We start from the raw sequence: 72,089 nt of genomic DNA on the forward strand, positions 1-72,089 counted from the left end.
TCTCGCCCACCAACTAATACACTATAAACTCCTCCACAAGGCTTACGCCACTCCATATGTCCTGCACAAAATGAAGCGCCTGCCTACCCCTTTTTGCTTACTTTGTAATTCAAATACTGTGGGGACCTATATGCACATGTTTTATGAGTGTCAACATATTGGAATATTTTGGGATAAGGTTTTTCAAGCCTTGACGGAGCTGTGTGACGTGGCTATTCCTAAACATCCCATTCTTTGTCTGTTGAATGATGATAGTGAGCTCAATCTGAATGTTAATCAGAGAAAGATCCTTCACGCTGCTTTAACAGCAGCCAAAAAGATAATTTTTAAAATTTGGCATGAACCCACATCCCCAGCATTTAAAATGTGGCTTATAGAACTCAAAAATATTGCATTGTTAGAATGCACAACAGCAAGAATTAATAAAGCCAAAACAAAAACACTTAAGGCATGGGCAAAATTTATTAGGAAAATCTCCCAGTTAATATCTCATTAGAGCAGCTGTACTGCTCGCTCTATAATTCCAGGAAGTAGGTGCAGTTGGATTCTTAGATCTGTGTTGGTGTTATCTACTCAACCCCTCTCCCTCCTCTTTTTATTTATTTTCATCTATTATTTATTTTTGTCATTTATTTTATTTCTTACATATGCAAACCCTGGTTTTGTATATAGTTTAGCTGTAACACACAAGTTGACCATGTTCTATTCTGCAATAAAAATTAAAAAAAAATCACAACAAAAAAAGAAAATACTGTTGACCTATCTGACATCGTTTTCTTATTTCAGCCTGACTGTGAAAAATGCAAGCTGAGTGTTGTACCTGAAATGATTCCAGAACCTACTGAATTTAGTGCATTATGAAATCTTTCTTTATAGGTTGGTAAGGAGGATTTGACTGCAGCTCAGACTTCTGATCCTTACTTAGTCTCTTGCAGGGATGCCATGGTGGACATCATGCAAGTGCCAGAAGCTGGTGTAGCTAACTTTTTGTAGGATAGGCTACTGAAGTGTATATGGAATCCTCAATGTGCTGATTTGAATTGTCAAGATGTTCACCAAATTGTTACACCTTCTGGGTATTGTTCACAAGTGTTACTATTAGCTCATGAAAATACTTTATCAGGGCATTTAGGTGTGACCAAAACTTTTCATCGAATTTCCAAATATTTCTTTTGGCCGTTCTTGTGCGTTCCTGTCCTACATGTCAATTGGCAGGGAATCCAAACCAAATCGTTCAGCCAGCTCCACTTAATCCGATTCCAGTTCTTGGTGAGCCATTTGAGCGATTAATCATTGACTGTGTAGGGCCCTTGCCTAGGTCAAGGTCAGGTTACCAGTATGCCCTGATCATTATGTGTGCGGCGACTCGTTACCCTGAAGTGGTTCCTCTTCGCACTCTTAAAGCAAGGACAGTTGTTCAAGAGCTCATTAAGTTTTTCTCTATATTTGGCTTACCAAAAGTGTTCCAATCAGATCAAGGCACTAATTTCACATCTAAAGTATTTTCACAGATTTTAAATGAGTTGGGTATTAAGCACCAATTGGCCAGTACCTATCACCCGGAATCCCAAGGTGCATTGGAGTGATTCAAAAGGTTGTTTTTTGCTCTTACTCTCTAACCTCCTGAAGGTCAGTGAGTAATTCGCACCCTGACTAAGACACATTGGGGGAAGCATTTCAATAACCCTATGAATGCATATAAAAATGCAGAATCGAATCAAATTAATTGAATTGCATCGAATTTTAATGTGAATCATCTCAAATCGAATTCTTCCGAATTTGCAAAAATCGTTCTTAAATCGAACACCTGTGAATCGTGAATCAAATTGATTCGCTGTCTACCCAAAGATTCACAGCCCTATGTCTACTCCATGCGCACCTCAGCAGCCCCATCCCCAAATACAGTAGTAACAGGGGGTGGGATGGAGGGCCAGGTCCATGAAGTGGAAGAGGGCAGAGCCATCGGCCATGGCAGCGCAGATGACCACCACAGCAGCACAGACAGGCTTGAAGACCCTCACGGTGAAGCAGACGACCACCATGACAGATCCAACAGGACTAAAGACCCCCACTGTGGAGCAGAAGACCACAACAGCAGATCGGGTAAAACTGGAACTTAGAGCACACCTATGAATGCATATAAAAATGCAGAATCGAATCAAATTAATTGGCCTCAGGAGCCGCGTCAGAACAGACAGGAAGCCTGGACATAATGGGACTGGCCAGGTGTCTCCGATTGGCCAAAGTGGTCAGCTCAAAGCTGACAGAAAGTTCATAGACAACCTCTGTGGTCATGTTGAGGCAGACAGGAAGATCAGGTACAACCTTCGTGGTTGCAACAGGGCAGACGGGGAACTCTGGGGTGATCTCTGTGGTGGTATCAGGGGAGACGGAGTACTCAGGGATGACCTCCGTGGTCATATCAGCACAGACAGGGGTCTCAGGATCGACTTCCCTGGTCGCATAAGGGCAGCAGACAGTGAACTCGGGGGTGACCTCCTTTGTTGTATCAGGGCAGACAGGGAACTCGGGGGCGACTTCCGTGGTTGCATCAGGGCAGACAGGGAACTCAGGGGTGACTTCCGTGGTTGCATCAGGGCAGACAGGGAACTCAGGGGTGACTTCCGTGGTCGTATCAAGGTAGACAGGAAGTTCCTAGGTTACAAAGTTGGGCTCTGGGACTGGAGTGGACTCATGGACTGAGGTGGACTCTGGAGTAGACTCATGGGTTTAAGCAGGCTCTGGAGCGAACTTATGTGTTGGAGTGGGCTCTGGAATAAACTCTTGGGCTGGAGCAGGCTCTGGAGTAGACTCTTAAACTAAACCACAGAGCACAGCCCAAACACACCAGATGGTCATCGCCATAACGTGTAGTGCAGTTGTAAGTGCAACCACCTCTGAAACCCCCAGATTAATCTCATAGTAGAGATCCCGGCTGCTCGCACTGACATCAACGAGTGTGTCTTTAAGACTTGAAGCTTAAGTCTCAAATTTGGGGTTGCCGTAATGACTTAATGTGAAACATTCATAACGACTGGAAATACTGACATGGTGTCCATGACGGCTGAAGGCACCCTTTATGGCTGGAGACTCTGGCATATTGATTACATTTAATGTTACATTTTACATTTACATTTACATTTACATTTTACAGAGAATGATTTGGGATATTTTACAGTTTTTGTTTGGCAGACGCTTCTGCCAGTCATTGACCATTTCTTTTTTAACAATCTTTAACCGTTATTTTCATTAATTCACAAATGTTTGGCATCCTGTGCTGCCATGCATTTCAGTGTTTTTTTTTTTTTTAGTTTTTTTTTTCTTTCAGTGTATAGTAGCCAAAAAAGTATTTAAAGTGAAACAGATTTATTGTTGTAGATTAATAGTGTGGGCCCTGTGTGGGCCTAGTGAGGGCTTCCTGGAAGTGGCAGCCCTAAGTTTACTTTTTTTTTTTTTTTCATTTTAAGTACTATGTTCCTGTACTATGTACCTTTAACTGTACTTTAACTTTTTCCATTTAAAAACCATTTTATTCTAGCTTCATGGGTACAATTTCATTAAAAAAAAGCAACATTTTTAATAAAAAGCTGAGATTAGGCGTTGCTCAATACCAAGGATGTGAAGTTTGTGTGTACCTGGTAGTTCAGACACATGAGGACGGGATGACGCAAGTCCGGTGATTCTGCAAATGGTACAGCAACCTTCTTGACAGCCCCACTCAACTCACTCTGGCTACTCCGGTTTTCTCTGTATGTGTATTTTAGTCAACAATAAAATGAAATATGTTATAAAACACCACTCTGCCTCTTCTCATTTTCATTTAAAAGGTTTTAAACGTATTAATAGTCACACAAATGTGGTTCAGGCAACACGTTCATTGATTATCTTCGCTGCATGTATATTTAAATACCAAAACGAAATATAAAACACAACCCTGCCACTTTTCGTTTACATTTTAAAAATATTAAACACAAATATGTGGTTCAGGCAATATACTCTGATTATCTTACCAGGACAGAGCTAGAACAGGTAAGGATCTTGAACGATGGATAGTTTGGCTTGAACTTTGCTGAATTTTGTATTGAAGCTGGTTTTAGTCTAAGTTGTGGCTTGCTGTGTATGGCCCAGATGTGGCCCATATGACCTTTGCAGCTCCCATAACTGAGCCATATGTGCTATAGTTGGCCCTGTTGAGGCCTGAATATGTATTCTATTGCCAGCCGCACTCAGGTTGAGTCATCACCATCATTCCATGCGCTATGTGGGTCAGAAGAATGTGGGGCCACAACTGGGCGAGATGTCATCAGCTATCTGAGTAATAGTCGTTTCTGGTGCAGGTGATGTAGAGATGAAGCAGACAAGACGTATGGGAACCAGGATGATGAGACTGAGTACAGGTGAGTCTGTTTGTCCAGTGATGAGACCTGTCTGTTTGTCCAGAGTAATCAAAGCTGGAAGAAAACAAAACTAGAAGTATTTTGCATTTCATGGAGAGAGAGAATGATTGAGTACAAAAAGGCCTTAAAATTTTATATAATGTTTATATATTGTTTTAATGATAGTTGGCCAATCGTCAACCTATCCAAAGGATCTACTCAATGCAGTAACCCCAAAAACTCAAGACATACAAAAACCATTTTAAATCCCAAAATAAGAGAACTTTAAACACTAACAGATCTCCTCCTATACTGATATTGAGAAAAACACATGAAATAACACTTAATTTTAACATTTACTCTTAACAGTCAAAAGCAAAGCATGCTGGGAACTAGAAATCTGCTGTAACTCATTCCGTGAGTTGTGTGCATTTGTGTGTACATTACATTCACATACATTGTTAAACCTTGCTATAAAAAACGACCAAATTCTGACAGTTACAAACCATTTCCATTAAAACAGAAATATACTGTAGAAAACAATGCATTCTGGGTAATATTTGTCATTTTCGAGAAAATACAGGAATATACTGTGAGTTAACATCGACACTCAGAGGCTGTTAGGCTGTAACATTGACCCTCATTCACTATTCCCTAGTTCACTTGACAGAGTTAATAAAAAGAAGTGAGTGAATTCAGACACTGATGAACACCTGATAAGCAGAATCACTGAAGGAAAGAGAAGCAAGACCAGAAAAAAGAGAAGAGAATCACTAATGCTGACTTCAGTCATACTGAGTGTGAAACCAGTTTACAAACCAGTTTAACTTTTTTTTTTTTTTTTTTCATACATGTACAGAAGTTCTTGATTAGAATTAACAGATTTGGATGTTGATGTTATATTTAAAATAAGTTTGTAGTCACCATCCTGGTGACCAGTGTTTGCTTTAGTTGGGCTCTTGACTCTTTAACGTTAGTTTTGTTTAGCTGCTGTAACAAATGTTTATAAAGCACATTTGTTATGGCAAGAGGAAGTTGATCAGGTGTTTTTGGCTTTTGGGATGATGCTGTAATTTATTAGGCTATTTTACTGTAAAAAAAAAAAAAAGACTGGTAAGGTGTAACAGTGTATAGTAGGTATGAGAGTGTATACATGTATGTAGCCTGATAAAACTATGTATATAGTAAATGTCTTCATTTCTAAATATTTTTAGATTTATAAATATATAGTCATACATGGTCAATGCACATTACAGTATATTGGGAAAAAATATGCACTACAGTTTCCCATATATGGAAATATAATATTTTGCAGTATATTCCCATAGTTTCACATCATTATGACTTACAGAATCATATTTTACTTTACTTACATTGCTTACTAATTGGTCGCATTTTAATTTTTTTTTTTTTTTTTTTTTTTTTTAACAATCAACTGTGGCAGAAAAAGCTTTCCTTACAAACTGAACACATAGTCCAGTGTATTAGCGCGGCGCCCATGAAACAAATGGGTGTTTGTTATCTCAAGACAGAACGCAACGTCATCGCGCTTGGGCAGTTTAAAGAGGCTCTCCGAAAGCCAGCGGAGTTTCACATGTGTTTTAATAAACCGGTTCTTTAACGGCTGTTGAATATACTATTGCAGCAGTTGCATATACTAATATACTATTGCAACTTTCAGTTTCGTTTATAGTAAGGGTATTCCCTACTGACAGTGAGCTTTGTATGTGGATTTCGATCACATAGTTTAAGTGTCGGAAAAATCTCTGCGCGGTGGCATTTTAAGAGTGATAACGTGCGTCTCTTTCTGATCTGCCTCGGATATTAGTTATTAATGTGTGAATGTGTTCTCAGCTATAAGATGAAGCCTGTGCTGTGCGCTTTTGTGACGGCCTTGATCGCGCTGCAGCGTGCCGAATGTTTAAAGAGGACATATTATATAGGAATACGAGAGGAAACCTGGGATTACGCGCCCAGTGGAAGAAACCTGATCAACAACCGAAGCACTGATCATAAGTAAGATTGACACAAACAGACACAAATGACACATATCTATAATGTGTCATAGTAATAGTGAAACAGGACATTGTTAACATTTTAGCCAACATGACGTTTTCTACATTTTAATAAGGCTACAAAAAAATCAACACGTAGTCTACTATATGTGAATAAAACCGCTTGTAAGTGCATTGTGTTGTATACTGTTTCCGATAACATGGATCCTGAACTGTTTCGCAGTAGGCCTAATGATAATAATAATAATAATAATAATAATCGTAATACTACTACTAATAATAATATTATATATAATAATATATAACTAAACGACTTATTTCGATTTCACCTCTCTTTACAGACACGCATCTGTTTTTCTGTCAAATGGCCCTACCCGAATAGGGAGTGTTTACAAAAAGGCTGTGTACAGACAGTACACAGATGACTCTTATTCCAAAGAAATACCTAAACCTGAGTGGCTTGGCTTCCTTGGACCTATTTTACGGGCTGAGGTCGGTGATGTCATGGTGGTACACATGAAGAACTTTGCAAGCAGAAATTATTCGCTTCACCCACATGGAGTGTTCTATAAGAAGGATTCAGAAGGTTGGAGCTTACAGTTCATTATCTCTCTCTATCAATTTCCTTATTTAGTGTTTCATCATCCATTTCCTTTTCTTGCTGTCTTTCTTTGTTTATCTTTAAGTCAGGACAGCAATAGAGTCTCTTGACACACATTCCATAAACCAATAACAGAGTATGTAACAATTTGTAACTTAGAAGTTTCTACTCAATTTTTTTGGTTTTTAATTTTTTAGAAGTTTATGTACAACTTTACAATGTCTACTCCCTACTTATTATTTTACCATGACTGTGAAGGAAGTTACTGAATGCTAAATAGGCATTATTGTGTGAATGCAGTCAGGGTTGTGATGTTAGTACTGTGAATATTTCTGCATGATCTCTTTTCCTCATGTAGAAGGCGATGTTCCTTCAGAGTTCTCTAAAGGTAACAAAAAATCCAAACCTTTACAGAACATTCAGGCTGTTTCTAAAATGTTCTCTTTGGTAATGAAAATGCTGAAGTTTGAGGTTCCTTATGATTTTAGGAGGACGTTCCATTTTGGTTATTTTGTGGTCACAATGGTTACAATATTTGGGACATTAACAGAATGTTCCCACACGGTCCTCTGTTGGTCATTTAATAACGTTCCCGAAATGAGTTTAGGGGGACGTTCTATTTTGGTTATTTTATGGTCATGCGAGAACGTAACTATAACGAGGCGGGACTCAGGCAGGGATCCATTTGCAGTGCTTTATTAGATAAGAGCATGGTCGAACGGGCAAACCGAAATGGTATGGAACGGGCAGAATCGTGGTCAGGATACAGGCAATGGTCAGGACAGGCAGATATCATACAATAAACAGTCCAAAGGTAGGCGGCAGAGAAATGAAAACAGGTAACAGACAGTATCAGTAACAGGCAGACATGGTAGACAAGATAATAATGCTCAGTAATGTACACAGGGTGAAACAAGACTTCGCAATGAGGTGGTGTGTGAGTGAGTCTTAAATAGTCCAGGTAATGAGCTTCAGCTGTATTGTAATTGGTGATTGGTGTGGAGTGTGTGCATGTGACTGGCAGAGCGGATTATGGGAGTTGAAACTGACTGGAACGTGACAGTAACAAAGAGGACATTTGGGAAGTTACCAGAACGTCCTATAGTAATAGTCCCCTAAACATTCCCAGAATGTCCTGAATGTTCCCTGAATGTCCACCAAATAATTTCCCCCAAACCTTTAAACAACTTCACATCATGACCGTCTCTGAACATTCTGGAAACTTTACCAAGTGACAGGTTAAATGTTTTATAGAAAATAATAAAGTGAAGTCACCGTTATGGAGGTGAGCGTTTGCTTTAGATGGGCTCTTGATTCTTGATATTTTAACAATAGATTTGCTTTGGCTGCTTTAGCTGTGTTTCCAAAACATATTTGTTACAATAAAAATTGCAAGAGAAATTCTGATCAGATGAATCTGGTTATTTAATGATGATGATTCAATCATCATGGAGTGTCCTGTTTCACTGATTCTCTCCAGAGTCTAAACTCTGAGTGTGTTAACTGTTTTTTTTTTTTTTTTTTTTTAATAATACAGAGTTTTAAGAAGTGTCTTTTAGTAGACTCACAGAGACATCACGAATCAGTATATGAACATCAACAATGGTAACAATTAACACAAATCTTTCTTATGAGTTTAGTAGCTTGTTTTGTGATGCTTAGAGTTAATCTTTTTATCTGAACATTTTTTTCACCATTGTTGAGGTTCATACTCAGAATCTTGATGTCTGTGTGAGTCTACATGATCCTATCTGAATTTCTGTACAATTATTAAAAACTAGGACAGAATTTTATACAGTGTTATAGGGCTACAACAGCATGAATGAAATACAATATTTAGATATCAGTGAATGAGACCACTATTTAATGATGTTATCAGCAATAAACAACCAAAGTAAGCTGACCATACGTTTCTTTTTTCTTTACAATTTTTTTTATAACAAATGTGCTTTAAAAACACAGTTACAATTAATGTCAAGGGACAGGAGCTCAACTAAAGCAAGCGCTTACCTCCATAATGGTGACTTCAAAAAAAAGAAGATTCTGAGATCTAGAGAGATCTGTAAGGTTACCATTGTGCTGAAGAGTAGAGCCTGTGCTTCAGTCAATGATGAGTCAGAAACACTGATGTTCTACTGCATGTTGCTTTATTTAAAGACAGTAACTGTGTAGTTGCTGATGCAGTGATACAGCAGTTACATTAACTCATCTATGTGCTGTTGTCAGCTAATGATTTACTGCAAGAGATTTGTGTTTTGCAGAAAATATTTCATAATAATCTAGGAAATGCTTGTAGAGTGATAGTTTGATAGTAGTGATAGTATATTTTGTTTGAACAGCCAATTTGTTAATCAATTTAGTTCTAATTGTATTTTATTTTATTATTATTATTATTATTTTTTTTTTTTTTACAAAGGCAGTAGGGAAGTTCTGAGAACATTTCCAAATAAATTATGGTTTCCTAAATGTTCAGAGAATGTCCTGAATGTCCCCTATAAAGTTGCAATTTGTCAAATCACAGTTTCACTCCTTGAATAGGCCTAAATCAGACTGGATAATCTCATTGGAATTTACTTGAATTCATTGCTCTGTATTTTAGGAGCATTGTATCCTGATGGCACCTCTGGTCTTGATAAGAGTGATGATACGGTGGCTCCGGGTCAAAACTGGACCTACACCTGGGAGGTCAAACCAGAGTACGGCCCTACTGAAGACGATGCCAGCTGTCTCACCTGGATTTACCATTCACATGTAGATGCACCAAGAGACATTGCATCAGGGCTTATAGGAGCTCTGCTTACCTGCAAGAAAGGTAAGATACACACACAACCACTGATAAACTGTTTATGTGTGGAATCAATTTCCTATATTTAACATACCAACAAAAGATTGTACAGTCTACAGTACCTATCTTAGTATCAAACACTTCTCCCTCCCAATTCAATCCTCACTACTTTTACCATTTTCACTCTTTATTTCTCAGTCTTTTCCTTATATTTTGTCTATTCTTTCTAACTTAGGTGCTCTGAACTCTAGCGATAAGCGCTCTGATGTGGATGAAGATTTCATTTTGATGTTCAGTGTGGTGGATGAGAACTTAAGCTGGTACTTGCAGAAGAATGTTGAAAAATTTTGCTCTGAACCAGATGAAACAAAAACACTTATGGAAAGTGCAGATGAGAATTTCAGAGAGTCCAACCTTATGCACTGTAAGTCTCAGTATTTCTTAAGGTTAAACATAAAAGGGGGGTATCACACACAGTTTCTGCTAATCTCATATTAATCTTGAGTACCTATAGAGTAGTATTGCATCCTTCATATCTCCGAAAAGTCTTTAGTTTTATCATATTTACAAAAGATACATACGCTGTACCCAGGCATGCCATTGACACGGGGGACAGGGGGGTCAGGACCCCCGCAGTTTTGAAAAGACAGAAATCAACCCCCGCACTTTTGATAAGGGCTGCTTCAATTAGTCACACTATATCATGTATCATTTAGATTAGGATATTTTCTTTTAAATGTGACCATTTTCATGTTTCTGTGAGCTTTCGTTAATAAATAATCAACTGTTTTGTTGCGGATGTGAACAGGAAATGCGCTCTTGAACGGAGAAACACGCAATCTCCAAACAATCAATCAAAGCGTGCTAAAGTTTTAGGACACGTCGATGGTATATAAATCATGCCCAAAAGTTAGCGTTTGTCAATCGAGCCAAACTGTCCATTCAGAAACCAAGAAATTTGACACTTTAAGGTAAGGAGGCTGATTTCTCAGGTTGACACGCGAGCTGGGTTGACTGAAGTTTTCGTGAGTATTTATAGTTTATTGACTGTTTTGATTTCAGTAATTACATCTAGAAAGGTAAAAGCATTGATGGCATCTATAAAAGAGATATCTGAAAGCAAAACGAAAGTGATTATTGCCTTGACGCAGCGACGCAGTGAGGAGGACGCACGAGAGGAGACCTGTGCGTTTAATTGGTCTGTGTATTCTGTAATACTGCTGTAATACTGATATTCATTGTGAGGTATAAAATACTGTAATTTCTTTCTTACTTTGCAATCTAACAGTTATTTTTCTGAAATGAGACTGCCTCGATGATGTATGCAGCCTTTAAAAGGTGCAGCCCCTGAATTGGGACACAGCCATTTTTTTTAAATCTCTCGGCTTCTGTATCCCTAACGAAGCACGTTGATGGGCGTGCATGTGCTCTTGTTCTGGGTGATGTGTGTGTGCATGCTTATCAGGGATAAGTGCCTATACAAAGAATTATGTCCTTTATTACAAGATAAAGGCCATACTCGAGGGAGAAAAAAAAAAAAAAAAAAAGGCGAGACCTGTCCACAACCGTAATACTCCATCATACAGTACGTCCAACTCGTGTTTTGAAACTTTGGCCATGTTTAGCATGAGAATGCAACTCTTTAACATTGTAAATAAGTCAGAATGCATGAAATTTTACTGAAGTAAGCACATGAGTTTCCATGATGTAATTTTTTTGCTGATGACACATAACTGACATTTTCATGGAAAGTACCTTCTTGTATTTGTTTCACTTTGGAACAAAAGCATTCAAGTTTAGTTATCCTTTTCATATCTAACATTTGCTGTACTCTAAAATGCCTTTGCAGTTGTTTGTGATTTTAATTTATATGGATCAAATTTTATTATCTTAGTGAATAATGACAGAATAATTGTTTTATTTAAAAGTTTTTATTTAGTATCTAATTAATTAATTTATTTATTGTATCTAACTCATGTCATCTCATACCATTTTTTTTTCCTTAATGTCACTTATTCAACTTGTTCTTGTCTTTTCCCATTAGCCATCAATGGGTATGTTTATGGTAATTTGCCTTCACCGAAAGTGTGTGTTGGGCGTCCTGTGTCTTGGCATCTCTTTGGCATTGGCAATGAAGTGGACATTCATTCCGCCTATTTCCACGGGCACACCCTCATGGATCGCAAGCACCGCACAGATGTCCTTAGTCTGTTTCCTGCGACTTTTGTCACTGCAACAATGATGCCGAGAACAAAAGGAAAATGGTTGTTAAGTTGCCAAGTCAACGATCATATACAAGGTACAGTAGTATCTGTTCTGTTGTCTTTCTGTCATCTCTGTGTGAAGCCCATATATGCTCCTGTTTTTTTGGAAGCATTTGTTTCTAATCAGTGGATGATCATTTTCAGTTTTGATTTGATGATTATGAGTGGTATAGTGTTCATTTTTGTGGCACCTTTTTTACAGGAACTTGTTTCAGCTTCAGCTTCGATTACAGGAGTGCAAGCCAAATTTCGCTGCATTTAGCCATTCAAAGATTAAACGGGTCATTAACACGTCAAAGCGAACAGGGCATTGTGATGCAAAACGCTACAATGGACACTTCAATACCACATCATTATGCCCCCATTTACTAAGAAAATACCATTTTGTAATGTTTACTCTGATATATCCAATGTAGACCGCCTTAAAGGATTAGTTCACTTTAAAATGAAAATTACCCCAAGCTTTACTCAGCCTCAAGCCATTGTAGGTGTATATGACTTTCTTCTTTCTGATGAACACAGTCGGAGTTATATTAATAAATATCCTGACGCATCCAAGCTTTATAATGACAATGAACGGGACCAAAGAGTATGAAGCTAAAAAAAAGTCCATGCATCAATTATAAATGTACTCCATGCAGCTCCGGGGGGTTAATAAAGGCCTTCTGAAGCAAAGTGATGCATTTGTGTAAGAAAAATATCCATAATTTAAGTGATAAAGTAAAATATCTAGTTTCTGCCAGAATACGTTTATAATAGATGGATGTACTTTCTTTAGCTTCATACTTGTTCCCGTTCACTGCCATTATAAAACTTGGATGTGTCAAGATATTTATTAATATAACCCTGACTGTGTTCATCAGAAAGAAGAAAGTAATATACACCTAGAATGGCTTGAGGGTGAGTAAAGCTTGGGGTAATTTTCATTTTAAAGTGAATTAATCCTTTAAGTAGTTGCGCCTGGTGCAGTTACGTTGGATGAGTATGTTATAAGCAAGATGCTCATGTTCGCACTAGACAGAAGAGTGTTAGCCTGCTCAATTACTCATGACACATAGCAACACAGCTAAAACTATTCCTAATATTTTGGACCTTTTATTGAAAGGGGCCTATGTTTATCTGTTGAGACATTACTTTACAAGCAACCGCAAGAGCTGTGATTGTGATGTTTGAGTTGGAGGAGTTGCTACATACAAAAGGGACATTTGCAAAATATCTTTTATTTTTGTGATTTCGCTAATTAGCGTCGCAGAAACTACATATTTCACCTTTGAATATTTAAGAATTTCTGAATCTCTCTCTTTTTTATGGTTTCTCCTTGTGAGCAGCAGGTATGCAGGGTTTCTATGAGGTCTCAGCCTGTGGGTCTGCAAACTCTCCAACAGAAGCCCCTGGCACTGAGAGACGTGTCTACATTGCTGCTGAAGAGATGGATTGGAACTACGCCCCTTCAGGAATGAACTACATGAACAATGCAAGCCTTACTGAACCAGACAGGTAGACACACAGATTTGGAGAAAATTAATGCATGAATGAGTAACTCAAAACCCACTGCAAGGGCTTGGCAATGACATATCTGAAAGATTACACCTACTAGGTACAAACAAAATAATTTGACTGGATAATGAGTCTGACCATCTGAAATTAGATTCGAATCATTTGTTTCTTAAGGGGTGAAGGTCTGAGGGACTTACACTTTGCTTGTAAATGTCAGGGAATAAATTCTGATTGGATAAAGTTTTGCCACTGTTAATTTGAACACAGACACCGTGTCTCATTTACTAATAATTGTGTACTATTGTATTTGTACTTATATTCGAACTTCTCACAAAAAACTTTCCGCCTAATTCACGATTTGTTCTTAACTTCGTTCCAATGTTGATGAATTCGAAGGATTCTAAATGAGCAACTGCATGCTTAAGGTAAGTAATTTGCATAAAGCCAGCTGTGTCTTTATGCATAGGTACCTCGCATCTTGAGCTATAGTGCACCTTTTCTTACTCTTTTATTGATAGGCCTATATCTATGTTTAAAATTTCATCTTAACATGTTTAGGCCTCCAAGACTATGAAATTTTTGCATACAAGCAGTTTCAGTTGTTCCTACATTTTGTTTAGTCATTTAGAATACATTTTAGAAAAAAATAATGTTATTGATAAATCATGATTTGTTTGGGAAAACGTTCATATGCAGATTTCACACACAAAATCGTGCATACACATGCTTACTGAATGAGACCCAATGTCTGCAAACAGAGAGATTTAGGAGAAGAAAAGCATTGTAAATTTAAAATTAATTAAAGATAAATGAAAAATAAAATGAGAAAACAACATGTTTTTGTCTATTTAGTTAGTTAGTTAGTTGGTTAACTAGTTAGAGATCTGGGGCCGTATTCACAAAACATTTTATCGTACCACTAAGAGTTCTCCTAAATGGCAGTAAAAGTTCTTAGCTAAGAGTTTTCTCTTAAAACCTATTCACAAAGCTGCTGAGACAAACTTTTACTAAGGAATAGATAGAAGTCTTAAGCTAAGAGTAAGGGCGGGGTTGACCTCGTTGCTATGGAGTAAACACACAGTGATTGGCTGATGGGGGAGGAGTCAGCGACTTAATCATAGAAATATTGTAGAATGAGGTGTCATGTTTCCATATTAAAATAAAGGTTTTAAAATACAAATGTTGCCCTATTCAAATAAATATTTTTTAATAAAAATGTTGCCGTAGTCAAAATAAAATGTTGCCATATTGTTGCCATAAAGGTTTTTAAATAGGTTAGTGTCACTAATTAAACTAGTATATACACTTAATTGTCCACGTCTTGGATGTCTGCATCTCAAGAGATTGTAGAATTCAAGCTACAAATTATGTTTTATTAACAAAGTCTGGGAGAAACATATTCGAACAGTTTTTCTAATCAGCTCGAGAAGAGGAATATATACACAGACGAAAGCCGACTCGCCTATAGTTACTTTGACAGTTTTCTGCATCCCTCTGCCACCCCGCTCCTCACTCTCGGCTGGGGATACGGAGATAACTTTGGGTTTGGGCTAAATTCCAAGCTCATATATATATATATATATATATATATATATATATATATATATATATATATATATATATATATATTTTTATTTTTTTTTTTTTTTTTTATTCTATTCAATCATTTGTAAGTGTGAACTCATGAAAACCATTGCCACAGGTAATCAGACAATATTTATTTATTTGTTAAAGTTTTTTTTTTTTTTTTTTGCGTCTCATCGTAGATTCAAATCTATAAATAAAAATGTATTGCATTTATGAAGAAAAAGTTTAGCAACTAAGGCTCTATCGCTATTGCCTCAATGGTGTACAGTGTCTTTGGGTGGATAAGGACTGTTTGTGATTTGGTCTTAGTGACTTAGGAGTCCTCTTGACTACTCCTAATGTTTCACAGATTTAGGAGCTACTTTTAGCGCTAAAATGCTTTGTGAAATACTCTTAGAGCAAAAATTTAGGACTCCTAAAATTAGGACTGACATGGCCATTAGAGTTTCTCCTAAATCGGCAGTTAGGAGCTTCTTTTAGCCTTAAGATGTTTTGTGAATACGGCCCCTGTTACATAGGCCGTTAGAGTTCACCACTGATATAAAGTTGATGCAATCTAAACCCATTCTAACAGATCAATTTGGTGTTATCTGTGCTACAGTACACTGGATTTTAAAGTTAAGATAAAATAAAAGTCTAAACTCTGTTTATTCACTTAACCTTACTATATCTAAATTCACCTTGTTTTTTAAGCATTTGAAGCTACTGTAAGGCCCACCCAATCGGCCCAATGGCGGTTTCCCACCGGGCGGGGAAGGTTTCTTGCGCGTTCCGTCTTTTCAGCGTGGCAAAGTAGTTTAATTCCAGTTTAAAATGTCAATTGATTATTGGTCATTTGTATAATAATTTAGCTTTACATTTGAATATTCTATTTGACTCTTTACTCTTATTGTACTCGTTCATTCGGTTCTCAGTGTCGCACAGGGTCCTCGCACTGACCATTCATTAATATGCAGGCCCACGATCACAAACTTGCCAGTCTTGGTCACTAGACAGAGGTAATTGACTATACTATTTAGAAGTGAAAACGCATTGTAAAAAAGTATTTGTGTAGTCCCCTTAGATCTGTATACACTTGAATTAAATTAACACTAACTCTAGTCAGAGGTCATAACCACTATTTACAGGGAAGTCGACCAATATTACTTCTCTTATAATAGCTTTGGTTTGGTTATGCCATGGTATTACCATGTACAATTAGCTAGAGTAACGTTACAATAAACAGAGGTAAGGCTCACCCTATTTAGGTTGGTCATCAACATTTGTTGCCTAAACGGAAATTCCCTTTTTAGCCTTTACAGTCTTAAGTACACTTGAACTAATGCCAAACGTTAGTCGGAGCTCTAAAATCACAGTTAGTGTGCCCTATGCTCCACTCAACTGGACTTTAGTCCGTTACTAACCTGAGGCAGATTTGCGGTAACAATGGATACATCTGAATCTACTGAAGTCAATAATTTCAGAGTAAATCAGAATAAAGTCAAATGTGACAATTTATTAGTCAGGTAAATGTATCATGCCAATTACATAATCAATTCAAAGATGATTAATACAAAACATCAAATGCTCAGAAATAGAGTAAGATGTGTGGTAGATTTTTCCCTACACACCTGACTTAGTTAAACCTGGGTGTCCCTGACACCATAAACAAATAAACTTGGGTGTCCCTGACACCATCAACCAATAAATTTATACTCTACTGAGCGTACTACAGTACCTGTTCGAGTCGGCCGACGTCTCGGCCTGTTCTGGGGGCATATCACCTGATACTAAGCTCTTTAGTGCTCCCCACCGGCACTATCACCTGATAATAAGCTCTTTAGTGCTCTTTACCACTAAACACTATCACTATAGTATAGAAAAAGATCTCTAGTGCTTAGGTTTGCTGCAGCCTAAAACCAGACAGACTCCAATCTATGCCTCAGAATATGCTTTAATCACGGCCGGGAGAGTTCTCATCATTCCAGAGAATCTCTCTCCGAACAAAGGAATACAACAGGTTTTATAGGATTTCAGGTACACTTTACAGTCAGTATGGCATGATCTATTACTCATTATCATCAGTCTCAATACGATTGGTTTAGATTTAAGAAAAACATCTCAGTTCCTCTGTCCCGCTTACTGCTGGAGTAAATTTAGATTAGAACAACTGAATCACAAGATCATCAAAAAATGTCTCAGGGTTAATAGTTCAGATTACTCAATAGGTCAAAACAACCTCTCAATGACTATTTTTTTTTCCCAAAAGGGATGCTGTCTAGCCAGCACAGCAGAATGTTTCTGAATCAGAACACTCAGTCCTAGTGACTGTTTCTCTATTTCTAAGTTAGATTATTATTATTAGGCCTGTAGAAGAAAAGAAATGTTAGTTCATTATTAATTAGTTCAAAAATTCCATCACAGATGCATACCTGACATGCATACTGCTGAGTGTCCAGACACTCAGCAGTATGGGCTCCATCTGAATACAGAGGCGCCCCGAGCCTTTTGCAACATTTCTTTAAATACTCAGACCAAGACAAAACATCCCCCAATGTGGGGCATGAACTTACAATCAGAATTTGCATTGACTAGGGTCACAGACCTCAGGGGTTCGCACCTTGCTGTGGAACTGGAGGTAATTTGGATCAAAACCTTGGGAAAGGGACACACCCATGGTTGCAACCAAAGTATCTCTAAAACTCTTAAAACCTTTAATACCTTTGGTTTACGTTTATGTAGACGAGACCGTTGTTCCAGTTGCACTGAGACATTTCAAACGATACCAAACATTGTATAGCACTCTTTGATGATTGTTCACATTAAACCAGATAGATGTTTGGGTGAATTCTAGGTCATCTCTGTATGTAGAGAGAAGAGATGGGGGGAGAGGGTGAAGGGAGTGAAATGTAGATTAAGGCAGATGCTGAGGTGTGATTGACTCAGTGTGATTGCGTCTCGGGTAGGGATGCTATTTTGCAAGAGAGAGTTCAAATGGTAATTTTCTTTGTTTTCTCAAAGAGTAGCTCTTTTGGTCCAGGCACCCTGGCATCAGTCTTACACTACTCAAAGATACAAACTTTTTTCAAAAATGTCATTAATGTAATTATCATAGATATAATTCTTGCTAATGGTTCCTACATGATATAAACTCTTATTTATAGTGTAATTTTTCATTTATTTCCATATAATATGAGTGTTAATGTCATTAAATTCGTGTGTTAATGTCTTTATTTTCCTGCAGTAACTCTGAACCATACTTCAGTCGTGATGGTGGTAAACTGGGTGGAACATACCTGAAGGCCAGATACATTTCATATACTGATGAAACATTTACTAATCAAACACATAATGTGGGCTCAGATGTGCATCTTGGAATTCTGGGTAAAATCCTCACTTGTATTCATGAAACAGAAGTTACTTATTGCATAGTGATGTATTGCGAGTGATGGACTGGACTTTTTAATTTTTTAATCGGATTGTGAAAAATGAGAATTGCTTAGGCATCTCAATGTAAATCACTTTCCTGCAATGTGGCACAGGAATAGCAAGTTTTGATTACAGAAATAAAAAAATAAAAAGTGCACAAATTAATCATTAACAATAAGACCAGTAACTTAAATAATAATAATAATAATAATAAATGTAAATCTTGATTTCTTGCTGACCTTAAAGTGTTTGGATAAGAGGTATAATAATATGCCCTAGAGCTGATGTACGAGTGCTCTTCAGCTTCATGGAGCACAGTTAATTAATATAGTTTAAACATTCTGTCTTAAAGATGGTAAGTGATCAGTTATCTCTTTACTGACTCCCACTTTAGGTCCTGTCATCAGAGCAGAGACTGGTGATGTTATCATTGTGACATTCCTTAATAAAGCTACACGTGACTATAGCATTCAGCCACATGGTTTGCATTATGAAAAGGCCTACGAAGGAGCAATGTATCAGGATGGTAAGTCATAAACAGCTACAGGTGTACACACAGATATGCATGTAGACTTTCACACTAGGGATTGTCAACTGGGGCGCTGAGAGCATAAAAGGGGAGCATCATCCAAAAAAAAAGGCCTTTAGTGAAATTAAGCCTTTTGATCAAATTCTCACCAAAGACTTAAATCAGTAGTTCTCATAATTGCTTTAGCCCTTTGGTGAGAATTTCATTTTTGAAACTGAACAAATAACAATACACACATTGCATAACATTTGGCTAAAATTTTCGAAAATGCATAGCATAAATCAAGAAGGGTCAGTATTTATGATTTGAGATTCTTTTAACTTGTCTCCTCCACAGGTACTCAGAAAGATGGAGCTTCTGTGGCCCCTGGTAAAAAATTCACCTACCACTGGAGAGTAATTGAAGGTCCCTCCAGCGATGATCCTCCTTGTCTTTCATACTTGTACTACTCCGCTGTTGATCCTGTCCGTGACACTAACTCTGGTTTATTTGGACCCATACAAGTGTGCAAGAAAGGTGTTCTTGATGGAAGTGGGCATCAGGTATCAAATTCACATACTGCAGGCCTAAATGGATAATATGGTACTTTCCACAAATAAGGCACAACATAGGCCTTAATGCTCTTGATTTTTGTTGTTGTTGTTGTTGTTGTTCCTTTCTTCAGAAAATGGTCAGTGAATAGGGTTGCTTTACTGTTAACCTCAAGACATCAAGATTTGTTTTATACAATCTGTTTGATTTTTTACTTATTTGGGCTTGTCAAGTTTTAGAGAATAATGAGTTTCAATAACAGTTTTATTTAATAGGTCTCACAGCAAGAATAAGATCTGTGCCTCTAATACTTATTCGTGGAATATGCCATAGATGCAATGTGTCTGTTGCTTTTCAGACAATGCAGGTGAATATAATAACCTATATATTTTGTGTTTGTGTGTGTTTGTGTGTTATGGGTTTGTCTTTTAAGCATGCTGACAAAATTCAGCATGAGTTTTTTCTGCTATTCTCTGTGATGGATGAGAACAAAAGCTGGTATCTGCAAAAAAACATTGAAAAGTTTGGCAGCGGTGATTCAAATCCAGATAATGAAGAGTTTCAAGAGAGCAATAAGATGCATGGTATGCATATATGTGTTTGTGTGAGTTTATTCACACAGTCATGTACATTTACTTCCTCACTTTGTGAATGTACAAGTTTATTTCTTGGCAGTATTATAACAAATACTGTTTCTTCTCAGCTGTGAATGGCTACATGTATGGAAACCTGCCTAGTCTGGAGTTGTGTAATGGGGAACATGCTGTGTGGCACACACTTGGCTTGGGCACAGAGGTGGATATCCATGGTGTCTATTTCCAGGGTAACACGTTTCAGCGCAATGGGATGAACCGTGACACTCTCAGCATCTTCCCGCATACCACAGTGACTGTTAACATGACACCCGACAATAATGGTAAGACACAGCGCTTTTTGTGTCAGGCATGTGTTGGCGATGGTAGACGTGATTGCCTTTAATACATCACTTGTAATGCTAATAATGATTTCGGTGTTGTGCCAGATCATTACCCAGCTAACAATGGTTGTCTCTGAGAATGATCTGAAAAAGGTAGTTTGCTCAGGGCATTTACAGAACAGGCACTGCAATGTTTTTTGTTTTGTTTTTTAAGTTAGCAAATTTTAGTTTAACTTTTAGTTCACTGATGATCTCAAACAAGAGCATACAACAAAATTAACAATAACACAAAATGTAAAGGCTTTTCAAAATGTCACAGGAATGCAAGTATTTGCAACAAGAAAGATATGGAAAAAATTATAGATAATAAATAAGTACAATGGTGAATACAATAAAGGTACATTACTGGAGGAAAAAGTGGAAATAAATAAAATCTGTACATATTTATTTGGTATTTTGATGGTAATTAGTAGTTATTTTGCCAAATAGTAGATCATGAAATTACCGAAAAATTTCATGATAAAATGTCTTGTCTGGTCCTAGAGATCTGTGTAGATCTTTGCTGACCAAAAAGGGCTGTTTTGTGGTATATTCTGGGCGGGGTAAAAATACAACATCTGACCTGGATACAGACTGAATCAGGCTGACTGTTATCCTGGGGATAAGAGAGATACAGAAAGAGACTAAAATCTGCATAGACACTGTTCATCTTTCTATGTTACAAAATGTTATGTGAAGTGGTTCCAGTTGACCTTACTGATGAAACTTATTTGCTTAAGGGATGTGAGCCTATGTGTAGCCTATGCATTGTTAAAGCTGGGACACAACAAGCCGACAAAGAACTAGACAGTGTTGTTGCCCTGCATCGGCTGCGTCTGGACCAAAAAGCTGTGCTTGAGCACACAGCACGGACTACAGCCGACTGCAAACTAGCACGCGCATTTCGCGTCTGCGTGTAAGTGTGGCAGTTTTACTCTGGTTGTGTTTGTTGTTTTAGTCAGTGAAGGCTATGCTGATGGAAGAGGTTTCAGAATGTTTTATTTCTGCAGAAATACACAGAGCACAATCAATTTTTTGGGATACTCATCTCTCCCCTTCACTCAGCACTCTCGTTAGAAGAGCGAGAGAGAGCACACCCAGCAAATGTGCTTCTAAAGATGGCACTGTTATCATGTCGCACAAGGTATAATGTGCTTCACCAATATGTGCCCCATATAAAAAAAAAAACATTCTGCATGCATGGTTCCCACTAGAATTAATTATATACACTCAGAACACAAATGTAAAAGCACAAAAAAATCATTTTGATAATGTCCACAAACAAAATTCATCACATTTTATAATATTTTAACCAGCTACATAAGGAATTAAAGCTGCAAGCAGCATTTACCGGGGTTCAAGCATTTAAGACCTTTAAGCAGATATGCATAAAAAGATATTTTAAAGTTTGAAAGATATTTAAGTTTTATTTAGCAAGCATGTCACCACTTAAATCACAGATGAACAGCTATGATATATGCTAAACCAAACACAGAGAAAGAAAAGGCTTAAACAATAATACGCATGCTTACTCATACACACACACACACCACTTATTAGGTTCACTTTCATTCTGTGTCAAAACAGTATCTGTTTTGTGTTTCAAGTATATTTCCATGTTCACTACATTAATTAAACGTGCTTACAAACACATTTTGTTGCAGATATGGATATTTGAAATCAATAATGAGGTAAGAAAATGCTTATTCCAGGTTTTCCCTTTAAAAATCATCATTTTCAGGTCTCAATGTAATTGTAATGTTGTATTATTGCAAAAAAACATATGTCAGATGAACAAATGAAGAGGTAAACCTTGACAAAATGTGATTTGTAATGATATAATAAGGATTTATATAGTTTAAAAGAGATTGGAAAAACCTTGAAATCTTGAACTATATTAGTGGCCATCTACTGCCATCTGGTGGCAAATGACAATTTCAGGACATACAAAACATATGAACATTGTCATTCAACACATTTTTAACTGTTAAAGTTAGCTATTGTCCCGATCTCCATGAAATTGCTTGTTTAGAGTCATGTCACACGTCCTTGCTTATTTTCAGAAAGATCTGAGCATTCCTTGGAGAGATATATGGCTTTCAGGGACACTTGGTGAAGGCCACATTTTGAAATGACCCTTTTATATCCACTAATGCAAAAGTTCAACTTTTTTTGATCATTATTAAACAACAGAGTCCAGAGAATTGTACTGCATTGGTTTTATTCAGATTGAGCAAAAAACCTGATTAGTATGCAAAAGTAGGTTTTTAAAATATTCTTGAATGAACAATTTGATTGGCAAAATAAATGATGGGTAACAAAATGTTTACTCCAAGTCTCCTTAAAGTTTCACATAATGTGGCAAAATTGTCATTAATACTTCAACCGAAATTAAGTGATGCATTTTGACAAAATGTGATTGTAATCATTAATAGTGATTTTATCAAGTCTAAATATGGATTATAGAACAATATGACAACTTTAACCAGCAGGTGGCAGCAAAGGACCAGTCATTAGCCTACTTTCATGGTCTGGTTTGGGTTTGTACATTTTCCATGACTGCATTAAACATGTTTACACACACATTGTTGTAGATATTTGAAATACATGATAGGTAAGAAAATCTTAGTGCAAGTCTTGTCTTTCTGACAACAGAATAATGAATGAATGATAAATGGGAATTTGGTTTTTCGCTTATATCTCGGGAACAGGACATCGAAAAATTCTGAAACTCAGAGGGTAGATAGTGCTCAACAGGCCCTGTGGAACGAGACCATCGCGGGGACAGTGAGTGTTGGGGGTCGGGAGTTACGCCTGGTCTAATGCGTATCTTTTTGTGCTTATATCTCAAGAACGCTCAGGCCAAATTGCACCAAACTCGAATCGAATCTAGTCGGGGAAAGGGCCTTTCCAACGAGCCCTTCCCCAAGGTCCTAGGAGGTAGGGCTCGGGAGTTACGGCCGTTTAAAGTCGGGGGTCCCGCGAACTAGCGATCCGCGGGGGGGCGTCCCCGAGGCCCGCGACGGATGTGGCCGCTCAAGGGCCCGGAGGGGACCTTGCCATCCGAGTTTGAGCTCGCGGGGACTTTCGGTTCCTGAGTTAGAAGCAAAAATGTACCGGGATGTGACGTCATTGGCGGCCGCCATTTTAAAACGCGCCCGCTGGTTTTTGGCTAATATCTCGGCGACAATTCAATGAAAATGCCTGAAATTCATAATGTGGACAGACTTCATCTAGACGGTTCGAATGAGCCCGGTGCTGGCTGGATTGGTTGAGATTTCGTTTATAAACATAGGAATATTGTCATTTTTCATCTTTTTAACTGTTATAACTTCTATACCTGTTGCCCAATCTCCACAAAATTTGTCATGCTTATTTAGAACAATATTTGGCATATGCTCACTTATTTTCGTGAAGTTCCGAGTTTTCGTTTAGGATTTATAGGCTTTTGAGTACATTTTGCCACACCCATTTTCTAAATGACCCAGTTATAGCAACCCAAAGGACAAAGTTCAACTTTTTTTGATAATTATTGATCTAGAGAGTCCATAGAATTGTCCTACACTGGTTTCATTCCAATCGGGTGAAAAACCTAGGACTAGTTCGCAAAAGTAGGTTTTTCACATATTTGCGAATAATTAATGAACGATTTGATTGACAGAATTGGTTCTTGAGGCAAAGTTGTTCAGCATGAGGAGATCTATCAAATGATATGCATTTTATGAAACACCATGTGATTACCGAGGCGTAAAACTCGTTAGCGCCAACTTGTGGCCGATTTCTTTCAAAATTCTTACAGACCTCTAGGACCATGAGTTGAACATGCCCATTGAGTTTCGTTCCGATCGGCCTCCGTTAACCTGGTCTAATAGGTGCTCAAACTTCATTGGCCGATGGCGGCCATGTTTTTTGAGATACGCCAATGTCCTCATAGACCATCATGCCCCCTTGGACCAAGACACTGCATGCCAAATTTCAAGTCGATTGGACTAACGGTTGCTTAGTTACAGACGTGTTTATGTTTTTTTCAAGTTATAGCGCCACCTAATGCCCAATCGACGAGATTTTTTTATCGTGACCAAAGAATGAGCCCATACACATGTGTACTGAGTTTGGTGCAAATATCTCATTTCGTTCTCGAGTTATAGCCATTTTAGTAAAAGTGGCTCCGCCCTTAACGAACGTTTTGGCGCCCCTTCGTGACCGTGAATCAAAATTTCAACTTTTTTTTTGATAATTATTGATATTCACACTCCAGAGAATATTTCTGCACTGGTTTGGTTCCGATCGGGCAAAAAACCTAGGACTAGTTCGAAAAGTAGGTTTTGGACAAAATTCAAAATGGCGGGAAAACGGGACCTCGGAGAGCAAATCTGATCTTCTACGCTTGTCACCGCCTTGACGCAAGGATTCCAAATATGTAATTCTTTTAATCTACGACAAACGGTTTAGGAGTTATGAGCCATTTTGCGCATTTGATCGCTGTAGCGCCACCTATTGGCCGATTTGGGTCATACTTTGTCAACCTCTCCTCGATTTTTGTACTATCATCTGACAAAGTTTCAAGTCTCTAGGCCTTACGGTTTGGGCTGCACGATGCGTTTTACGGCAGAAGAAAAAGAATAATAATAATAAAAATCAGCACAATAACAATAGGGTTTCAGCACTACGTGCTTGAACCCCTAATTAACTGTCTATATCAGCAGGTTTCAGTCTATATTCGTCATTCAAAAGGAGAAACTGAAACAAGGAAATATGACATATACGCAGATATACAAAACATAAACAAATCAGTGCTTGCTTACCATTTTGAATATCAGTTATGTTGATAACTTTCTTCATTCACTTTCGCTTTTATTTTTTTGCACTGACTCTTTTGTTAAACTGAACATCCAATCATGAGTTCCCACTCTTACTGACGCTGATTCAACATGCTGAAATGGACAAACTGATACAGACGTGTGGAGCACACCGCAAAAACTACCCTGACAGATGCATGGCCTTGAGAGTTGTCTGTCAGTTGTACTTGCATCTTTATGTGGTCATGTGACATTAGTTTATGCAAGTCTACCAAGATCTAATCAAAATGTAGGAAACCTTTTTCACTGTTGCAGTCAGAGAGGGGCCTGAGCATGTCTTAACCCATTTTGCATTTGACTTGCTGCGATAGTTACTGCTTGGAGGAAGCAGTGCAGAGAACAGAGAGCATGTGGTAGAAGGGAAAGAATCTTCTCCACTCATGTTCATCCAAACATGTCATTTGCCAACCACATTATTTTTAATTTGCTGCAGCTATGTTGGTAGTAGATTACCCGCACCTGATTATCATTGGCTCTGTGTTTGTGACACTACTTTAATTTGTGTTACTCTTGGCAGATTGCATTAAACATTGTGAAAATGAGCTGCTGCTTCTTTGTTCTTTAATTTACACATTGTCAATAGATCATCAGCAGAACTTGTGACTTCCATTAGCGCGTTTATGGTCTCATGCTAATTTGACCTGTTTAGTAAATCTGTCCCTAAGCTTTGGATTGTATTTTAGATTGTATTATTTGGATTGTAAATTACAGTACAATCTAAAATATTAGTGCTAATGATGATTATTGTTATTGTTTGATTCTAAAATGATTTAATGAGAAGTAGGTATGTGTATGTGAATCGTATAATGATGATGATTAACTGTATAAGGCAGGGGTGTCCAATCCTGCTCCTGGAGGGTCACTGTCCTGGAGAGTTTAGCTCCTACCCTAATTAAACACACCTTATCCAGCACATCAGAAAAATTATTACCCACTTTGATGAACTGTTTAATCATGACTTACAATTTATTTGACCAGCTATATAATGCAAAAGGCTTTAGATCAGGCATTATAAACCACTAACCCATGGGGGTCCAAGGGGGTGTATGATTTGGCACAACAACGGTTTTAACAAAATTAGGGAAGATTATTCAAGTTCTCTCTTTTGATACAGAGTTGCTAGGTCTTGTAATGTCTGAAAAGCTTGCTGTTTTTTAAATAATTAAAAGATAGAATCAAAATACATTATTTTTGACATCAAACATTTGCTTATCAGTATGTACTTTTACTCCAGGCGAGTTTGAGCTGAGCTGTCTTACAGCTGATCACTACCAGTCAGGTATGCGTCAACATTACACAGTCAAGTCCTGTTCGGCAAAGGCTCCAGCACCAGATCGCTTAACCTCCACAGTACGCTACTATATAGCAGCAGAGGAAGTTGTGTGGAATTATGCGCCAAACCGAACATGGGAACTAGAGAAACACAACACTACACTGAAGGAAAGGTATACCCACAAACATATATGCATATTTGTTCTTACACACAAATTGAGCTCTAAAATGAAACATTAGGGTTAAGGTTAGGGTTAACTCTTCAAGTGAGGCTTGACTGAGAAGAGTAAAGCGACCCTCTATTTCACACAAAGAAAGCTACACAGTTTTACCTATTTACTGTTATATTATTAAAATACATAAACTCAATTTAGACACATTCATGCACACATGGTATTTTGTCTTTCTTTTTTCCCTCTTTTTTTCTGTTTTTCTTTCCTGCTTTACTAAGCCCTGGAAGTATTTACCTAGAGAAATCAAAAGATCAGATTGGTGCTGAATATAAGAAGGTGGTGTTTCGTGAATACACAGATGGAACATTTACTAAAGAGAAGCCCAGGTGTCCAGAGGAAGAGCACTTGGGGATAATGGGTATGGCACATCTGTCTTTTTTGAAATCTGTTTTTCAAAAGTATTATAAAGCATCAGTAATGCATTTATAGATCAGTGTTAAATAAAGAATTACCATTGATATAGCAGGTCTCTTTGTTTAGCTCTTTACCTTTATGGCTCTGTAGTGACCCTTGTTATATTTGCAGGACCCATCCTTAGAGTTGAGGTTGGTGAGAGGATTCAGGTCGTGTTTAAAAACAATGCCAGCATGCCATATTCTGTTCATGCCCATGGAGTGAAGACCAGTGAACCCCATCAGAATGGTGTTCAACCAGGTTTGTTAATTATATAAAAAATGTCACATTTTTATATAATTATGTGTGCAGTAGTGAATAGTACACTCTAAAAAATACTGGGTTAAAAACAACCCAAGTTGGGTTGAAAATGGACAAACCCAGCAATTGGGTTGTTTTAACCCAGCGGTTGGGTTAAATGTTTGCCCAACCTGCTGGGTAGTTTTATTTAAACCAACTATTGTTTAAAAATTGCTATATGGCTAGCTTAAAATGAACCCAAAATAGTTGGGAAATTAAAAACCAGATGCAATTAGAGGCAACAATAATAGACAAAAGGTGAATGTTTATTAATAAGCTTTAATATTTTATTAATATACATTTAATAGTTTAATAGTTTATTAATATAAATTTATTAATAAGCAATTTAATAAATGTTTGTTGTTTAATAATTATTCATTGAACATTAATAAATGTTCATTTCCAACATACTTTGGGTTCATTTTAATTAAGCAATACAGTAATTTTTAAACAATAGTTGAGTTAAATAAAACTACCCAGCAGGTTGGGCAAACATTTAACCCTACTGCTGGGTTAAAACAACCCAATTGCTGGGTTTGTCCATTTTCAACTCAACTTGGGTTGTTTTAACCCAGCATTTTTTAGAGTGTATATTTTTACAATGTGCATTACATGTGTTATAGGTGATGTGCTGACATACAACTGGATCATTCCAGAACGATCAGGTCCAGGTCCCAAGGATCCAGACTGTATAACATTTGCCTACTACTCCTCTGTCAGCTTTGTTAAGGTATAAAACACATAAACAATATAATCTGTATATATACAGTACAGTCCAAAAGTTTGGAAACACTAAGATTTTTAATGTTTTTAAAAGATGTTTCGTCTGCTCACCAAGGCTACACTTATTTAATTAAAAATACAGTAAAAAAACAGTAATATTGTGAAATATTATTACAATTTAAAATAACTGTGTACTATTTAAATATATTTGACAAAGTAATTTATTCCTGTGATGCAAGACTGGACGTTACTCCAGTCTTCAGTGTCACATGATCCTTCAGAAATCATTCTAATATGCTGATCTGCTGCTCAAGAAACATTTAATGTGTACAATATTTTTTTTCAGGATTATTTGATGAATAGAAAGTTCAAAAGAACAGTGTTTATCTGAATTCTAATCTTTTGTAACATAATAAATGTCTTTACTGCCACTTTTGATTGATTTAATGCATCCTTGCTGAATAAAAGTATTCATTTCTTTTAATTTCTTTTCAAAAAAATAAAAATAAATATTCTTACTGACCCCAAACTTTTGAACGGTAGTGTATAGTGCTACAGAAGCTTTGTATTTCAGACAAATGCTTTTCTTTTGAACTTTCTATTCATCAAGGAATCCTGAAAAAAAAGTACACAACTGTTTTCAACATTGAAAATAATCATAAATGTTTATTGAGCAGCAAATCAGCATATTAGAATGATTTCTGAAGGATCATGTGACACTGAAGACTGGAGTAACGATGCTGAAAATTCAGCTTTGCATCACAGGAATAAATTACTTTGTCAAATATATTTAAATAGTACACAGTTATTTTAATTTGTAATAATATTTCACAATATTATTGTTTTTTACTGTATTTTTAATTAAATAAATGTAACCTTGGTGAGCAGACAAAACTTCTTTTAAAAACATTAAAAATCTTAGTGGTTCCAAACTTTTGGACTGTACTGTACATTGCAAGAACATTGCAGGTGTTTTAAATTCACTAAGTATGTAAAATTGGTAACATTTTACAATAAGGTCTCTTTTGTTAACATTAGTTAATGCATTAGCTAACATGAAATATCAATTAACAATATATTTTTACAGTGTTTATTGAAGGTGCAAGATTTCTGTCCACTAGAGGTCACTAGAGGCCTATTCAAAACAAAGGCGTAGGTTGATGGCAAGTTTGAGCGCGGAATCTTGGGACATGTGGTCTTCACTTCACAGCCAGTGCAAAAGAATAGAGATAGGACTTGGGAAGAAATCATGTTCATGGAGGCGATTGTCACAGTAGGTTGCAGCAAGGAAGGATGGCAGGATCTAAATGCAGCAGTACTTTTATTGTAACAAAACAGAAACTCAGGTAACATGAACAAAACAACTAACTTTACACAATGGAGAACTGACCAGAAACAGAAGGAAACACATGCACAGTGAACAGAAGGACTAATTAGACTAATTAACAGGACACAGCTGAACTCAAACACTAATCAAATCAGAAACCATAGTAACAAACAAGTGGCGGGAAACTAAGAACAAAGGGTAACATGTGACCAAAGAAAAACAAACTCTAAAACATGGACCAAGCAGAACAAAACACAACTCAAACCGTAACAGCGATTATTAACGTTATTGTGGTATGAAGCAGAGCAGGACAGAGTGTTGTGGGAGCTTAACGAGGCCACTGTATTACTGTTACTAAAAATAAAGCTGCATCTGATTATTGTTACGGTACTGGTGTAGAGATGAGGCAGATGCAGATTTCCACAATCATAAACACTCTTTAATCAACAACGGCAGGGAATCACCAAACATACACATAACACAACAGAGAACGGACGAGGAGTGAAGGGAGTGAGTGCAATATATGGGGAGTGCTGACAATGGAGTCCAGGTGCAGGTGATGAGTGACGATGAGGAGCTGACGAGGGAAGTGAGTGCAGGTGTGGAGAACAGAAGGATCTTGGGAAATGGAGTCCAGGGGAACACGGGATCTGTAACAATTATGCTATGTTAGCTACTTCACAAAATAGTGTTTTTCTCTGAGGCATGGTAAAACATGGTACTCGCAGAAAATCAAGAAAATTAGATTTAAACAATAAGACTAAATGTGTTGAGATATATAACAACAATTAGTTTTCTGTCTATAAATATATTAAAACAATTGTTCCCTTGTCTATTAAAACATGTAAATATTAAAGTGTCTTTGGTGTTTCCATGGTTTCTACAAAATAAAACCGGAAACCGAGGGTAATGAGGGTATGACACAATTGACAGGCGACTTCCTCACACGATTTACAAATAGTTGCAAACATTTTGGATATTTTAAGTACTCAAGTGAACAAAATATATAACACTGGCCTAGTGGTTTTTGGATATTTTACTGCAAAAATCGTACATATTGCACATGTAACTTTTGTTAATGTTCAATAATAAAAAGTTCTGTTTATTTTAGGTCACAGTGCACTAACTAATGTTAACAAATAGAACTTTTGATCTTAAAATCTGTTAATGTTGAGATTAAGATTAACTAAAATTAATAAATGCTGAAGAAGAATTGTTCATTGGTCATGTTAACTAATATAGTAAACTAAGGTTCAAGGTTGTTTTATTTATATAGCACATTTAAAAACAGCAAGCAAGGCTGACCAATAAAGCGAAGGAAAAAAGAAAGTACAAAGTGAAACATACATTCACACAATATACTCATACTGAATTAAAAGCTAAAGAAAAAAGTAAGTTTTAAGACAAGATTTAAAAATAGTTAGAGACTGTGCCGCTCTGTTATAGGCCGGGAGACTGTTCCACAGCCTGGGGCCAGCGATAGCAAAGGGTCTATCACCTCTCTGCTTTAATCGCGATCTGGGGACACACAGAACTCTCTTATCACCAAATCTCCGATTTCGTGTGGGATTGTAGGGGTGGAGTAGCTCTGACAGATGTTCAGATAGACTAATGTAAACAAATTAAACCTTTTTGTAAAGTTTTAATGAAAAAAAAAAGTCTATTTTGAATATCAGATCTTACTTGGAAATTTATGTTATGAAAGCAATAAGTAAACATGATAATGTGAGGTTTTGCAGTATGAATGAAGATTTACAGATGTATTATGTGAATGTCTTTCAGGACTTGATGAGCGGTTTGGTGGGTCCACTGATAGTGTGCCGTAAAGACACCCTGAACACTGATAGACGTAGAAAAGACACTGATAAAGAGTTTGCCCTCCTTTTCATGGTGTTTGATGAAAATGAGTCCCACTACCTGGATGAAAACATAAAAACTTATCTCAAGGCAGACCCAGAAGAATTTGACAAATATAATGAAACTTTTATGGAGAGCAACAAAATGCATGGTAAGTGTGTGTGTGTGTGTGTCTGTGTGTGTATTACAAGAGAGAAATGCATGGTATGTTCAGATTTTTTTAAGAACTTAAAACTCTTTTTGTCTTCCACAGGTATTAATGGGAAGTTGTATGCTAACCTCCATGGGTTGAAAATGACAGAGAAAGACAAGACCCAGTGGTATTTGTTAGGACTGGGGAATGAAGTGGACATGCACACTGTGCATTTCCATGGTCAAAGCTTCATTTACAAAGTATATACATAAGCACATTTTCTAGTATGGCTAGGAAATTATTAATGGAGTGGCAGTGGGGTGGCATGAGGGGTGTCTATAAAGGGTGTCGACACCAAAGCATCTATTTCTTTTGAATTTATGGCCAGACATAGACATTCATTGCCATAAATATGTGAAAGCTGCATTTCTCAGAGGAACTTTAAATCAATCATTTTATTGTTTAAAAATAATTATATAAAAAAAAGCTATATTTCAATATCCAGGGCACTGAGACAGTAGCAGCCTTCACACATTAAATCTGGTAAATTTGCCATAAATTTGCATTTTCATCCAATTTCCTTTTTTCAGGAAATTTACCACATATGCTTTTCACACATTTAACAGTGTTCTGTCTTTTTACCATTAAGATTATCATTCACACGTCAGAACCTAAATACCTGTAAACTCAATGATGTCAAACACAAAGTCTAAAACCTGCACCATTTTCATCCACCCAGATTTTAACATAAAATGTAAGATGAACTTTATATGAATAATACATCCATTGAAATAATATATATGTTATAAATAAACATTATGTATAAAATTAAAGGAAATAATAGTGTGACGAGCAGGGCGGGCGAGAGCCGTGAGGGAACAGCGCGAGGCCGGAGGAGCTCCGGAGGCATAAAAGGAGGAGCGACTACAATGAAGGACGAGAGACTCAAGGCCGGCACACCTCGCAGGTGACGCTCATTATCACTCGCGTCACCGGCCTCGCGCCGTTCCCTCACGGCTCTCACCCGCCCTGCTCGTCACAAATAGATTAAAATTAGATTCTTACCTGACAATGTTATTATAGTTGCCATTCAGGGACGTTTCAATGATCAGGTAATCAAAGCAGAGAGGGCACTCAGATAATTCACCCACCACATTAATTCATTACATTAAAGCACAACTGCTGAAAGCAGACTAAGAAACATTTTACATTTAAGTTTTATGCATTGGGATACTAAATGTTCTCCTTTTGGCAGTGCCACTGACAGAACAGAGGCAGATGTGGTGGCAATGCTTTTTCTTAGCATTTCCAACCCCCTCCCACCCATGCCACCCCAGTAGATCCACTCCTGAATCCTGCAATAATGTCTAAATCCCACTTAGGTGTTAAAATGTCTCTCAAACACTCTTATTTTCTCTCCTTCAGACAGATCATTCTCATCGAGCGGACGTATACAACCTATTCCCAGGAACATTTCAGACCATAGAACTGGTTGCAGGAAGTCCTGGACAGTGGCTGCTACACTGTCATGTGACTGACCACATCCAGGCAGGGATGGAGGCGCTTTTCACTATTAACTCTAAAGGTTAGGACTAAAAGTTTACAAAAAGGCCTACAGAGCTCCTAGCCAAGGGAGAGCATTTATGGTTGTCTTAAGAATACTTTAACACTAGAGCATTTGATGTTGACTTGAGTCTGTTTGTCCATAGAGTTCAAGTTAGTAGGTGTCAAATCATTCTTCCAAACTCAGGCATGCATCAGTGCAGGGGTGTACAATCCTTGTCCTGGAGGGTTAATATCAGGCAAACTTTTGCTCCAACACCTACCTTGAAGTTTCTAGTAAAGACCACGATCATGGTTGTGGCTAGAAGGGATAGACACAAAAAAATAAATAGCCGCTGCCGTATTTTTCTTACCCCATTGGCAGAAAAAAGGCAAAATAAGAAAAATGTGCTTAAAATGTTATTATTAGGGCCCAAGCGAATTAAGCGCGCAGGACCCTCTTGTTCTTCTAAGGATTATTATTATTATTATTATTATTATTTTTTTTTTTTTTCCGTCTTCCGGGGCTTTTTGGGGGCCTTAACATGCTCAAAAACTCTTGAAAATTGGCACACACATTGGAATCCGCGGCCATTAGGACGCTGGAGAGGCTGGTACCCGGGCGTGGCAGGGGGGCTCGACAGCCCTCATCGGGCCGAACAACTTTCGCGCTCTAAGTTAATCGCCACGCCAACAGGAAGTCAGCTATTAAGGGTTGTTTGAAAAACGCATGCTCTGGAATTTGATATACTCCTCCTAGACGATTAATCCGATCGCCACCAAACTCGGTCAGCATGAAGTCAAGACACTGATGATTAAAAATTGCCAGGGGATTTTTGATATCTCGAACGGTTTGGCCGTGGCGAGGCAACGAATTTATGGCGAGAAAAAGGAAACAGGAAATGTGTTATAACGTCTTAATACATATATTGATCTTTATGAAACTTCACGAGTGTGTTCGTTATAGGAGTCTGATCACATGGATGTGACTATTGTGAGTCAAAGTTATAGCGACACCAACTGGCAGCAGGAAGTGTATCACTTTTTGAAATGTTTTGAGATCACCCTCTTATTTTTCCCTGATTTGCTTCAAACTTCATCAGTGTAATGTCAATACACAGCAGATGTAGACCTATGACAGGATTTTTGATATTTGAAATATTGTTGCCATGGCAACAGGTCAAACTGTAATAATATTCTTGAGTGTTTTTGAGGCTCTTAACATGCTTCAAATTGCATGAAACTCGACACACACATCAATATTGTCAACCAGTAGACATGGACAAAGCCATAGAAATGGGCGTGGTGGAGGGGCTCAGTAGCGCCACCTTTTGACAAAAGTGGGGGTTAGTTTTTCCTACAGTCACCAAACTCGGTACACATATTATTCTCATCAAGCCGGACAATTTTCTAATTTACATTCATTAGCTCCGACCAACAGGAAGTCAGCTATTTTGGTTTGAATGTTAATTTTTTGAAAAAACAGGCTATGAATTTTATACTACTACTCCTACAGGGTTTATCCAATTTACACCAAGCTTTTTTTAACTTGTTGCGAACACATTGAAGTTGTTTAATTGCAAACGGATTTTGGATATCTCAAACGGTTTGGCCGTGGCGAGGCAACGAATTTATGGCGAGAAAAGGGAAACAGGAAATGTGTTATAACTTCTGCATACATTGATTGATGTTTATGAAACTTCAGGAGTGTGTTGGTTGTAGTAGTCTGATCACATGGATGTAACTATTGTGAGTCAAAGTTATAGCGCCACCAAATGGCAGCAAGAAGTGTATCACTTTTAAAATGCTTTGAGATCACCCTCTTATTTTTACCTGATTTGCTTCAAACTTCATCAGTGTAATGTCAATACACAGCAGATGTAGACCTATGACAGGATTTTTGATATTTGAAATATTGTTGCCATGGCAACAGGTCAAACTGTAATAATATTCTTGAGTGTTTTTGAGGCTCTTAACATGCTTCAAATTGCATGAAACTCGACACACACATCAATATTGTCAACCAGTAGACATGGACAAAGCCATAGAAATGGGCGTGGTGGAGGGGCTCAGTAGCGCCACCTTTTGACAAAAGTGGGGGTTAGTTTTTCCTACAGTCACCAAACTCGGTACACATATTATTCTCATCAAGCCGGACAATTTTCTAATTTACATTCATTAGCTCCGACCAACAGGAAGTCAGCTATTTTGGTTTGAATGTTAATTTTTTGAAAAAACAGGCTATGAATTTTATACTACTACTCCTACAGGGTTTATCCAATTTACACCAAGCTTTTTTTAACTTGTTGCTAACACATTGAAGTTGTTTAATTGCAAACGGATTTTGGATATCTCAAACGGTTTGGCCGTGGCGAGGCAACGAATTTATGGCAAGAAAAGGGAAACAAAGTGTTATAACTTCTGCATACTTTAATTGATTTTGATGAAACTTTGGCTTAGTCTTCGTTGTACAAGGCTGATCACATGGATTTGACTATTGTGATTCAAAGTCATAGCGCCACCAACTGGAAGCAGAAAATGTGTCACTTTCAGCATACATTGAGATCACCCTCTTATTTTTACCTGATTTGCTTCAAAATTCATCAGAATAATGTTAAAACTTGGCACATGTAATCCTTTGAAAATGGGCAGGGAGGAAGGGGTCTATAGCGGCACCTTGTAGTGCAGTAAATGTGGAGTGAATTTGACATAGTCCTTTGATGTTTAACCGTTTTAAGTGCCTATTGCCCGCTGTGCACAGTTGCCCTGAAGCCACCGGGGTGGCGGTGCCACCGGGCTTGGGCCCGCCATCGCTGCTCGCAGCTATATTTAGGGGCCAAGCACCGAAGGTGCTTAGGCACCTATTGTTATTGTTGGCGTTCCGTACGCTTATTAGGGGCCAAGCACCGAAGGTGCTTAGGCACCTATTGTTATTGTTGGCGTTCCGTACGCTTATTATTCTTCTTCTTCTTCTTCCGCTCTTGAAGTCTATGGCAGCCCATAGAACCGCTTGCGGGAAAGTTGTGAAATTTGGCACACAGTTAGAGGACAGAATGACCTTTGTCCATAGCAAATTTGGAGTCTCTAACTCAATCCCTCTAGCGCCACCAGCTGTCCAAAGTTGCACTTATGTTTATGCTAATAACTTTTGAACCATAAGGGCTAGAAACAAAATTCTTTTTTCCTATGATTCCTTGGGTCAAGACGAATCGATTGCATCATATGACGTCATTTTCCGTCATGAAAATTTTTCCGCCATTTTGAATTTTCTGAAAAACCTACTTTTTCGAACTCCTCCTAGGCCGTTAGTCCGATTTTCATGAAAATTAAACCAGATCATCTTCAGACCATGGTGACAAAAAGTTATGGAATTCAAGTCGATTGCTCAAACCGTTTTCGAAAAACACACGAACGAATTGTACGTAGCGCTTGCGAAAATAGAAGTAAGGCTGTATCTCTGCAACACTTTATCATATTCAGACCAAACTTGATACATGTCTTCACAAGCATGACCTGAGGCACCATGCAGTGTTTCGGCTCAGCGCCACCTACTGGTGCGGAGATATGAAAAATGGATATTTTTGCTTATAACTTCTGATGGGTTTGTCCAAAAATCATAAATTTGGATTCGGGGTATCATGCCGAGTCAAATGATATCCAATTTTCCCATATCGGACATTTTGGCCGTCGGCTATTTTGAATTTCGTGCTAAAATGCTGTATTTTACGAACGCATTAGCGTATCGTTACGAAACTCGGTATGGGTCCCCAGCACAATACCCTGAAGGAGCCTGAGAAGTTTCAGCACTGCGCCACCTTGTGGTCAAAAGTTATAACAAAATTTACAGAAATGCTAATAACTTTTGAGTATATTAACCGATTGTAATGAAACTGTTTTCAGTAGATTCCTTGGGTCATGCTGAGAACATAGATATCAAACTTTCCATAGTCAGCTGAACTTCCTGTCCGCCGTATTGTTTTTCTTTAAAAACCTACTTTTTCGAACTCCTCCTAGACCGTTGCTCCGATTTTCACCAAAATCGAACCGTATCATCTTCAGACCATGCTGACAAAAAGTTATGGATTTCAAGTCGATAAGTCAAACCGTTTTCGCATACCAGAGCAACGAATTTGAGGCATGATGCAAAAATGACTCTTGAAGCTGTATCTCTGCTATGCTTTATCATATTCAGACCAAACTTGGTATGTGTCATCACAAGCATGACCTGAGGCATCATACAATGTTTCAGCACAGCGCCACCTACTGGAGTGGAGATATGAAAAATGGCTGTTTTTGCTTATAACTTCTGATGGGTTTGACCAAAATTCATAAATTTGGTATGGTTCATCAGGACAATGCCCTGAAGGAGCCTGAGAAGTTTCGGACCAGCACCACCTTGTGGTCAAAAGTTATAACAAAATTTACAAAAATGCTAATAACTTTTGTCTATATTAACCAATTGTAATGAAACTGGTCTCAGTAGATTCCTTGGGTCATGCTGAGAACAAAGATATCAAATTTGCCATAGTCAGCTGAAATTCCTGTCCGCCATATTGTTTTACTTTAAAAACCTACTTTTTCGAACTCCTCCTAGACCGTTGCTCCGATTTTCACCAAAATTGAACCGTATCATCTTCAGACCATGCCGACAAAAAGTTATGGATTTCAAGTTGATAAGTCAAACCGTTTTCGTATACCAGAGCAAAACATTTGAGATATGATGCAAAAATGACTCTTGAAGCTGTATCTCTGCAATGCTTTATCATATTCAGACCAAACTTGGTACGTGTCATCACAAGCATGACCTGAGGCATCATACAGTGTTTCGGCGCAGCGCCACCTACTGGAGTGGAGATATGAATAATGGCTATTTTTGCTTATAACTTCTGATGGGTTTGACCAAAATTCATAAATTTGGTATGGGTCATCAGGACAATGCCCTGAAGGAGCCTGAGAAGTTTCGGACCAGCGCCACCTTGTGGTCAAAAGTTATAACAAAATTGACAAAAATGCTAATAACTTTTTTTCTAATTGCTCACTGCTGCTGTTGGTCTGATGCTCCCAGCCATGTTGGCTGGCTTCTTCTGCCGTTTTTGTGCTTGGCCCCGTAATTGCTGCTTGCAGCTATATTTAGGGGCCAAGCACCGAAGGTGCTTAGGCACCTATTGTTATTGTTGGCGTTCCGTACGCTTATTAGGGGCCAAGCACCGAAGGTGCTTAGGCACCTATTGTTATTGTTGGCGTTCCGTACGCTTATTATTCTTCTTCTTCTTCTTCCGCTCTTGAAGTCTATGGCAGCCCATAGAACCGCTTGCGGGAAAGTTGTGAAATTTGGCACACAGTTAGAGGACAGAATGACCTTTGTCCATAGCAAATTTGGAGTCTCTAACTCAATCCCTCTAGCGCCACCAGCTGTCCAAAGTTGCACTTATGTTTATGCTAATAACTTTTGAACCATAAGGGCTAGAAACAAAATTCTTTTTTCCTATGATTCCTTGGGTCAAGACGAATCGATTGCATCATATGACGTCATTTTCCGTCATGAAAATTTTTCTGCCATTTTGAATTTTCTGAAAAACCTACTTTTTCGAACTCCTCCTAGGCCGTTAGTCCGATTTTCATGAAAATTAAACCAGATCATCTTCAGACCATGGTGACAAAAAGTTATGGAATTCAAGTCGATTGCTCAAACCGTTTTCGAAAAACACACGAACGAATTGTACGTAGCGCTTGCGAAAATAGAAGTAAGGCTGTATCTCTGCAACACTTTATCATATTCAGACCAAACTTGATACATGTCTTCACAAGCATGACCTGAGGCACCATGCAGTGTTTCGGCTCAGCGCCACCTACTGGTGCGGAGATATGAAAAATGGATATTTTTGCTTATAACTTCTGATGGGTTTGTCCAAAAATCATAAATTTGGTCTTGTTGGATTCGGGGTATCATGCCGAGTCAAATGATATCCAATTTTCCCATATCGGACATTTTGGCCGTCGGCTATTTTGAATTTCGTGCTAAAATGCTGTATTTTACGAACGCATTAGCGTATCGTTACGAAACTCGGTATGGGTCCCCAGCACAATACCCTGAAGGAGCCTGAGAAGTTTCAGCACTGCGCCACCTTGTGGTCAAAAGTTATAACAAAATTTACAGAAATGCTAATAACTTTTGAGTATATTAACCGATTGTAATGAAACTGTTTTCAGTAGATTCCTTGGGTCATGCTGAGAACATAGATATCAAACTTTCCATAGTCAGCTGAACTTCCTGTCCGCCGTATTGTTTTTCTTTAAAAACCTACTTTTTCGAACTCCTCCTAGACCGTTGCTCCGATTTTCACCAAAATCGAACCGTATCATCTTCAGACCATGCTGACAAAAAGTTATGGATTTCAAGTCGATAAGTCAAACCGTTTTCGCATACCAGAGCAACGAATTTGAGGCATGATGCAAAAATGACTCTTGAAGCTGTATCTCTGCTATGCTTTATCATATTCAGACCAAACTTGGTATGTGTCATCACAAGCATGACCTGAGGCATCATACAATGTTTCAGCACAGCGCCACCTACTGGAGTGGAGATATGAAAAATGGCTGTTTTTGCTTATAACTTCTGATGGGTTTGACCAAAATTCATAAATTTGGTATGGTTCATCAGGACAATGCCCTGAAGGAGCCTGAGAAGTTTCGGACCAGCACCACCTTGTGGTCAAAAGTTATAACAAAATTTACAAAAATGCTAATAACTTTTGTCTATATTAACCAATTGTAATGAAACTGGTCTCAGTAGATTCCTTGGGTCATGCTGAGAACAAAGATATCAAATTTGCCATAGTCAGCTGAAATTCCTGTCCGCCATATTGTTTTACTTTAAAAACCTACTTTTTCGAACTCCTCCTAGACCGTTGCTCCGATTTTCACCAAAATTGAACCGTATCATCTTCAGACCATGCCGACAAAAAGTTATGGATTTCAAGTTGATAAGTCAAACCGTTTTCGTATACCAGAGCAAAACATTTGAGATATGATGCAAAAATGACTCTTGAAGCTGTATCTCTGCAATGCTTTATCATATTCAGACCAAACTTGGTACGTGTCATCACAAGCATGACCTGAGGCATCATACAGTGTTTCGGCGCAGCGCCACCTACTGGAGTGGAGATATGAATAATGGCTATTTTTGCTTATAACTTCTGATGGGTTTGACCAAAATTCATAAATTTGGTATGGGTCATCAGGACAATGCCCTGAAGGAGCCTGAGAAGTTTCGGACCAGCGCCACCTTGTGGTCAAAAGTTATAACAAAATTGACAAAAATGCTAATAACTTTTTTTTCTAATTGCTCACTGCTGCTGTTGGTCTGATGCTCCCAGCCATGTTGGCTGGCTTCTTCTGCCGTTTTTGTGCTTGGCCCCGTAATTGCTGCTTGCAGCTATATTTATTATTCTTCTTCTTCTTCCGCTCTTGAAGTCTATGGCAGCCCATAGAACCGCTTGCGGGAAAGTTGTGAAATTTGGCACACAGTCAGAGGACAGTCTGACCTTTGTCCATTGCAAATTTGGAGTCTCTAACTCAATCCCTCTAGCGCCACCAGCTGTCCAAAGTTGCACTTATGTTTATGTTAATAACTTTTGAACCATAAGGGCTAGAAACACAATTCTTTTTTCCTCTGATTCCTTGGCTCAAGACGAATCGAACGCACCATATGACGTCATTTTCCGTCATGAAAATTTTTCCGCCATTTTGAATTTTCTGAAAAACTTACTTTTTCGAACTCCTCCTAGGCCGTTACTCCGATTTTCATGAAAATTGAATCAGATCATCTTCAGACCATGCTGACAAAAATTTATGGAATTCAAGTTGATTCCTCAAACCGTTTTCGGAAAACTAACGAACGAATTGTACGTAGTGCTTGCGAAAACAGAAGTAAGGCTGTATCTCCGCAACGCTTTATCGTATTCAGACCAAACTTGGTACATGTCATCACAAGCATGACCTGAGGTACCATGCAGTGTTTCGGCGCAGTGCCACCTACTGGTGCGGAGATATGAAAAATGGGTATTTTTGCTTATAACTTCTGATGGGTTTGTCCAAAAATCATAAATTTGGTCTTGTTGGATTCGGGGAATCATGCCGAGTCGAATGATATCCAATTTTCCCAATTCGGCCATTTTGGCCGTCGGCCATTTTGAATTTTGTGCTAAAATGCTGTATTTTACGAACGCATTAACGTATCTTTACAAAACTTGGTATGGGTCATCAGCACAATGCCCTGAAGGAGCCTGAGAAGTTTCGGCACAGCGCCGCCTTGTGGTCAAAAGTTATAACAAAATTTACAAAAATGCTAATAACTTTTGACTGTATTCACCAATTGTAATGAAACTGGTCTCAGTAGATTCCTTGGGTCATGCTGAGAACAAAGATATCAAATTTGCCATAGTCAGCTAAACTTCCTGTCCGCCATATTGTTTTTCTTTAAAAACCTACTTTTTCGAACTCCTCCTAGACCGTTGCTCCGATTTTCACCAAAATTGAACCGTGTCATCGTCAGACCATGCCGACAAAAAGTTATGGATTTCAAGTCGATATGTCAAACCGTTTTCGTATACCAGAGCAAAGAATTTGAGGCATGATGCAAAAACGACTCTTGAAGCTGTATCTCTTCAGTGCTTTGACATATTCAGACCAAACTTGGTATGTGTCTTCACAAGCATGACCTGAGGCAGCATACTCTGTTTCGGCGCAGCGCCACCTACTGGAGTGGAGATATTAAAAATGCCATTTTTGCTTATAACTTCTGATGGGTTTGACCAAAATTCATAAATTTGGTATGGGTCATCAGGACAATGCACTGAAGGAGCCTGAGAAGTTTCGGACCAGCGCCACCTTGTGGTCAAAAGATATAACAAAATTGACAAAAATGCTAATAACTTTTTTTCTAATTGCTCACTACTGCTGTTGGTCTGATGCTCCCAGCCATGTTGGCTTGCTTCTTGTGCCATTTTTGTGCTTGGCCCCGTAATTGCTGCTTGCAGCTATATTTATTATTCTTCTTCTTCTTCCGCTCTTGAAGTCTATGGCAGCCCATAGAACCGCTGGCGGGAAAGTTGTGAAATTTGGCACACAGTCAGAGGACAGTCTGACCTTTGTCCATAGCAAATTTGGAGTCTCTAACTCAATCCCTCTAGCGCCACCAGCTGTCCAAAGTTGCACTTATGTTTATGTTAATAACTTTTGAACCATAAGGGCTAGAAACACAATTCTTTTTTCCTCTTATTCCTTGGCTCAAGACGAATCGAACGCACCATATGACGTCATTTTCCGTCATGAAAATTTTTCCGCCATTTTGAATTTTCTGAAAAACTTACTTTTTCGAACTCCTCCTAGGCCGTTACTCCGATTTTCATGAAAATTGAATCAGATCATCTTCAGACCATGCTGACAAAAAGTTATGGAATTCAAGTTGATTCCTCAAACCGTTTTCGAAAAACTAACGAACGAATTGTACGTAGTGCTTGCGAAAACAGAAGTAAGGCTGTATCTCCGCAACGCTTTATCGTATTCAGACCAAACTTGGTACATGTCATCACAAGCATGACCTGAGGTACCATGCAGTGTTTCGGCGCAGCGCCACCTACTGGTGCGGAGATATGAAAAATGGGTATTTTTGCTTATAACTTCTGATGGGTTTGTCCAAAAATCATAAATTTGGTCTCGTTGGATTCGGGGAATCATGCCGAGTCGAATGATATCCAATTTTCCCAATTCGGCCATTTTGGCCGTCGGCCATTTTGAATTTTGTGCTAAAATGCTGTATTTTACGAACGCATTAACGTATCTTTACAAAACTTGGTATGGGTCATCAGCACAATGCCCTGAAGGAGACTGAGAAGTTTCGGCACAGCGCCATCTTGTGGTCAAAAGTTAAAACAAAATGTTACAAAAATGATAATAACCTTTGACTGTATTCACCTATTGTAATGTCACTGGTCACAGTGGATTCCTTGGGTCATGCTGAGAACATAGATATCAAATTTTCCATAGTCAGCTGAACGTCCTGTCCGCCATATTGTTTTTCTTTAAAAACCTACTTTTTCGAACTCCTCCTAGACCGTTGCTCCGATTGTCACCAAAATTGAACCGTATCATCGTCAGACCATGCTGACAAAAAGTTATGGATTTCACGTCGATACGTCAAATCGTTTTCATATACTGGAGCAACGAATTTGAGTCATGATGCAAAACCCACTCCTGAAGCTGTATCTCTGCACTGCTTTATCATATTTAGACCAAACTTGGTACATGTCATCACAAGCATGACCTGAGGCATCATGCAGTGTTTCGGCGCAGTGCCACCTACTGGAGTGGAGATATGAAAAATGGCTATTTTTGCTTTTACCTTCTAATGGGTTTGACAAAAATTCATAAATTTGGTCTCTTTAGATTCGAGGCATCATGCCGAGTCGAATGATATCCAATTTTCTCATATGGGCCATTTTGTTCTTCGGCCATTTTGAAATTTGTGCTAAAATGCTGTATTTTGTGAATGCATTTGTGTATCGTTACGAAACTCGGTATGGGTCATCAGGACAATGCCCTGAAAGTGCTTGAGAAGTTTCAGACCAGCACCACCTTGTGGCCAAAAGTTATAACAAAATGTACAAAAATGTTAATAACTTTTGACTGCATTCACCAATTGAAATGAAACTGGTCTCAGTAGATTCTTTGGGTCATGCTGAGAACATAGATATCAAATTTGCCATAGTCAGCTAAACTTCCTTTCCCCCATATTGTTTTTCTTTAAAAACCTACTTTTTCGAACTCCTCCTAGACCGTTGCTCCGATTTTCACCAAAATTGAACCGTGTCATCTTCAGACGATGCCGACAAAAAGTTATGGATTTCAAGTCGATATGTCAAACCGTTTTTGTATAAATCTTCAGTGCTTTGACATATTGACACCGAACTTTGCAAGTGTCATTGTCACCTCACTCTGACCATACCACAACAATTTGGACACAGCGCCACCTATTGGTTGAAAGTGATGAAGCAGTAAATCCTCATTTTTGATCATTTTTCAGCTCTTTCACATAAAATGATCTTAATAGGTCTTTAATTGTTCACTGCTGCAGTTAGCCTGATGCTCCCAGTCGTGTTGGCTTGCTTCTTGTGCCGTTTTTGTGCTTGGCCCCGTAATTGCTGCTTGCAGCTATATTTATTATTCTTCTTCTTCCGCTCTTGAAGTCTATGGCAGCCCATAGAACCGCTTGCGGGAAAGTTGTGAAATTTGGCACACAGTCAGAGGACAGTCTGACCTTTGTCCATAGCAAATTTGGAGTCTCTAACTCAATCCCTCTAGCGCCACCAGCTGTCCAAAGTTGCACTTATGTTTATGTTAATAACTTTTGAACCATAAGGGCTAGAAACACAATTCTTTTTTCCTCTTATTCCTTGGCTCAAGACGAATCGAACGCACCATATGACGTCATTTTCCGTCATGAAAATTTTTCAGCCATTTTGAATTTTCTGAAAAACTTACTTTTTCGAACTCCTCCTAGGCCGTTACTCCGATTTTCATGAAAATTGAATCAGATCATCTTCAGATCATGCTGACAAAAAGTTATGGAATTCAAGTTGATTCCTCAAACCGTTTTCGAAAAACTAACGAACGAATTGTACGTAGTGCTTGCGAAAACAGAAGTAAGGCTGTATCTCCGCAACGCTTTATCGTATTCAGACCAAACTTGGTACATGTCATCACAAGCATGACCTGAGGTACCATGCAGTGTTTCGGCGCAGCGCCACCTACTGGTGCGGAGATATGAAAAATGGGTATTTTTGCTTATAACTTCTGATGGGTTTGTCCAAAAATCATAAATTTGGTCTCGTTGGATTCGGGGAATCATGCCGAGTCGAATGATATTTGACATTTTGGCCGTCGTCCATTTTGAATTTTGTGCTAAAATGCTGTATTTTACGAACGCATTAACGTATCTTTACAAAACTTGGTATGGGTCATCAGCACAATGCCCTGAAGGAGCCTGAGAAGTTTCGGCACAGCGCCACCTTGTGGTCAAAAGTTATAACAAAATTTACAAAAATGCTAATAACTTTTGACTGTATTCACCAATTGTAATGAAACTGGTCTCAGTAGATTCCTTGGGTCATGCTGAGAACAAAGATATCAAATTTGCCATAGTCAGCTAAACTTCCTGTCCGCCATATTGTTTTTCTTTAAAAACCTACTTTTTCGAACTCCTCCTAGACCGTTGCTCCGATTTTCACCAAAATTGAACCGTGTCATCGTCAGACCATGCCGACAAAAAGTTATGGATTTCAAGTCGATAAGTCAAAACGTTTTCGTATACCAGAGCAACGAATTTGAGGCATGATGCAAAAACTACTCTTGAAATTGTATCTCTGCAATGCTTTATCATATTCAGACCAAACTTGGTACGTGTAATCACAATCATGACCTGAGGCATCATACAGTGTTTCGGCGCAGCGCCACCTACTGGAGTGGAGATATGAAAAATGGATTTTTTTGCTTATAACTTCATATGGGTTTGTCCAAAAATCATAACTTTGGTCTCGTTGGATTCGGGGAATCATGCCGAGTCGAATGATATCCAATTTTCCCATTTCAACCATTTTGGCCGTCGTCCATTTTGAATTTTGTGCTAAAGTGCTGTATTTTATGAACGCATTCAAGTATCGTTACGAAACTCGGTATAGGTCATCAGAATAATGCCCTGAAGGAGCCTGAGAAGTTTCGGACCAGTGCCACCTTGTGGTCAAAAGTGATTATGAAATTTACAAAAATGCTAATAACTTTTGACTGTATTCACCAATTGTAATGAAACTGGTCTCAGTTGATTCCTTGGGTCATGTTGAGAACATATATATCAAATTTGCTATAGTCGGCTGAACTTCCTGTCCGCCATATTGTTTCACTTTAAAAACCTACTTTTTCGAACTCCTCCTACACCATTGCTCTGATTTTCACCAAAATTGAACTGTATCATCTACAGACCATGCCGACAAAAAGTTATGGATTTCAAGTCGATACGTTAAACCGTTTTCGTATACCGGAGCAATGAATTTGAGGCATGTTGTAAAACACACTCTTGTAGCTGTATCTCTGCACTGCTTTATCGTATTTAGACCAACCTTGGTACCTGTCATCACAAGTATGACCTGAGGCATCATGCAGTGTTTCGGCGCAGCGCCACCTACTGGTGCGGAGATAAGAAAAATGGCTATTTTTGCTTATAACTTCTGATGGGTTTGACCAAAATTCATAAATTTGGTATAGGTCATCAGGACAATGCCCTAAAAGAGCCTGAGAAGGTTCGGACCAGCACCACCTTGTGGTCAAAAGTTATAACAAAATTGACAAAAATGCTAATAACTTTTTTTTCTAATTGCTAACTGCTGCTGTTGGTCTGATGCTGCCAGCCATGTTGGCTGGCTTCTTGTGTCGTTTTTGTGCTTGGCCCCGTAATTGCTGCTTGCAGCTATATTTATTATTATTATTATTATTTAGCCTTTTTTTGCCTGTGGGATATCATGAAAATTAATATTAGTTCAAAAATGCACTGTTCTGCCAGATTTCACGTCTGATATTATAATAGTGATAAGAATTAAACTTGTATTGACTTGCAAGTATGCAGAAGTCTTTTTTGTTGGGTGCTGTTGCCAAGGTGAATCAAAATATCGGAGCTCCATTGTTCATGGCTTTTCATAGTCATGGTGCCCACGCTTAGAGTCAACTTACTCAGAGTTGATTGAACTAATTCAGTTCAGCTGTTCTGAAACTCAGAGTTTCCTATCTCAGATTAACTCAACTCAGAGTTCAAGTTTTAACTCAAAGTTGGTTGAACCTCCTTATTGAAACAGGCTTCAGTCCTGCCATGTTCAGCCCTGCCCACTCCTGCTTTGCTCAGCCTTGTGCCTTGTTGGCCTGTTTTCTTCAATGGAGTGGGTTTTCTTTGTTTAAAACCTAGAATACTGTATAAAGCATTTGTGCTTTTGCTGTAAGCAAGCCAATCCTTTCTGAGATTTTTTCCTTCCATTGATGGCCTTTGTTAACTGCAAATATTCTGGAAATTGTTTCCCTTGTGAGTCTACTAGCATCTCCTTCAACATGTCTTTGTTGCTAACTTTCTGACAATTGTCTCCCTTTCAATGTCCATTAATTTGTCTGGCCACAGACCTGGGTCAAAGGTTAGGTAATCTGTGTTCTCATTTCCCTCATCGCCAAACTCTCTACTTTGCCTCATTTCTTCTTTGATAATCTATTGAGAAGCACCCTATAATGAATGTCCCCCTTTGTGCCAAGTGCGTGTGTGTGTCCCCTTAAGATGTTTGTGGATTATTCAGAAATGCGGCACTTCACAGTTCTGACCATAGACTGTAAAAAAAGATGGATGACGCACCTTCACTCTCTTCCATTTTAGTAACTGAAGCTGTCAATCATGATGTCAAAGCCCGTGTTTTTATAGCATCAAATAACTAAAACTTAAACTTTGAACAAACATGAACGCATGATTTAGCAAATCGAGGGAATGAATTAGTAAATTGTGAGCATGATGTACTTTTTTTTTTCTTGCATGTCATGTGTTGGGCTCCGAAGAAATGATAGCTGGAGTTGGTTCATTTCAATGACATGGAGAAACCCATTGATGAAACCATTTTAAATGATTTATTCATGAATAGAACTTATTTGGTTCTCGAGTTCAATTCACTGATTAAATGATCCGGTCGCTGTTTTAACTAATTTTCAAGAGTTTGGAGAAAATCTGACAAGAGATCAGAGACTATTCCTTCATGCAGAATCTCTCCAGATTCTTCAAATTCCCAGATCCATGTTGGTGCTTCTTGTCTTTAGTTCACTCCACTCATTTTCTTTAGGGTTCAGGTCAGGGAACTGGGACGGCCATGGCAGAAGCTTCATTTTGTGCTCAGTGACACATTTTTGTGTTGATTTTGATGTTTGTTTTGGATCATTGTCCTGATGGAAGATCCAGCTGTTGCCCATTGTAAGATTTCTAGCAGAAGCGGTCAGGTTTTGATTTTTTTATCTGTTGGTAATTGATAGAATCCATGATACCATGTATCTGAACAAGATGTCCAGGACCTAGAGCAAAACAAATAGGCCCACGGCATTAAAGATCCAGCAGTATATTTGGGCATGGGATACTTTTTATCCCTATGTGCACCAAACCCATCTGGTGGGTTTGCTGCCAAAAAGCTCTTTTTTTAGTTTCATCTGACCATAGAAACTCTCCTCACTGTGCATTAGGACACTAGACACACGCCCTCTTCCAGGCAGATTTGTAACATCTTTAGTTGATTGGAACTTCTTAATTATTGCCCTGATGATAGAAATGGGGATTTATAATGTGTTAGCATTTTTCTTGCAGCCATTTTCTATTTTGTGAAGCTCAACAATCTTTTGCTGCACATCAGAACTATATTCTTTGTTTTTTCTCAATGTGATGAATGATAAAGGGAATTTGGCCTTTGTGTTTACACATACAGTATTTGTTCTCCTGTGGAACAGGAAATCAAGGCTGGACATGTTATGCTCCTAGTCAGCCTGGTGTGCTAAAAAAATGTAAATATGAATGGGAATATACTTCAGAGATATTTTACACAAAATAATTTCTAGGGGTACCAATAATTGTGGCCAACATGTATTGGAGAAAAATATTTATTTCATAATGTGAGTTTCCCGCCACTTTCAATTGTTTTACTTTGATGAAAGGTTAAAATTTTGTGATATATATATATATATATATATATATATATATTTTTTTTTTTTTTTTTTTTTTTTGAATGAAAGATCAAAAGGATAAACAATGTAGATTTATTTTCGACTGTAGGTCAGCTTTGGCTTCACTTTTCAGGACTCACTTTGGCATGCTTGGTTTTGACTCGTTGCGTATCAGGTAGATGGCAAGAGATGATGAATACAAAATCAGGATACCAACAGAGGAAAGAAAAACAAAAAAGAGGAGAGAGCTAGACGGGGATGACAGCTAATTGCCCAGTTTTTGTTGATGTTGTTGTTTTTGTTTTGTTTTAAAAAAAGGCGATTTATGTTCCCTGATTTGTGCTATGATTCTGAAGCTAGCCCATATGAAGTTGTTTTAATTAACATAAAAAAGAAATTCTATCAGCTCACCCTGATGTTTATCCATTTGAAATTGTAACACTATATTTTGAATAATGTATGTTTTTCCATGCATTCGAGCAATGTTAATAATGGAGCATTAGCTTAGAAAAAGATGGAAAATCACCTAGCGACAATAAAACTAGTCCAGTGATCTATATTCAAGCCTTGGAACAGCTTTCTTTGAGGAACTGATCAAAATCAAAAGTTGTTATAATATAAATCTGCTTTAATTGTCCTGGGTAAGTTTATGAAATAAGTGTTGTAATGAGATACGATTCGTGAATGTACGCAGCTGTTACAGATCCCTTGTTTCCCTGGACTCCATTTCCCAGAATCCTCCTGTTCTCCACACCTGCACTCACTTCCCTCGTCAGTTCCTCATCATCACTCATCACCTGCACCTGGACTCTATTGTTAGCACTCCCTTTATATTGCACTCACTCCCTTCACTCCTCGTCCGTCTTGAATGTTATTTACATGTGTATGTTGGTTTCTCCTCGCCTGTGTAATATTATTGTGTAATATTATTGTGGAAATCTGTATCAGCCTCATCTCTACACCACCATACCATAACAGAAAGACGGACCAAACACGTTGGATTTCCACAAAAAAAAAAAAAAAAAATGGAGACTTTCCCCAGCTCCCTGGATCCAGCTCCTCCATCGCCTCTCACCCTAACAGCCAGCGATCGCCTTATCGGGCTCCTGCAGGTAGGACGTTCGCTGGAGAGGTATGTGGAGGAGTTCATTGAGCTTGCTTATTTGTCTGACTGGCCTGAAGCAGTTTTGATCTCCCTGTTTTTGGATGGATTGGATGACGACACTATCCGTTTTGATGAACCTGTTTTTTGTTTTTAGTGAAACTATCAATTTAATTTTGTGGTTAAATGGCTCCAAATTCTTTGTGGATGAGGTTCAGGATAAGTGTTGTCGTCCAGTCCATCCAGAAACACGGTTGGCCGGGCCAGTCAGTCAACCTCCGTCTTCCTCCGCATACCCCTCCAGCAAACTCCCTGCCTGCCCCATGCTGGACCCACATTCCTCTACTGGGCCCAGTAAGCGGAGGAGGAGGAAGAAAGCGGCTCCAGTGCCTCCAGAGCCCGCTCCAGTATCTCCAGAGCCCGCTCCAGTATCTCCAGAGCCCGCTCCAGTATCTCCAGAGCCCGCTCCAGTATCTCCAGAGCCCGCTCCAGTATCTCCAGAGCTCGCTCCAGTATCTCCAGAGCCCGCTCCAGTCCCCACAGAGCCAGCTCCAGTGCCTGTGGGGATTTTAATTGTATTTGAGAGGATGAACTGGCCCTCACCAGTCTCCGCCGAGCCAAGTTCTCCAGTCTCCGCCGAGCCAAGTTCTCCAGTCTCCGCCGAGCCAAGTTCTCCAGTCTCCGCCGAGCCAAGTTCTCCAGTCTCCGCCGAGCAAAGTTCTCCAGTCTCCGCCGAGCAAAGTTCTCCAGTCTCCGCCGAGCAAAGTTCTCCAGTCTCCGCCGAGCAAAGTTCTCCAGTCTCCGCCGCCGAGCAAGCCGCTCCAGTCTCCGCCGCCGAGCAAGCCGCTCCAGTCTCCGCCGCCGAGCAAGCCGCTCCAGTCTCCGCCGCCGAGCAAGCCGCTCCAGTCTCCGCCGCCGAGCAAGCCGCTCCAGTCTCCGCCGCCGAGCAAGCCGCTCCAGTCTCCGCCGCCGAGCAAGCCGCTCCAGTCTCCGCCGCCGAGACTGGAGCAAGCCGCTACAGTCTCCGCCGAGCAAGCCGCTACAGTCTCAGCCGCCGCCGAGTCAGCCGCTCCAGCCGCCGCCGAGCCAGCTACCCCTATTATGAACTGTGTTTTTGTACCTGCCAGCCCAAAGACTGTTTTCCCTCCCTGCCTCCCTCTCCCACCTCCATCCATTTATGTATGCACTGCACCTCCTCCTCAAGCCCCCTCGCCCAGATCTCCACCTCGGACCTCTGGGCGATTACCTACACCCTGGCTCCAACCTCCCTCTGCTCCACCGTTGCCCATCAGTCCTCCAGCCTCACAAGTCTCCATCCTGCCCCCGTTCACACCTTGGTCCCTCGTCAGCCTGCCTTCCCCTCTGGACTGCACTCCTCCGTCTCCGCTCCGTCCTCCGTCCCTCGCTTTCAAGTGGCTTCCTCACTCCCCCTAGTGTTCACTTTGTTGTCTGTCGTCTGTGTTCAACTGCGGCCTTCTGGAGCCCCGGCTGCGCTTCGGTCGGCGGAGCCATGGATTCCGCCATCTCCCGCCGGTCCTTCTGCGCCGACTGGGCTTGGCGGCGTGAGGACGTCAGCTCCTGACCCGCCATGGCGGCCCGCTGCACCTGACCCGCCATGTCTGCCCGCTGCATGTCTGCCCGCTGCACCTGACCCGCCATGGCTGCCCGCTGCACCTGACCCGCCATGGCTGCCCACGGCTCCTGACCCTCCATGGCCGCCTTCGGCTCCTGATCCACCATGGCTGCCCACGGCTCTTGACCCGCCATGGTTTTTGGACCTGCCCTGAAGACCTCCACTCCAGTCTACTCCTCCCCCTGCTCCGGTTTGAGGTCTCCAGGGCGCCCGCCGGGAGGGGGAGGTACTGTTACAGATCCCTTGTTTCCCTGGACTCCATTTCCCAGAATCCTCCTGTTCTCCACACCTGCACTCACTTCCCTCGTCAGTTCCTCATCATCACTCATCACCTGCACCTGGACTCTATTGTTAGCACTCCCTTTATATTGCAGTCACTCCCTTCACTCCTCGTCCGTCTTGAATGTTATTTACATGTGTATGTTGGTTTCTCCTCGCCTGTGTTCATTAAAGTGTAATATTATTGTGGAAATCCGTATCAGCCTCATCTCTACACCACCATACCATAACAGCAGCCCTGCACATGACATGCAGGAAAAGAAAAGAAAAAAAAAACGGTAAATTATGCGCACAAATTTCTAATGTGTTTCTTCCATTTATAATTCGCTTGCGTGATTTACTAATTTGTTCCCTCGATTTGCTAAATCATACGCACAGTTTATAAATCAAGGGAACGAATCAGTAAATCGTGTGCACGATTTACTTTTTTCTTGCATGTCATGTGTTGTGCTCCGTATGAATAAATAGCTGGAGTTTGTTTATTTCAATGAATTGGAGAAACCCATAAATCCGGTCTGAATGATTAATTCATGAATAGAACTGATTCGGTTTTCTAGTTGAACTCACTGATTCAATGATCGTGTAACTGTTTTAACTAATTTCCAAGTTTATTTATGGAGCTCCTGGTGTGTGAAACCTATTATTGTGTGAATAATAATAATAATAATAGTAGTAGTAAATTTTATTTATTCCTTGACCTATAAACTATCCCTTCTGTGTCAGAAACAAACACTTTGTCAGGGATAACTATTCATGCCTTGACTGAAGAATATCTAAGACAGGGGGAGGAGGTGACTGAGTTATCTAAGGCAGAAGGTGAGCTTTACAAAGCAAGCTTTATTGTTGTTGTTTAAATGTATTGAATTTTAATTTTATAATATAAATGGTGTCAATGTTTAACATCTTGTGTGATTTGTGTGCAGAAAGGATTTGTAAGTTGCTAATGTAATGAATACGGATTAGTTCTTTAAATTTACAGACTAAGATTTACAGATTTATTTTATTAGTATATTGAAACATATTGCCTTGTCTAGACCCAGGGCCTTCTCATGATTTCAAATTGGAGAAAAGTGCATGGCAGGAAGATCAGGTCAAGGACAGGAGTAGTGACTGCAATGATGAAAGTAGTCAGTACAGTCAAGACAAGACAATACAACAAATGGTTAGGAAAGTTACCAACGATGACCCAAATCTCTGGCCAGACAAAAGAACAGACTTTGAAAGAGAGATAATTTTCAGCAAGTTGAAGGATACACCAGTAGATTCACAAGAATCTAAGGATTGCTAAGGATTTCCATAATATTTGCAGTTCACAAAGGCCGTCAATGGAAGGAACAATCTCAGAAGGGATTGGTTTTCTTATTGGTTATGCTTTATACTGTATTCTATGCTTACTTTTCTCAAGTGAACTGAAAAGAAGTTCCCAGAGTCTAAGCAATAGAGATGGATATAAGATGTCTGAAGTATCATGGCGCAGGATGTATGTAAGCAACAAAGTCCACAGAACTTTAAATGGAAAAACCTGCACCTCTCAGTGATGACAGCAAGTGCTATCAATAAGCAGGTGGACCAACAATTAAAAACAGAAATTGAGAAAAACAGAGCTCTTCTAGAACGAATTCTAGATGTGACTACATTTAGCATCACAAAAACTGCCTTTTTTGTGGTAAAACTGAAAACCTTGATAATGTGTATAATAGCAATTTCCTTGGCAAAGTTGAACTTTTGTCACAATATGATCCACTCCGTAAAGCCTACTTGGATAAAATTAGGAATAAGAGGACAGGCTGACTGATGATGTGTGTGAGAAGAGAGACAATCATGAAGGAAAGGGAAGATGCAATATGTTTCTCAGTTATCTGTGATCCAACTCTAGACATTTCCCACACAGAGCAGAATGTGTTACTTCTGAGGTACATCAAGCGGTGCAGTAAACAATGACAAAAACGGTTTATTCAATTTAAGGACTTCTGCAGAAAGACACTGAAAGAAATTGCAGATATGATTGAGAGTATTCTGCAAGATAGCGAATATACAGTGGGTATGGAAAGTATTCAGACCCCCTTAAATTTTTCACTCTGTTATATTGCAGCCATTTGCTAAAATCATTTAAGTTCATTTTTTTCCTCATTAATGTACACACAGCACCCCATATTGACAGAAAAGCACAGAATTGTTGACATTTTTGCAGATTTATTAAAAAAGAAAAACTGAAATATCACATGGTCCTAAGTATTCAGACCCTTTGCTCAGTATTTAGTAGAAACACCCTTTTGATCTAATACAACCATGAGTCTTTTTGGGAAAGATGCAACAAGTTTTTCACACCTGGATTAGGGGATCCTCTGCCATTCCTCCTTGCAGATCCTCTCCAGTTCTGTCAGATTGGATGGTAAACGTTGGTGGACAGCCATTTTTAGGTCTCTCCAGAGATGCTCAATTGGGTTTAAGTCAGGGCTCTGGCTGGGCCATTCAAGAACAGTCACGGAGTTGTTGTGAAGCCACTCCTTCGTTATTTTAGCTGTGTGCTTAGGGTCATTGTCTTGTTGGAAGGTAAACCTTCGGCCCAGTCTGAGGTCCTGTGCACTCTGGAGAAGGTTTTCATCCAGGATATCCCTGTACTTGGCTGCATTCATCTTTCCCTCGATTGCAACCAGTCATCCTGTCCCTGCATCTGAAAAACACCCCCACAGCATGATGCTGCCACCACCATGCTTCACTGTTGGGACTGTATTGGACAGGTGATGGCCAGTGCCTGGTTTTCTCCACACATACCGCTTAGAATTAAGGCCAAAAAGTTCTATCTTGGTCTCATCAGACCAGAGAATCTTATTTTTTCACCATCTTGGAGTCCTTCAGGTGTTTTTTAGCAAACTCCATGCAGGCTTTCATGTGTCTTGCATGAAAAAAAAAAATGAAAAAAAAAAAAGCCCCGACTGGTGGAGGGCTGCAGTGATGGTTGACTTTCTACAACTTTCTCCCATCTCCCGACTGCATCTCTGGAGCTCAGCCACAGTGATCTTTGGGTTCTTCTTTACCTCTCTCACCAAGGCTCTTCTCCCCCGATAGCTTAGTTTGGAAGGATTCTGGTCGTCCCAAACGTCTTCCATTTAAGGATTATGGAGGCCACTGTGCTCTTAGGAACCTTAAGTGCAGCAGATCTTTTTTTTAACCTTGGCCAGATCTGTGCCTTGCCACAATTCTGTCTCTGAGCTCTCGAGGCGGTTCCTTTGACCTCATGATTCTCATTTGCTCTGACATGCACTGTGAGCTTTTATAGAGCTTATAAAGGTCTTATATAGACAGGTGTGTGGCTTTCCTAATCAAGTCCAATCAGTATAATCAAACACAGCTGGACTCAAATGAAGGTGTAGAACCATCTCAAGGATGATTAGAAGAAATGGACAGCACCTGAATAAAATATATGAGTGTCACAGCAAAGGGTCTGAATACTTAATAAATCTGCAAAAATGTCAACAATTATGTGTTTTTCGGTCAATATGGGGTGCTGTGTGTACCTTAATGAGGAAAAAAATGAACTTAAATGATTTTAGCAAAAAAAAACTGTATATATATTTACTGCCTTTTCATTGCTAGCCCTGTACATTGGGCCATTTTGAGAGAGAAGATACAGTATGTTGTTCCATAAACTAAAAAAAATTTAGTCAGACTTAGAAAATGTTCTTCATGTGGTAACATCTACAATGACTAGTTTTGTTGAAATGAAATAAGTGATTTAAGATTGCTGATTATAACTGAATTCAACCAACCTAAAAAAATAACCTGATAATTAAATAACCTGATATTATCTTCTCCAGCTAGGTCAAATTACTTAATAATTTTGATATAATCTTTTTTGTCTTATATGAAGAAAGTCCTTTTCCAACTTGATATATATGAACCCAAAAATTAATTAATTGCCTTTACTTAATTTAATTGAAGACATTTTTACACACAACTTAATTTTGTTTATTCCAGTTAAATCAGTTTAATTGGCTCAACAGTGCTGTTCATCAGTTCAGTTCACTGATTCAATGATCCGGTCGCTGTTTTAACTAATCGTAATGTATATATTGAATGTATATATACATTGAACCACTACGAAAAGGCAGTCATCAGTACTGACATTAGCACGAATCACTGACACATAAAACACAGCCTAAGCACAAGTGCCTAAAACACACTCTTAAGCACAATGATAACTGCAAAATTCAGTAACAGAAACTCTTCTGAATGTCCAACATAACTGAACATTAAACAGTAACATAAACTACGAACATCTTTCCCTTTACTGAAAAACACATAAAATAACACTTATTTCCTAAATTTACTCTCCTAATGCAGTCCCCTGCAAAGCATGATGCAGATTCATGCTGCGTTTAGCATTGTAAGCCTAAGAAGATCGTAGAGCCTTTTCCACCAATGGCCTCTTCTATCAACATAGCTCATGATGCTTTTGAGAAACGCAGCCCTGGGTTAAGAGTAAATTAAGGAATTAAAGGGATAGTTCACCCAAAAATGAAAATATGAAAATTATCATTAATCATCATTAAAAATCATCATTTGTGTTCTACTGAAGAAACAAAGTCACCTACATCTTGGATGCGCTGGGGGTAAGCAGATAAACATCAAATTCTCATTTTTGGGTGAACTATCCCTTTAAGTGTTATTTTATGTTTTCTTTTTTCAGTAAAGGGAAAGATGTTGGATGCTGAAGTAGTATTCAGAAATTCAGTTTTTTTATACTGCCATGATACTGCCATTTTAAACAGCCATGAACTTGAATATATGAATGAGAATATCGTCTCAGTTGTGTGCCATCCACTAATGCAAAAATACCACAGTGATCTTTCACCTGAGTTGGTTAATGAGATGAGACATCTCAGTGCTGTATGTGCAGCTACTTTCCCTTCAGAGTTGTCCCCACTTGAGCTTTTGAATCAAATCTACAAGATGCAGCTCCAGAGTATTTTCAGTAAAGTGTGCATTACCTTGTGCATATTTTGCACTTTGCCTGTGACTGTTGCAAGTGGAGAGAAGCCTTCAGTAAGCTTAATCTAGTAAAGAACTACCTCAGATCAGCAACGTCTCAGGAAAGACTAAATGGTAAATGGCAATGCTGTCTATTGAAGACGTTTAGCAAGACGGCTTGATTTCAAAGATCTGATTAAAGATTTTGCTGTAAGAAAAACATGGCACTTGGCAGTTGGGGAATAAAAAATTACTAGTCGATGGTTTATAAAGACATCAAAACATTTTCAGTAGTGTGTGTGTGTGTGTGTGTGTGTGTGTGTGTGTGTGTGTGTGTGTGTGTGTGTGTGTGTGTGTGTGTGTGTGTGTGTGTGAGAAAGAGAGAGAGTACAATGGCGTTAATTACTTTTACTGTATATAGTATATAATCATTTGTAGTTATAAGTGCATAATTTCAGTTAATTTAATAAGCTGTTCGAATGTAGATTGTTGTTGTCTCTTAATGAATATGCAGTAATTGTTATGCTTATTGATAATGATTGTTGTTATATGTGGCAATAAGATAAGATAATTTGGGGATGGAGCATTGGGGCCCGGAGTACAAATTAGCCAGGGGCCCAGAAACCCTAACGGTGCCCCTGAATTACTGTAGTGTTTTTGTTCTTAGAAAATCATGTGATGTTTATGTACAGTGTGACAACTGTTTAAAAAAAGTTACTTTTTTTTGTTGTTGTTGTTTTTCCACAGCTGTCCTTCATTTTGGAAGCCTCTACACTGTGATGTTGTGTGTCCTTGGATCGGTCATATTGAGCCTTGTAACACACTGAAGAAAAAAAAAAAGAAAAAAAAAGATAAAAGTGACCATAAACCCAACATAATATTTATTGTCGTTCACTACTTAGTTACCTCATTGCCATTCTCATTGTAGCATAGTTGACATAATTAAATCTACAAGATAAAAAAAAAAAAAAAAAAAAAAAAAACTTAGGTGGGGTTATAAACACTGAATCAGCTGTACAGTAGGTAGAATCATATAGTGTCAGATGCTGTCAAGTCCCACACATTTTGTATGCACTGATGGAGGACTCCATATTCCACTATTGTTAGTAACTCAGTAAGAGTAAGTTGATTAATGAGTATGTGAATGTGTAAGTCAGTTACTTGCTTACTGGGGGGTAAGTTATTTTTATTTTTACAGTTGAACTACTTCTTTTTTTTTTTTTTTTCCTTTCTGATGAACAGTGGGATAATTAACCATGTTCTGCTCTTGCAAATTATCAGTTGTATATGAAAATGAGGAGCTGAATTATTATTATTATCTAGAATTATATATTTAAGCATTTGAAATTAGGCATTACAGATGAGTGTTTCAATTGGAACAAATGTACTTGTATTATTTCCACTAACTGTGGAAAATAAAAACTATTGGATTAAGGGTTGGATTCTGGAATCCACTGCCACTTCAATATATATATTTGGAGTGATTTATAATCAAGTTATTAATCAAATTTGTTTTGTAAATATTAAATTATTTGAATGACTTCTTCAACTTATGTTAAATCATTTCTTTTCCTTTTCATCTTCACACACTAGAGAATAATGATGTATATTGTCTGTACCTCTCACTGAGAGAAAAGTACAACTTCTTAGTATGTTTTGAGAAATTTTACAGTTAAAGCTCAGGCCAACTTCAGCTTTGAAGAAGCTGTGAATCATGTGTATCTTTGTATGTGCGCTAAGTGTTCTGTACAGGTCCTTTATGAGTGCTAGTGGACAACTTAGCTTCTGCTCTGCAGACGCCTTGTCATGACCTAGAAGGAGATCCTTTGCCTAAATCCAGAATCCAAGAGTCAGCATCATGATGGATGGAGATATGCTTCTGACTATCTGTCCATGTGTGGAAAATTACTAATTTTGTCTAGTTTTCTCAGCCAATCAGAATCGTTTAACCTGAAGTAACGATGTAGTTAGTGGACTATGTTAGAGTATAATTGTTGTGGAAATGTGAATGTATGCAGAGCGGCCTATGCTTGTGAGACTTGAAGCTGGCTCCTTCTGATGAAACTGCCAACTATTCTTCAGTAAAATTATCTTCAATTTATTTTTTAAACCCTGACTCTGGGTCTTCATTCATCATATCTGGTCTTTTGGGTCTTTAACTGTAAAATTCCCCTACAGTACTATGACAATCAGTTGATGTATCCAGTGCAACCTCTAAATGGTAGTAGTAGCAGATTCAAGACAATGGATGCTTCCTAACACCCAAATTGATGCTTCCTACAGCCTGTGACCCAGGGTGCTTCTCAATTCTTATTTGTGCATCCTCGTTTCCTTTCCTTGCTTCCTTTCCTCGCGTCTTAGCTCCACCCCTCCAGGATGCGAGGGAAGGACGCAAGGAAAAGACGAGAGGACGGAGGAATTGAATCAAGTGAAATGATAAATCCTCGCTCTCTTTAGCGTCACTTCAAAGCGTCATCAGCTGCGCTCGAGGGATCTACCCACATGTTGTTAAAGTTTGGTTATTTAAAAAAATATAATAAATATTAATAAAGCAAGATGCCTAGTTGAAATATATGAGATATAAAGTTTATTTAATCTGTAAAAGTAAAGCATACATTTAAATTATTGTGACAGATAAGAAGGGGCAGGAGAATTTATGCGTGCGTCACGTTTCTCAATGAGAAAGACTTCCGCAAAGGATGCACCTGTGTATCCTCACTCATAACTCCTCAGGAAGCCTCCTCACTCCTTGTTCCTCGCCTCTTTGCGGTGCAATTAGAGAATTGAGATGTCCTTCAAGATGGCTGAGCTCGATTGTTTTCCGGGTCATAGGATGGAGGACGGAGGAGCGAGGAGACGAGGAAGGATATTGAGAAGCACCCCCAGGCTGCATTCCACTCCACTTTTACACACGCACTTGCAAACTTCCCTAAGTACTTCCCCTCAGGGGAATCCCTGCTGCCATTTTGAATTACATTCCACTTTGTGAAGTGGACGAGAGAAGTTTATATGAACAGACCCTGGCTCCCTCGATTTTGACTGTGGGAGCGAGTCTACTTCATATGTACACTTCAGGCAGCTCCATATACCACAATGCAACACGATTGTGACGTCACTGCATACTGCGTTTAATTTACCCCAATCTATGATATCTTATTTATTTATTTATATTTAAAACAACCCAAACACATATACATATAGAATGCTGCATTAAACAATTTTGTTAGGGAAAAAAATAAATAATAAATCAACTCCATAGGGGATTCCAAGTGATCAAGGGCTTAGGATATTACAATTCAGCCTATTAAAAAAGTTCCACCAGTAGTGGGCACTCATGCAATGTAAGCAATGACGCACATCTGAGTCAACGAGACTGAGGGAAGTTAGCGAGGGAAGGGCTTAAAAAAACAACTGGAACACAGCCCCAGAAACCTATCAAAGTCAGCCATCTTGAAACCTTAAATTTTAAACACAACTTTAGATGTTTTGGGTAATATTTATTTCATATAAAATTTAAAAATAGTATTTTATGCATTTTTCATAATAATAAACTTCTAACTTTTCTAGTTAGTTTTTAATTTAAGTCTGTGCTACAAAGCATTCAAGATTTACAGCATGTTTTTTTATTTATTTATTTTTTATTTTCATGTCTATGCTCAAAAAGTTATTAACAGGTAATAAGTTGATTATCTGTTCCATAAATATAATTTAGTACCATAAAATCCCCTAACAATACAAAAATATTAAAGAAAACACACTTGCCTGGAAGTTTCTAGTAATCGTGAAGTCCTTGATTATCTGATAGTGACCCTGCAGGAATCAAGTTTGACACCCCTGGAATAGATGAAGTAAACAGAAGAAATATTTCATTTGTACACTTGAACATTTTTGTACACATTGTACATTTGGCCTACCACTCCAATGAATGGAGTTAAGCTCACAAATTACATGAAATCATACATATACATACTGTTGTGGAAATTTTATATTGCTGAAGATTGTACATCTCCTCTAAAACACTGCCAAGGTTGAAAAGCTGTATCCTGAAGTACTAAACCTGTGCTCTATGGAATGTGTGTTATGTGTAAAGCCTAAGTTAGAGAGACATTTCACCTTTAGGTCTTTATTTTTGGTTGGAGTTCAGACCACAACAACTGACAAATGTTAAAGTAAGAAACAGGGGCTGTAAAATGAGGTTTTGAGTGTCACGTGACGGGTGTCACTGAGTTTGTTTTTTTTTTTTTTTGGTTTGCTGGCCCAATATGGGAGAGAATAAGGTTTCAACCTTGGAGATTAGGGGTATAAGAGCAACAGAAAGAAACTGTTGTCTATCTTTCACTCTACTAGCTTCCTAAAGCTTGTATGACTGCAGTTTGATCTTTCTTGCAAGAAATAAATCTTTTAAAAGACCCTTGGGACTGAATTTGTTTCTTACACAGTGAGTTTTGGTAAGTGGTGTATTTTTGCCACAACAATACACATATATATATATATATATATATATATATATATATATATATATATATATATATATATATATATATATATGAATTTAAGATACACTAGAGAAATATAATGGATATTCTGGCTTTGATTCTACTTTAAATTGTGTTCTATATTGCATAATGTGAGTGCAAAGAAACATTTTTACTTACATAATAATGAATGATTATAAAGCCCTTATCAGAAAAAAAAGGACATTTTCATCATCTATCTGTTACGTTCAGTGGACGTATTTGTAATATATGTGTGATTTGGGGAGAGTGATAGTATTTGATAAGGATGTTATGGGTTGTGTACATGCTCTCCTCTCTCTCCTTCTCTCTATTTCCTGCCTGTCTCCTTTGCAGGCTGCTAATTGAGTTCCACCTGATTCTCATCAGCTGAATGCATGTTTCAGAGATCCCAAACACTAATGCTGATGAAATGCGCTTCTTTTCCCTGATCTAGAATTGTTATTTTGTATTTTGTCTTGTGTGAGTTCATGTGTAGAACTAAATGGAGTCTTGCTCTGCTCTCAACTTTTTGAATGAGTTGTGTAACCACTTGCACGTTTTTTTTCTTGTTTTTTTGTTCTTTTTTTTTGTTCTTTTCTTATGTTATCAATATTTTGTTTTCATTCTTAATTTGTGTAAATATTTTGTTTTCAATTCAGAAGCTATAGGGAGAGGGTGCCATGCCGCACCTGCAAGCCATCCACTCATTACCACAGCAGTACTTAAACACTCCACTCACCTCAGTCAGTTGTCCAGTCTCGTTTACACGTTTTGCTTATCTCCAAAGCTTCCATGATACTTATCGTCTCCACTCCAGCATGTTTCCCTTATCCTCCTGTGGCTTTGTCTGTGTGTGAGTTTACCAATCATTGTCATTCCTTCATCCAGCACCTCAACCAGCACCCATCCACGATTCACAATCCTGCAAAGCAAAGGATAGTATCAGTCTTCCTATTACTGATCAGAGACTATATCTGCTATTCACTCACCTGCTTCACTGTCACTTACTGCTGTCTGTTAATAAAACACCACCTGCTTGTATTCCTGTTGTCACCAGCCCTTCTGTCCGTAACAATAGGTTTCTTAATGCTACCCTTGTCAGTTAGAAAGTTTTGTTTATGTTGGCCTTGCCCTCTCCTGAACATTTTCTTCATTTATTTAATAAATCAAAAATAACCAACAAAAAGAAAGAAATAAAGTTATATTTTGTGTTTCATCAGTTGAGAAACAAGCAGGAGGAAGCCAAGAAAGAGAAACGACAACAACAAAAAAAGGGACAAAACGTGTTACTTTCTGTCAGGACTTTAATTTGAAATGAAAAGTTGTTTTTAAAAAAATGTGTTGTAGACCTGTTTTTAATTAAGTTGTTTTTCAAATAAAGGTTTCGGAGTCTACCCTGTAACTACATGAAACGATTGTAACAAGCACTACTTTAATTTACAGCCTGCAATCCCATACTTGCCCTGTAACTACATGTAACAAAAGTATATTTCCCCATGTATTAAAAAAGATTGCAATAGTTCTTTCTACTTGCCTTGAAACAACTTAATCAGTGCCCTTTCACGCTAAATTGCTTCCAAACGTAAGATTGTTTATCATAATAGAATAAGTAGGCTACCCCTTAGTTCTTAAATACTTAGTATAAATAATTTATTTTCCTGGTTGTTACCCTTTAAGACTTTACATATTGTTCCACTATGCTAGGTACACTTATGTCAGACACAGACGAGGACACAGATGAAGTAAGTGCAACAGTGTTTATTAACAGAGGTTTCAGACACAGGTGAAGACACAGGTAAAGAATCTTGACACGTAGAACTGGTGAATGGTATAACAATGTAAACTTTCCTTGGCAGATGACGGTGGTGACACAGATGATGACGGTGGTGACACAGATGATGACGGAGGACTCAGGACTGGAGATGAAGACAACAGTAGGTACAATGTTCAGGTAAGACGAGGTCGAGTGACGTGTAGGGATCGGTGCAAGACCAGACAATGAGTGAATGGGACTGGTGTGCTTATATGTGGCTCTGGTGATGATGCACAGGTGTTCAGTATTCCGGTGATTGTGAACGAGTGGGCGTGGCGTAAGTGTCCGTGTCTGAAGGTGCAGGTTGTGTAGCCGTGACAACTTAATTATCACAAGTTACAATGTAAATTCGTTGTAATTATGCAGTACTTTCTGGGCTGTAATCTAAAGCGTTACCCTTCAATATGGCGGCCATGATTATTTTCACTCTGAAGTGCCCTTCGGAGGGCGATATATCCTGTTTGGAACGCACCATGTGTTTTAATCAAGAACACACTTATTCACTTCTATGTGTAACTTATCCATACAGTTGTTGTGAACACCAGTCAAGATGGCATTCCAGGGAGCAGTTTACGACAGGGCCCCTCTGTAACTGCTGGTGTGTAGGAAGATGTGCCACACCGTGATTGGATCTTTGGTGAATGAACATTAATAAATGTTCAGCAACATCAGATAAGATGTTGGGACAACTACCAGACACCTCTTCCAGAACAGGAAGGGGGACATTCTGCACCCACCAAAATCAAGGAGAAGGCTTCTCATTGACTCTAACCATTAAACTCAAGGACTGCATATAAAAATTCCTTCAGGACCTCCTGGATGGAGCAGCAGAGACTGAAATAAAGAGAGGTCACAGAGATCTATCTAAATCCATTCATACCTATGTTTGGAGGCCTTAATTTGATCTAAACTGCATCACATCCACTCCATCTTCATGCAAAGCACAGTTTATGTTAATGTTTACTGACAGCTAAAACAACAGGTCATGGGACAGACCTGTTAACAGATAAACAAATGCATGGATGATGATTTGACCATTTCATATCGTGTTTGGTGTCTATCTGTTCCCTACGATGCCTTTAATAATGTGAAAGAGGTTTGGTAAAGAAATAATGCATGGGTAAAATGTTAAAGACACTATTTTAACACTGTACTTTATGCTATGCAAATGAGTTCCACACTAGGGTGGGCAACACCGGGGCTGCTTCAGATAACAGTAGCCAATCACACTCCAGGATCGGCAAAGCGCCACATTTCAATCTCCTCCTCATCAGAAAGGGATAAATATGTCCCCCGGGTAGACACACCCTTGTTCCGCGTTTCCAACTCGACGGGGAAGGAGACATTAACAGACATTCCACGTCCTGAGTTTCTGACCTGACGAGGAAAGAAACTACAAAACAGTTAAGGTGAAGCTTTTGCAAGCAAAACCTTTTTCATTGCTTCTAGCTGCACTCTAGCTACAAAAGGGCCCCAGCATTGAGGGACTTCATTTGACCCTAACGGCTCCTACAGCAGCGCAGCCCAGTCCGCAAAGGACCTCTGCATCGGCAGACATTGCTTGTACCACACGGCTCCTCAGCGACGCAGCCAGCCTGCAAAGGAACCTGTGAAGATAAATCCTTCAGATAAATCAGTTGAACGACTCCCTACATTTTATATTAATTCTGAATTATTGAACAGCTCTTTTGGAGTGTTCTTAAATTGTAAAGATAGTATTCTTAACTGGTGCCGCGTATTACAAAAGGGGGAGGGGTCATCTGATACACTCATAACCACACCTTAAGTGACACATGATCAAAAATCACTATGTCACAGGTGAATGGAGTAAAAATCACTACACAGTACTCCTTGAGTCCCCCTAGTGGGCTGGATAATGAAGCACATCTTTCATGTATTACCCTGACACCTCCCCCTTTAAGTCAAATACTTAAGGTTACATTTACATTATTTATGTTATGATGTTATGATTATAACATAATTATCTATTACCTCACCATATAACAAAGACTATGTATTTAACCATCTAGAACTCACCAGAACGTTTTTTTTTTGTTTTGTTTTTTTCCTCAAACCAACCATAACATTACTCTTTCCTTTGCTGTCACACATCACCATTTCTGAATTCTTCACATCACATTTCAGGATATTCATTATTATTCAGTATAACCAAGCCTGGTCACATAACTCAAAGATATTTATTGCTGACAGTATGTTGTCACTTTTTCTCAGCGGGCTTGCTTACTCTGCCTGATCTAGTGATGTTAGGTTTCCTAGCAATTGTCCCTGCAGGTAAATCAGAGTCCACATGAGGTTGAACTTTTAATGGTGACTGTTCTGAATTCTCCTCTGTCTTTAAAGTAATTCCAGAAACTCCATCTGGCAGCAGCTGAAGATGACTGCGATTTCTCCTTTTCGCCGAAGACCTCATATGACCTTGGAGTAGCGCTCTCTGCCAACACAGTAGCAGGTCCCTTCCACTTTGCTTGATCATCTAACTTTAACAAGACTGAATCCCCAGGTCTCAGAACAGGTAAGTCCTTCACGCCATGTCTGTTAAAGTAGTATGTTTGTTTTTCTTTTGCTGCTTTGTTTCTATCTTTAACACTTGATTGTCTTGGCCACTTTGGTCTCAGGTTTTTCGGTAAGGTGGGTAGGGTAGTATGTATTTTCCTTCCCATAAGCAATTCCACCGGGCTGACCCCTGTAGAGGAGGTAGGGGTGGCTCAAAAACACGAGTGCTACTAATGGGTCATCCTGTTTCAGAATGCCCTTCGCTGTCTGAACTGCCCGTTCAGTATGTCCGTTTCCCTGTGGATTGTATGGACTTGATGTAATGTGCTGAATATCGTACATACCACAAAAGCTTCTCCAGGCTTCATTGGAGAACTGCGGCCCATTGTCGCTAACAATTTGTTCTGGTATGCCAAACCTCGCAAACAACGCTTTAAGTCTCTAAATGACATGCTCTGCTGTAGTGACATGTAGTAGAATAATTTCCAAGTAGCGTGAATAGTAGTCAGATACTACCAGATATTGTTTTCCTTTATGCATACACAAGTCTGTGGCTATTCGCTGCCATGGTCTTTCTGGCAGTGGTGTTGACTGGTTCTTTACACTGCGCACGTTTGTTTTCTATGCAAAACTTGCATGTTTCTATCTTTTGTCTAATATCATCAGAAACTCCAGGCCACCACACAGTCTCTTGAGCCCGTGCCCTGCATTTTGACAATCCTTGGTGTCCATCATGAATTCTCGTGTCTCATCACTTTTGGAATTACTAGGCGATTCCCCAACACAATCAGTCCATCACTCACTGACAAAGAGTCTTTCCATTTGTAAAAACTCTGTACACTGTTAGGAACACTTTTAGCATATTCTGGCCATCCTTCTGTTACAAATCTCTCTACAGTTCATAGCTGCTCATCCTTTTGTGTCTCTGTTTTTATCTCTGTCAACTTACGCTGTGACACTGACAGACATCCGATGATTGCATTCACGTGACAACTCACATCTGCTGTCATGAAGTCCTCCGTAGTGTTCAATGGGCTATGTGACAATGCGTCCGCAACAACCAAGCTTTTGCCAGGCACATACTCCGCTTTTGCATCGTCACTGCATTGGCTTCCTGTTAAACATCGTATAGATTTTAAAATCTTGTTAATTACTTACAAAGCACTAAATGGTTTAGCTCCCCAGTACCTAAGCGAGCTCTTAATGCATTATAGTCCTTCACATTTATTGCGATCTCTGAATTCAGGCCAGCTGATAATACCTAGAATATCGAAATCAACCGCAGGTGGTAGATCCTTCTCCTATTTGGCACCTACACTGTGGAACAACCTTCCTAGCATTGTTCGGGATGCAGACACACTCTGTCAGTTTAAATCTAGACTAAAAACGCATCTCTTTAACCTGGCATACACATAACACATTATATATATATATATATATATATATAATTTCCAGATAAGACCGATGACTGGTGCCTTGACACAACCACAACGCAGCCCTGTATCAGCAGAGATCGAGTCGACTAGATCATCCATTGTGAAGACATCATCAACACGACAGCCAGTGCCACAGTTTCTTTAAAATTATAAATCACGATTATTAATCATGTTTATTCTATCAAAAGAGTAATGAAACTTTGGCTAGTTTGCAAATTCTTTACCAACCTACACTTCACCCAAAAGGCCTGTAGGTGGCACAAAGACTTAAATTTAACCAACTATGATAACTTCGTTAGATGGTAAATTAATACAAAACATGGTTTTGTTGAGCGCTTTGTAATATGTATTCATATTAGATTTTAAAGCAACACAATTCGTTTACAATAAGACAAACCAGATTCAAATTGCCCGGCAAAATTCGTAAAGCAAGAAAAAACATTTCTAGCTGATCAACATTATGAAAACTGGTAAAACCTTTAGGAACTTAAAAAGATAAACCAGGGAAATTCCTAATATTACTTCCAATATTTCCAAATTATGTTCATTTTAATAGAGTGGGCCAATATCGTGACGATTATTTAAAATCGATCGAGAGAAGCAGATATCATTATCGTGATAAAATACGATTAATCGTGCAGCCCTAATTTAATTTAATTTGACTTGACATTTGATATTCAACAGTATCCTTGACATTTATTCAACAGTGCTTTTGATCTGCCTGCATTGACACTATTCTTTAAAATGAAAAATTATATAACAATTATCAATGTAAAGCTGCTTTGACACAATCTGCATTGTAAAAAGCGCTATATAAATAAGGGTGACTTGACTTGATTTGACTTAAACTGCACGAGTCTCAGCAAAAGTTTCTGACATCTCACTGGCACAGTGTCCAAGTCTTTACTATTGATCAGCGGTAATAATGGCTTGTGATCAGTGGGCAATTTAAATGTGTCCAATGTCCATGCCCACCAAGTATTTCTGGAACCTTGTCAAATTGAATTGAATATTTACTGATGGTTCTATCTATCCCACTCAACAGAAAATCAGCAATAGGGATAAGTATCCCTCAATTACGTATTAAAGACGGATTGTGATTATTACCAGATAACATTTAAGTCTTTTTGACAGAACTAGTAGCAAGTTTGTGGGCCCTTGGGTGGGTGGAGGGACAAAGACCTGGAAAAAATGTTTTATGTTCAGATTCCACTGCAGCACTAAGGACAATTAAAGGATTAGTCCACTTTTAAATAAACTTTTCCTGATAATTTACTCACCCCCATGTCATTCAAGATGTCCATGTCTTTCTTTCTTCAGTCGAAAAGAAATTAAAGTTTTTGATGAAAACATTCCAGGATTTTTTAATCTGTGAAGCATGTAGAGTGTGTAATTCATCGTGATGCAAGAATACACATGTTTTCTGATCTGTTGGAGTCTGGAGTCTCACCTAGCTATATCTTTGAAATCAATTCTTGAAAATTGAGAGTTCTTCAGATGACCTGAGGAGGGCAGCAATACGCATTTGAAGCGTCTAAGCTGCCGCAAATTACACAAGAAGAAGAAGAAGAAGAAGAAGAAAATGAAAACGAAGAAGTACAACACGTAAACAACAAAGAAATGTTTACGGAAATAGTGTCATTGTTTGCGTTTTCACGTCTAAAGCCAAATACTGTATCTGTTCATACTTAAAGTGTTTAACCATTCAATGCTAGTTCAGAGGATGAGTAACGTTACCTTTTGAACAGTGGTCCGCTTTCTTTTTCAATCAAGCGAAAGTTAGATGAATGTTTGTGATTAGATGTATAGATGATAAAAGAGGAAAGTCATGGCTATAGCGCACGCCGCCACAGAGTATGTGTTCACGGATTTCGTGCTAAAGGAGCCCGCGTCAGAAAACAGGTATAAAGGCATCCGGTTAGATCTGGCCCTGGATAAGATGGTCACCTGTGTCGCGGTGGGTCTACCTCTGCTTCTCATCTCTTTAGCCTTCGCTCAGGAAGTGTCTGTCGGTATGTAATTTTCTCACACTCATCATGAGAGATCTTATGCGGTCAAGTCATGTTTTGCTCGTCTATTTAGTTTTTCTGAGTTTTATTCATCACAAACACTTTTTAAACTGTTAAAATTTCTAACTGTTCATGCTGATCTGTGTGTTAAGTGCAGTAAAGACATATGAGCTAAACTGCATTTTGTATTTTCCGTTAGTATTTTATTAGAAGTTCTTGGTAAACACTCCATTCCTAGGAGGTTTTCTAGAAAGTAGGTTAAATGACTTATATGTATGTCTTCAGATGTATTTGGCGCATGCGTAGCCTTTTGATGAAGCTCCAGTGGGTGTAACCGCATAGATTATGCTGGATGTTATATATATTATTACATTGTTATATAATTATGAAGCATTATTATTACATAAAGTGACGTTTATTGTATCTTACAAAACTAACATTTTTTTCATCTCACACATCATAGATCTGCATTCAAACGTTTATTTTTTTCAACAGTAAGTATTTTTATATGGTATAATCTCTATAATACATCAAGTTATGAAAGGCAATATCGCATTCATTATCGCAGATGAATTGCCTACGATAATGAACGCAATATTACTTAGCTTGTCAGTGAACTACGGCTCTGTCTATTAAATGCCGCTCCATTTGAAAGCAGGTGATGGCGATTTAGCGGAAATCAGGGAACCGGCTTTACTGACGAAATGCGCGTGACAATCATATGCGATATATCGCCCAGCCCTAGTTTAGAGTAAAAGGCTAGTATTAATATCATAAATTGTCATTTGTAGCTTGATACTCATTGTAGCTACAATTCACTTGTTACCCAGACATAATTATATTTCATGGTGTATGTTGTCAAAAGAATTCACGTTAGGTCGTAAGAAAAAGTTTTTGTTTTCTAGAAAGATTTTTTTTTTTTTTTTTTTTAAGTAGGTGGGTATAATGTATATCGGGATCAAAGGAATGTGGGTGGTCAAGCCATGTAATACCAGAGTAAAGTAATACCTCAACCCTCAATATTTGACAAAAGTGATCCTGAAAAATCTAAGTAATTAATTTCTTGTTGCAGTGGTGATGTCAGAAGGGGATGAGCTTATGTATTGTAACTGTAATATTATTACTGGAATAGTAATTAGTTACACTACTGGTTACTGGAAAAACTAATATTATTACTGTAAAGTGTTACTAGTAATGTATTAAGTTGCCCAACACTGATGAGAACCAATATTTCACATTGAGCTCCTGCTGATATTGCACCCAATGCAATATATTCAATAAATTACCACAATGCACACACTTATTCTCCATCTTATGTAAAACTGTTGATTCTCTTTTGTTATAGGTACACAGATTAGTTGTTTCTCCCCTTCAAAGTTCTCATGGCGTCAGGCTGGTTATGTGGATTCATATTGCTGGGCGGCAGTACAAACACAGGACACAGGAGGCCTGCCACTGTGGCTGCATAAGGTAAAGCCATAAAAACATGTTCTCACACTTTTTACTAAGTTGTCCTTAGTGTTGTAGCCTAGGGATGTCACAATTTTAATTAGAGTAAAAATTACTTGTATCAAATAATCGGTAATTCCCAAAATTATGCATTCCATGGACAAGGCATACATGAAAATGACATAATTGCATTATTAGAGAACTTTGTACAATGGCTGCACAATGACATATCGAAATAAAAATCAAGATATGGCTTAGATTATCAAATCAAAAAAGTTGCAGTTTGATTAAAAAGAGTGTTTCAGAGTGAAGTGCAGCATTATGTTCCTTTACACTTGTACAGCTAATGACACTGTGCATTTGAAAATGCAACTTGCACCACTCATTCACCAGATTTGTAATGAGAAGTGTTTATAAACCTGTTGCCAACAAAAGAGAAGTTGGTCTCTCTGCGGTTTTCCATTAATTAAAAGCTCAATTGTTTAACATTTAAAATTAGGAAATTATTATGGTAACACTTAATTTTGATGATCTCCTTTAGACATTCTCTTGACAATAAGTAACGTTAAACCTACATGTCAGCTAACTCTCATTAGAGTATTAGTAACCTAACAGATCGCTCAGATCATCACGATCAAGTCACTTGGAAATACTAAGGGTTCACTCAAAGCAAGGAGAGTCTGCTTTTAGCTGTTACGCCAGCCGCAGCTGGAACCAGCTTCCAGAAGAGATCAGATGTGCTCCAACATTAGCCACATTCAAATCCAGACTCAAAACACATCTTTTTATCTATGCATTTTCTGATTGAGCACTGTGCTATGTCCGAACTGTTTTGCACTTTATTTTACACGTATTATCTTTTTATGCTTTTATTTTTTTTCTTGTTTTTATTTACAAACATAAAATGCATTTTTAATTTTTTATTTTTATATCTTTTATGTATCATATTTTTATTTCTGACTTTTAATGCATTTTAAATATTGCTGTCTGGTTGAAAGAGCTTGGAGAATTAGGAAGTAAGTGATTGGGTTAAAATTTGGTAAATTTAGAAAAGGGGACAAACCATGATGGTTGGGCTATCTGACTCTGCGGCACGTGGAAGGGGTTTCTAAGGGGAATTGTGATCATTTGCAAAGGCAACGTGATTAACATGTTTCTGAAATCAAAACACGTTGGTTGGGGCACTTTCCAAAGGGGGAATTTGAGCTGTGGTGCATAGATAAGATATCTCTGGATTACAGTCAGGACACTTTCCAAAGGGGAAATTTGAACTGCGTTGCATAGTTAAGATATCTCCGAAAGGGGGATTGGGGCTGTGTGGCGCAGTTTGAGGTGTCTTGTCAAAAGGGGAGATTGAAACTGTGTGTATCAGTTCGAAGTGCCTTAACAGGTAGAGCTAGGCTCTGGGAGAATTAAATGT

General features: G+C 38.6%; 2 protein-coding genes across 2 annotated transcripts in view; both read left to right on the top strand.

Moving 5' to 3' along the window:
• Nucleotides 1-6,237: 6,237 nt before the first annotated feature.
• On the top strand, nucleotides 6,238-33,235 carry LOC137004541 (ferroxidase HEPHL1-like). The gene is made up of 18 exons (XM_067364953.1): nucleotides 6,238-6,392; nucleotides 6,733-6,977; nucleotides 9,592-9,804; nucleotides 10,013-10,201; nucleotides 11,822-12,076; nucleotides 13,370-13,538; nucleotides 18,349-18,488; nucleotides 18,928-19,059; nucleotides 19,399-19,604; nucleotides 20,027-20,177; nucleotides 20,297-20,509; nucleotides 26,642-26,852; nucleotides 27,131-27,270; nucleotides 27,438-27,566; nucleotides 28,229-28,335; nucleotides 31,438-31,663; nucleotides 31,766-31,905; nucleotides 33,071-33,235. Exons 1-18 carry the CDS (start codon nucleotides 6,238-6,240, stop codon nucleotides 33,233-33,235), a joined length of 3,186 nt encoding a protein of 1,061 aa, XP_067221054.1.
• A 35,516-nt stretch (nucleotides 33,236-68,751) lies between these two features.
• Nucleotides 68,752-72,089, top strand: part of panx1a (pannexin 1a) — an 11,551-nt gene continuing 8,213 nt past the window's right edge. Inside the window, exons 1-2 of the mRNA XM_067365035.1 lie at nucleotides 68,752-69,223; nucleotides 70,566-70,690. Of these exons, the coding sequence (XP_067221136.1) occupies nucleotides 69,040-69,223; nucleotides 70,566-70,690 (309 nt within the window). The 5' untranslated portion in view covers nucleotides 68,752-69,039. The remainder of the gene's footprint in view (nucleotides 69,224-70,565; nucleotides 70,691-72,089) is intronic.

Source organism: Chanodichthys erythropterus, chromosome 17 (genome assembly GCF_024489055.1).
Source record: "Chanodichthys erythropterus isolate Z2021 chromosome 17, ASM2448905v1, whole genome shotgun sequence".
Taxonomy (NCBI): domain Eukaryota; kingdom Metazoa; phylum Chordata; class Actinopteri; order Cypriniformes; family Xenocyprididae; genus Chanodichthys; species Chanodichthys erythropterus.

Coding starts and splice junctions, on each gene's coding strand:
- LOC137004541 (XM_067364953.1), top strand. CDS start 6,238: ATGAAGCCTGTGCTGTGCGCTTTTGTGACGGCCTTGATCGCGCTGCAG. Junction 9,805..10,012: donor TCTGCTTACCTGCAAGAAAG/GTAAGATACACA, acceptor TTTCTAACTTAG/GTGCTCTGAACTCTAGCGAT. Junction 26,853..27,130: donor AACACTACACTGAAGGAAAG/GTATACCCACAA, acceptor TGCTTTACTAAG/CCCTGGAAGTATTTACCTAG.